Source organism: Diabrotica undecimpunctata, chromosome 2 (genome assembly GCF_040954645.1).
Source record: "Diabrotica undecimpunctata isolate CICGRU chromosome 2, icDiaUnde3, whole genome shotgun sequence".
Classification (NCBI taxonomy): domain Eukaryota; kingdom Metazoa; phylum Arthropoda; class Insecta; order Coleoptera; family Chrysomelidae; genus Diabrotica; species Diabrotica undecimpunctata.
Window position 1 is genome coordinate 133580364 of NC_092804.1, and position 72089 is coordinate 133652452.

The window sequence follows — 72089 nt, forward strand, 5'->3', positions numbered from 1 at the left end:
CATTGAATTTAATCTAATTTAAGACTTAATCGTAAATTAAAAATAATTTTATTCGACTAGTTCTTTTTTGTTAAATTGTAGTACTAAATGAAAACAAACTCACATGGTGTTATAAAATTTAGTAAAGTTATATTATTTTGAGCCTTTAAACTCTCGAAACTCCCAATAGTCTAGGCGGGATCTGTTTTGGATTGGACATTTTCCATAGGAAGCTATTTTTTTGCTGGAATCCCTTCAGGATGTGCGCAATATCGATAATCACGATATGCGCCAGTCGAAAACACTGTGCTAAATTTTTTATTTAACAAAATCTGAAAACAATTGAAAATTTTTCATTTTTTTGCTCCTATTTTCGTTTATAATTCGGAAAATATTGATCCTGAAGAAAAAATTATAAAAAGTTAAAAGTTTCGTTATGCAATTATACATATTATTTCGTTAGCTAGAAATTACAAATTTAATGTTTATTGTTGAAAAAATAACAATAATTGGAAAAAAAAAGTACAAAAAAATTAAGTTATTCCTTTAAATGTTTTCGACTTTCTAAACTTGACTTACAAGCTCCATATTCCGCCTAGAAAAACCTTTTAATATGTTTAAAACGTATGCTAAATTTTGTTAAGATCGGTCTGATAGGTTTTGCATAATAATTTTGCAACCCAGCCTACTGGAAAAAAATCATCGCAAATTTTCAAATTTATAGTAGGCACTAAATAAGGCCCTCAAATAGTTGTAAATTTTTTTACACATAAAGGAAGGCTCAAACTTTCAAACGCTTTTTGTAAAATTCAAATCAGTTCACTAGGAGAGCCTAGAATTTTTTTTAAAGTTTTAAACATTTTTTAGGCTTATAAACAAATTGAATAACTCTACGAGCTTTAAACATCAATTTCAAAATTTATACACTCAAAGAACATTAAAATCGGCGAGTTCAAAATCATAGCGCGCGCTGAAAATTGCATTATCTCGGCTTCTTACCGGCTTTCGTATCTCGAAATTTGCAATAAACAATTGTATGTTAAACAAGTAACTGCATTTTTTCTTCATGCATTTTTTTTTGAGCTTGCAATTTATACATTGAAGTAAATTGTTACTTTTAGTAAACAAATATGTATTTATAAATTGTAAATAAATAATTTAAATTGTTAAAGCAAAGGCGAACAAAAAATTTTTTTTTTCATAAATAAACTCTATTTTGACTCAATCTTAAATAATTTTTTTTAAAGTCTTTTGTGCACGGAGTAAGCCGAATGTACCTTTTTTTTAAAGAAGCGTCTTTTAATGTTCTTTAAGTGTATAAATTTTGAAATTGATATGTTTAAAGCTCGTAAACTTATTCAATTTATTTATAAGCCTAAAAAATGTTTAAAATTTAAAAAAAAATTCTGGGCTCTTCTAGTGAACTGATTTGAATTTTACAAAAAGCGTTTGAAAGTTTGAGCCTTCCTTTATATGTAAAAAAATTTGCAACTATCTGAGAGCGTTATTTAGGACCTACTATAAATTTTAAATAAATTTATATTTTAATGGGAATAAGCCACAATTAAAGGTTAAAATACGTTTATTGACGTTTCAATTTCCACTTCGGAAATCTTTCTCAAAATACAAAATGTTTGTATTTTGAGAAGGATTTCCGAAGTGGAAATTGAAACGTCAATAAACGTATTTTAACCTTTAATTGTGGCTTATTCCCATTTAAATATAAATTAATTTAAAATGCCACAAGAAAATAGCTTCAGAACAATATAAATTTTAAAATTTGCGATTTTTTTCCAGTAGGCTGGATTGCAAAATTATTATGCAAAACCTATCCGACCGATCTTAACAAAATTTAGCACACGTTTTAAACATATTAAAAAGTTTTTCTAGGGGGAATATGGAGCTTATAAGTCAAGTTTAGAAAGTCGAAAACATTTAAAGGAATAATACTTTTTTTCCAATTATTGCTATTTTTTCAATAATAAACACTAAATTTTCAATTTCTAGCTAACGAAATATTGTGTAAAATTGAATAACGAAACTTTGAACTTTATATAATTTTTTCTCTAGGATCAACATTTTCCGAATTATAAACGAAAATAGGAGCAAAAAAATGAGAAATTTTCAACTGTTTTCAGATTTCGTTAAATAAAAAATTTAGCACAGGGTTTCCGATTGGCGCATATCGTGATTGTTGATACTGGGCACATTCTGAAGGGATTCCAGCAAAAAATAGCTTCCTATGGAAAATGTCCATTATGGTCTGAATTTCTACAGATCCCGCATAGTCTACAAGACATATCGTTGCCACCTTTAGCGAGGCTGGTGGAAGCTTAGCAGCATTACCTGCTCGGGCAAGTGTGTCAACCAAATGTCCGAACTTGCGATTTCTTGTGTATTGAGCACTGAGCAGGATAACACTATCGCGGCCACGAGTCATCAGTAGGTTAAAATTAATCTGACTTACGACGCGACGGTTGTTACATCAGTAGCTATTTCTACAGATCCCGCATAGTCTACAAGACATATTGTTGCCACCTTTAGCGAGGCTGGTGGAAGCTTAGCAGCATTACCTGCTCGGGCAAGTGTGTCAACCAAATGTCCGAGCTTGCGATTTCTTGTGTATTGAGCACTGAGCAGGATAACACTATCGCGGCCACGAGTCATCAGTAGGTTAAAATTAATCTGACTTACGACGCGACGGTTGTTACATCAGTAGCTATTATTTCATTATTCGTTTTATTTTACACAAGTTCTACTGTCATACTCTATTATTGGCTTAACTAATGTTTTATAAAAATACTTGTATTTTATTTCAATTTCCTTATTTTTTTGATTTATTTAAGTTCTATTTAATATTTCCTTATTTATATTGGATCCCCTATGGGGATCTATGGGAATATTGGTCTATGTCATTGCCCTATGGGGAATGACTTAGACTTAAGGACACTTTAAGTGCCTCTAACAATATGGTTAGATGATCTGAAGTAATGGAATCTGAAGAAAACGTGGTACCCAATAAATACTTTAACATAAATTCAGATAAGTATAATCTTGAAAATATTTTCGTTTACGTTGAAAGTATAAATAACAGTGTACTTGGTCGCTTACATCCAATTATAATAGGTCATATTTTGGTAGGAATTTAAATTAAGGTGGCAGTATCTTCTATATACATGATGCAAATAGTCTTATAAATAATAGTAAACTAAAGAAAATTTAAAAGCCTTTATTCTGGGTCAGTTGTAGAGAGCAAGGGTTTAATTCGGGATATTGATACTCAATTTGATACTGTATATTTACAAGAAAATATTAAATTTCATTAACGTATTATAACTACTAAACGAATGCATAGAAAAATGGAAAAAAACAGCACAATTGATTATGCTGCGAAACAATCCATCGGCATCTGGGGCTTCTAACTTCGAAGAAGCCTGGCTCGTCAAAGGTGTCTACACGTCGAAGGAATAAGGTCTGCAGAAGGCTTCGATGTCGGAGTGTTGCGTATTGCTTTCTAACACTACGTGGTTCTCCCCATTATTCTCTTGACTTTAACCTATGTTGAAGTCAATGGTGTGTTGCCTTCTGTGAATTCGAGCTGGGTCGTGGGTTAGGATTTTAACCACGTTGTCGGGCGTCATGTCACCTCGGGGGAACAATTAAGGGTCTAACCACCTTCTGATATCCCCGGGAGCTCTGTAGAGGGCTTCTCTACTTAAGTCCATTTTCGTGTTATGGACTTGGAAAATATTTATCTTCGGTGTCTTGCCTTGAAAAAGGCAAGATATTTCTTACATGACAATTTCTTCGTCGAAATAAAAACACCAAGTTAAGTTGAAACAATTCTCAGCCACAGAGTATGGAAAGTAAATGCAGGAAGCAGAGCCCTAAGAGCACCAAGCCTTCGGAGAGCCCGTGAGGAACTGCCCTGGCTGACCTGAAAATCGCCAATATTTATATGCGCTGTTCGAGCGATAAATAGGGATTTCCAGGTCAAGAGCCAATGGGAAATTCGAGGCGGGGCGATGCGCATCGAAATGCGTACTAGTCCACAGACTATCGCATTCGATGACATAACTTAAAACATAAAATAACATAAAATAAAATAAATTAACATAAAATTTTTTCTGATATTATTTGTTGAAGTGGGTCATCAATTAATACATTTTCAGCAATAAACTTTATTTTTAACAAATTTTGACTTTGATTTGTACGTGTGTATCTGAATGCACAACACCAAGAATCCATAAAACAATATGTGTGTATTACAATACACATTACCAATTTGAGTACTTGTGTTTTAAATCAATATTAGGTGGAAAAATGAGAGAACACCCAGAGCTGTACTGATTTATTTTGCTAACAAAAATATTACAATGATTACTTGCGCATATGAAAATCGTAAAAACAATTTCGTTTTGACACAAAACAAAGACGTGCGTCACATTTGGTACATTTTATATGTGTTTGGGTATTTACACAATTGCGGCATCGGCCCTTTGTGGAAAATTGTGGAAGGTGTCCGAAATTATCAAATCTTATATCATCTTCTGGCCGGGGTTTAAACATGGTTTTTATTCTTTTTTTTTGAAACAGCGGTGTCCTCATTTGAAGGTCTTTCACGTTTTTTATTTTTACGGAGCAAGCTGTCGATTATGGAATAACGAAATTGTTTTAAAGTTTTTGTTCTTTTCTCCGGGCTTAGTAGTAGCATTTGTCTTTTATATAGAATCCAAGCGTTATTTACACAAATATCCAAGATTTGTGAAAATATTGATACATACCATCTGTACACACCCATATGCCGATTATACTCTTTAACTATTTTTGGGCACGTTATATCTTCTTTTGTGTTTGATTTTGTTTTAACAAACCTTTTAATGGAAGATAACGGATATGCATCCAGGTATGAACTGCAGAGTCGTACTACTCTATTGTCGAACCACTGAACAATTGCTACCCTCTGGTCATTATCGACCATTTGAAAATAAGAACCTCTACCTTCAGTTCGAAGTTCCTTTTCATCCTTAATGGGACAATGCTTTACTCAATGCGTAAAGTGCCAAGTGAAAGTATTCTTTTAACATCGCGTAAATAGGATACAAGATCAGGAGAACAAAAATAGTTATCAAAATACAAAATACTACATATCGGATTTGAAATAGTTTTACTAAGAGCTATAACTACTTGCTCACTTATTCCAAAAGTCTCTTCTTGTTCATCAAATGCGATATCTCGAAATGTATCATCGCCGCCATAAGGTATGAAATCGTAGACCATTCCTGAGATTCCGCAACGCAGAAACAATTTGAAGCCCCATTTCTTAGGCTTATTTTTGATATATTGGCGCCTAGAACCAGCTTTTTTTCCTTTGTAGGGAACCATCATTTCTTCGATGGACATTTGTCTTTCTTCTTGAATTTTCAGAAAATTGCGTCGTACATGATCCATCACAGGTCTAATTTTATAATAGCGGTCTTCACTAATAGAATTATTATCGACGAAATGTAGATAACGACATATTTCTTGATATTTTTTCAGTGGAATTATGTCAGCTATTTTGTCATATCTAAATTGAACAATCCAATAATCTGTGTAAGCTGGCATCTTTACAATTCCCATTGACAGGTCTATTGCCAAAAAATCCGTCAATTCGTTTTTGTTCATATTGATTGAGGTACCAGAACGTTGTTCAGAATAAAGGTTACTTTGATATGTTATCATTTCCAATAACGCATCATCAAAGAACATTTTAAAGTAATCAATTGGAAATAAAATCTCGTCTGGAACTTTAAAGTCAGTTTCCTTCTAAAAATAAGATTGATTCTCTAGATGCCTTTGGTACTCGTGTGGTAGATATAAACAATAATTTTGTCAGAAACAATTACCTTTCTGCGCATTTTGTAGACGTAGAAAGTGCATATGATAATATGCCCCATAACAGGTAGATATCTTTTCAATGATCTTACGGTTTCCATCCGCTTGGGATGCTTTTTGATATTTTTTTAACAGTTCTGATACTTAAAATATTAGCTACTTTTCGCTGAAATTTTTCTGGTTTATTATAAAAACTATAGTCTGTAGACTAGGTTACGGACTTAACACTAAAGTGTATCGTGATTTAATTTATATAGCAATTGAAAAAAACATCTATTTTAAGTCGCTCTTTTCTAGGTGTTGCTTGAATACTTACATTTTTCCTTGTACAAATTCGGTTCTTCCACGAGTTCTTCTACATTGTATTGATCTTTCGGTTCTTTCAATATCTGGTTGATACTTTTTTTTGTTTTTTTGGTTAGACGAGACTGGATTGTCGTTGCTTATACTTCTTTTTAAATGTGGCTCTAAAAGTCTTTTGTCTAAATATAATGAAAACGTCCTTCTTTTTTTCAAATACTGACAGTTCCATTCAGGATTGAGATGAACCCACATGACACAAGCATTTACTGCTGCAATTTCAATAACGTTTATAAACAACGTAGCTGGCCACCTTTTGGATTGTCTGTTGCAGGTTTATTTGGCAATTACCGTGTCCAGTGTATCTACGGAACTCTTTGTGCCATTACAATGTGTTATTATACCTTTTCTTTGTCTGTCGACTCTGCGGAATATTGGTGTTTGGTAAATAAAAGTATAACACTTCAATTTACTTTTGAAACCTACAACATCAATGTGTTTATACTCTGAAATCCAAAAACTAAATAATAGCGTCCCACATAGTGTTAGTTTCTTGTCGATGAGATTATCTGCAAAATCAAAAAGAAGTCAAAAAATTATCCGTGGTAATTCCGTGACTAGGGCTCATAATGAAAACCAAATCTAAAACTACTCTTCTTTCTTAATCGCGTTCCGGAGACTTTTCTTTTTTGTCTAAATGTACTTGTAAATTTTTACAATAAGCGATACCAACATCTGCAAGACGCTAGATCTTAAGGTCGTGACATATTATCGTGCACGTTGCGTTTCCAGCCCGTAGCGTGTAGTTACCGAAAATATAATTTAAATGGTTTCAAATATGACTTATTTTACAACTTCCCAAGCAACAAATAAGGATAGAAATATTTAGAAAACGCCATTTTAAAGGTTTTTATATGACATAAGTTTCTTCTTTTCTAAAATTTGTTTAAAATGCTTCATTTTTTGCTGATGCACGAAAAAAAGCAAAATTTTTCCGTTTTTTGACCTTAATTTGTTAATAACTAATTAAGTAGAAAAAATCGACTGCAGGAAATATATAGGTTTTTGTTGCAAAGGTACATACTACTCAAAACAACTGTCGTTTGCCTGGCCGGACAATTCTCATGAAAAAATGCTTATTTCCCTGGGCTATAAGCACCAAGATTCAATTGGATTCATTGAATTTCTAGCTTCTTTAACCCTTAACTGGCGAGACTCTATTTTAATACACACAGAGAGACATGCAGTCTGATAGACTACAATGTAGGAGAGGGGATACGAACTAAACTTACAAACTTTTTTAATATATTTAACAGTAAGCTGTTTGTATTTGCAATTGAACACAGTAAAGAAACTCAAAATATTGTCAGAGAATAAAAAAATAACTATGACTTTCTAACAGCTAATCATTTACAGTTCGTGACAGTTACATTTTTTAATTTTCATTACAGTGAAAAAATATATATACATCATGTAAGTTTTTTTATATGGAAGGCGCTAACATATACTGAATTACGTAAAAATTAACTCGTAATTATTTTGATGTTGAAAAAAATGTCCAGCAACTGTAAAAGTTACATACATTTGGTACAAATTGGTTTCGTACACTGAAGACACACAGGTTTTCTTCATCGGCCACAAAGATATTTTGTCATACGGTTCTTCTTGCGAGTTCACAGATAACATATTTTTTGCTTCTCTAGTACTAATGGCTCGTTATCATCTACTTGGTTATTCTCAGGAATTCCAAGAATACTCGCTATACTAGCACGAATTAGCCGCGGTACATAAAAATTACCCCTTTTTCGCTTCATATGACTTTCTACTAATTGTTTTGCGAATATTTTAGCAAAAGCAGATTTTTCTTGAATTTTAGAATTATTTTTGTAACTTTCGTGCAGTATGTATGCATTTATGCTATCAAATGCTATTTATATGCTATCAGATTCTAAATAAACATCATCTTGTACTTGATCAACATCATTAGCGTCACTGTCTAATTCGTCAAACCACTTCAAAGCTGTATCTTCAAAATCAGCATCGGTAAAACGGATTTTTTTTTTGATAGACCGGCCATGATTGTAACAAATACGCGACGTTTTCAATGAAACAAAATGTAACCTGAACCGAGACGTGCAGTCTAACAGACTAACTAAAACTGATTTTCGGTTATAAATTTTCCAAATATGCGTATTTCTTTACCTAAGTCGGGTCACTAATAGTCAACGAATAATATTAAGAATAGATGAAGTGATGTGCCGATGGGCGGAGTTATTTGTACAGGGTGTTCAAAATTCTTTATGCTGTAGTCTGTCAGACGACACGTCTCCAGTTAAGGGCTAATTGTGCCTGCTACGTGGGAGACAATATTTACAGTTTGTCCCAAACCCTTCTTTCAGTGCGTCACTAATTTTGACGTCATATAGGATTTTAAGAATGTCGAGAATTATTGCATGACATTTTAGTTAAATTTGACAGTTGTAGGATCGTAACCTCTCTTTTTCTAATTGAAAATAATTTAATAATTTTAATATTACTCTTAGTTCTTTCATGATATATTTCGGTATATTTAAAATATTTTTATGACAATAAATACAAAATTAAATTTTCACTGTAAAATATCTGATAATACTAACCTGGAATGACAATTATCATTTTATTAGTTGACATTGTGAAAGTACTGTCACGATCGAGACAATCTGCGTCAAATTATATTTATGCGCATCGTTGATTGGATATCTATTTAGCGTATTCTAAACTCCAACCAATTATACATCTGTAAGTAGAATTAGCTTTACGATAAATAATTTTCTAAGTTCTATGAATAATAATCACAGACTCACGTTTTTTTCTGTCACTTCTAGCTTAATGTGTTAGAGAGAATTCGATCAACTATGACGCACTGAAAGAAGGGTTTGGGACGAACTATACACTATGAATACGAACATTTTTAGGACCTGCCAGTTTTTTCCATTTTGTTTCATTTTTCCCAAAATAGTATAAACGCCTATCAATATTATTAATTTCGCGATAATCATCGACACCATCTTCATTTTCTTCTTCCTTCTCTTGCTCAGTATCAGTATCGTGATCACTAATTTCTTTATCGCCAATATCACTAATCGAAATGTCGGAATCATGTATTTCGTCATCACTTAATAATAATTCTTCATATATCTGCATAAGACGCTGCTGCTCTCTTTCATATGGAACCATTGTAAATTATAAAACTAGGCACAACTTCCTAATACACATCTGATACAAAGCTAACAAATTATGATCACATCTGCAAGTTTCTACAATTCTGTGATTCCCCGAAATGCTTAGTTTCGCCGCTTAATAGAAGATGGCATCCAAATGTTATTATAATTTTAATAAAAACATCAATGCTCGAGGGTGGTCTATTAGGACATGTTTAAATATATTTCGAAAAATAAAAAAATTCACGTTTTATCTACATTATTATTTTTAAAACCCTGAAAGGTACACAAAGGTTAAAATAATATAAAATGTTTATTTAGAGTTATGTCAATTTTTAAGAATGGTGTGTCCTAATAGATCAACGTCGTGCATCGGAGTGTAGTCTTAATTTAGTAATTGAAAATTACTAGAACGAGGTTCGGAACTATTGAAAAGAACTAGCTTTAGAAAAAATTATAATTCCAAGCGCTAAGTGAATAAATGTGAAAAAAGGGCTTAATGAAAAAAACGTCTTATACTTATAGAAAATTTTTGAACTAAAACAAGAAAAACATTTAGTTCTACTAATGGATTAAGTCTACAGTCACAAGAATAATCTAAAAAAAGTACATATTTCCTTTTACTGTAAAACAGTAGATAATAAAAGTTTATTAGGTCCCAAAGAAGTAATACAGCAGAATAAGAAGCAGTTAGTAAGCTAATATTTGAAATCTGGTATGTTAGAGCCCTCTAAAATGAAACGAAAATATACTTCTCTCGAAGCGCTACAGTTTTCTGTACCGTACAATATCGATTACTAGAACAAAGCTTCCAATTTAAGCTTACTCAAAAATTTCTAAAATTTATTTCTAATTATAGAAATTTATTTAATTATGGTAACCTAAAATATATGTAAATATATTTAAATAAGTCCAATCTCAAATGTTTCATCTAACATATGGTCCCTTCCTGAAGCTCAAGAATCAATACGTAGTTTTTCATTTAACCGCTAGGTTCGCTACTGTAAGGGAGGATGGTGTGTACTTTCATCTGGATAACCGTTTCAAAACATTCGTTCCTTTGCTCGTGACGAATCCACTTCATGTTCCTCTTAAATCTGTCATAAAACATCGAAAGTGTCAAATAACCTAAAAATTTTAAAAACAAACGTTAAAAATGGATTTCAAAAAGAACAAAATTAAACCAAATTTAAAAGTTAAAATTTATTAAAAGTAATATTTATCATGTAAACAAGAAAACTGATTCTTTGAAGCATATCACTCACAAAGCGAAAAAAATTATGAAATTATCCAACTGAATAGTTCTAGACAAGAAAAGCGTAGTATTTTTGATACAGTTATTTGGGGCCATTATACAAAAATACAGTTATTTTTAGAAACCATAGCTAAGTATATCTTTAGATTGTTGATGTTAACTTTTGTATCTAGTTGTTAGTTGTATGTGCTCAATTAGATGATTAAGTGTCTATAATATATCTATATATTTTATTGAATATTGTATCCTTTTGGGGCCAAAATAAGTTACTTGAACCTACAGCACAAGTAAATATATCAAAAAATATATTTTTCCATTTACCTATACAGAACGTAATCTAACTTTTAAATTGGTCCTCAAAAGTTCAGAAAAGATTGGTCTCTATTTTAAAGTCGATGTTTCTCAATGTTTAGTACGTGTCCCTCCGCGCCCAAGTTTTAAATTATTTTTCGTGTTTGCGAAAATATTTTTAATTCGGTTAATTTGGTATGGCCAGTTCGGTACCACAAGCCGGTAAACCTGTGATTGCTGTTGCTACCATAAACGCTAACCCAGAAGGAGAAATGGATGCACTATTATTAGGAAGAACTAGGGTGAGTAAACAAATATTCACAGTAAATTAGTTTTAATTTTAACGATAATTGAAAGTAATAATTTTAATGACTCCCGGTAAAAGTTGTACGTTTGTAAATGATAAATATTAAACTATATTAGTTTGAGTTTAGTTACTTATATCAGCCCAGTCTGGTTAAAAAAAAGGTCGAAAAATTTTTCGCAGATATGTGAAGCTTTTAAGACATATTTCGGGGTTACTATTGTAGATGACGAATATATGAAAAAGTACTCGTACTTTAACCTTGCGTTTTTTTTTAAACAATAATTTATGGTCACAATTTGATTTTTTGTTTGTTTATATTTTACATAAAAAATACTTATATCATTTTTTATCCTGTTTTTTCTTTATTTTCCTGTTATTCCAAGAATATCTTTATTTTCCTATTTTTTCAATTAAATTGATAAATAATTTACGGCGATATTTGCAAAAAGCAGTTTTTTGCATTAATTTATAAATTTTATTAATGTTTTTATTAGCAAAATAAAATGTCATTAATACATTTGAACATCGAGGAATTACCGTCTGTTAAATTTGTGCGAAATTTCCCCCGATCGGTCAAATAGTTTAAAAGTTATTTAATTTATTTATCCTCGAGTCTGAATATTTAAACTATTGAACTTGCTCTATTAATGACGCTAGACACATTTAGTAAATTTCATAGGATTCATTAAGACTTAAACTATCTCATAAGTTAAATGCATATTGCGTTTTCATCGAAATTATTTACAAAATAAACGTTTGAAAAAGGGGTATGTTTTTTACTTATAAATAATTGTAATAACTTCTATATTTCAAACTACAGACTTGTACTTACAACCATTGGATAGATGGTAAAAAAACTCACATTAAAAAAAAACTTCTATGACCAATAGGAACGAAGTTATGGACTATTTTGACGAAATTTTGGAGCGTGACAGCTGCTACTCATGCCTTTTTTTACGCATACTAAGATTAATTCCCGGTTTTCTAACATATAGATGACCTTTCTCCTATTCGCATAAATACATATGAAATGTAGAGACACGAGGACGGTATACTCTGTGATTTTTGGAGATATTTAGATCTAAAAACATAAATAAATGTATTTACCGTTATCGTGCTGTACATATACCTATACACATATATAAACATATAGATCGTCAAAGTAGTAAATAATTATAATTAATATAAAGAATATAATAATATAAAGTGTAAAAAATTACCTGAAATTTTATTTATAAAATATGTAAGTATTATTACATCATTAATATAAAATGAAAAATGTTTGATTATCCGGGATTTTCCGAGATTTCCGTAGGGGAGGGTGTAAAAATTATGTCATTATTAATAATACGGCGACTACCACTTTTCCGAGGTTTTCCATATTTCCCGGCGCCAGTAAAAACTATGTAGTTATTCATTTATTTCGACGAGCTAGCCCAGATTAAAAAAAAAGCTTCTAGCTGCAATGGAAGCCGAGATAATGTAAATTTTTCTTTTAATTTGAGGTATCCCCTCCACTTTCCTATGTCGATCTTTCGAAAGTATCTTTGTTTCGAAGGGTTGTAAGTTTCGACAAATTGGATGAATTTTATAGTTATAAGTGACAATATATAGTTTAGATTTTCATTCAAAATGTGTGCAAACTTAATGTTTATAAACAATAGAGATATGATTTTTTTAAAAATAGTTTCTAACTTCGTTTCTATTGGTCATGGAAGGTTTTTTTTAATGTGAGTTTTTTCACCAACTATCCAATGGTTGTAAGTACAAGTCTGTAGTTGAAAAATATAGAAGTTATTACAATTTATACAAAGTAAAAAACATACCCCTTTTTCCAAACTTTTATTTTGTAAATAATTTCGTTTTAAAGGATCCTATGAAATTTGCTAAATGTGTCTAGCATCATTAATAGAGCAAGTTCAATAGTTTTAATATTTATCCTCAGGGATAAACAATTTAAATAACTTTTTAACTATTTGACCGTTCGGGGGGAAATTTCGCACAAATTTTTTAAAACACCATAATTTCTTGATGTTCAAATGTATTAATTACATTTTATTTTGTTGATAAAAAAATTAATGTTATTTATAAATTAGTGCAAAAAATTGCTTTTTTGCAAATATCTTCCCAAATTATTTATCAATTTTAATTTAAGAAACGGGAAAATAAAGATATTCTTGATATAAAAAAATGTTATAAATATTGTTTATGTAAAATATAAAAGAAAAAACTTATAGACAAAAATCAAATTGAGACCATAAATTATTGTTTAAAATAAACGCAAGGTAAAAATACTTTTTTATCTATTCGTCATCTAGTAACCCCCACCTATGTCTTAAAAGTTTCAGATATCTGCGAAAAATTTTGCCGTGAAATCGATGATTTCTGCATAACCAGTCTGGACTATATAGCAAACTAACGAATGTTACTTAATTAATAATTAAAATTTATTATTATACCATTTACAACAAATAATATTTTAAAATAAAATTTGTTTCTTCTGCTTTATAAACAGTTCCTGCTTTTTCTTATTAAATTTTCTTGATTCTTACATCTGTGTTAATTTTTTTTGAAAACATTATCATATAACATTATCATCTTCCATTCCATAAAAGTTTAGTTATTTATTCTTATAATAGGAATTAACCACAATATCAAATGAAATACAAGTATTATGAACGTCAGATATTTTCCTCAGAATACAAATTAATTTTTAGATAGAAAAAGATTTTCGAAGTGTAAATTAAAACATCAAAATAAATTCATTTTCAAATAAAACTGTTGTTAATTTAAAATATTTTTTTATAGCCCTTTTTCTATCCGAATTGTCGAATAAAGGCCTCTCCCATTTCTCGCCATTCATCCCTGTTGTAATTTCAAATATAATAAATAATATTAAACTTCTACAGCAAAACCACATAGGTTTAGATCCTCAATGTAGTTTTTGCAATTTTTTGTCATTTTATTCTTGGAACTTATTTTGATACATTATTATTTCATATTGTTCTGAACCTATTTACTTATAGCATTTTAAAATAATTACTATTTTAATGGAAATAAACCACAGTTTAAGATTAAAATAAGTTTATTGACGTTTCAATCTCCACTTCGAAAATCATTCTTAAAATACAAACAAAAATTATTTAAACAAAATTTGTTTAATTTATTAACACGTTCCCTGCCATGCTGGTCCGATGGGACCATCGCTGATGGTGCTTCAATAGGCCACATTGGTCCAATGGGACCAACGCAAGTTTTGCATTAACAGGCCATGTTGGCCCTATGGGACCAACATTTATTCCGATATGTACCGAGCCGTTGGTGTTTATTTAGTATTAAATAACCATGCGAATTAACCAACGAGGTCTACAAGCTATGTGCTGTATACAGAATTTATGCGATTTATGGAATATGACAAATGTGGCCCTATATAAGTCAAAAACGTTATTTTCAACTTTGGGATAATATTTATTGATACAAACTTGTTTTTCAACAACAGAAAAATCAAATAATGTAAAGCAACCAATAAAAAAACTTATTTAAGTTCTATGTAATTCATTAAAACAACCTATACACAGAAAAAGTTTCTTGTCACAGCTTTTGCAAAAGGTGTCTACCTTTTTAGTTTTGTTCATAAGGTACTGACGGCCGTCTTGCTTACTATTTTTTTTTTGTAGCACCTCTTGCAAATCTTCCTTTTTGATGTTTACTTCTGTCTGCCTTTGTTTAAGCTGATGGTGATTATTTGACACTCTTCGTGGTACTGTGGTGGTTTTACTATAAGTAACTAGACGTTTCACTATTTGTTTTTTAAAATCGGTCACCGAAATGTTATTATTTGTCACAAGCTTATATATTAAACAAGAATTTATAACTGATGTAGTTAATAATAATTTAAACCCCACTTTTTAAAACCATTTTACGCTTTTCCTAAGAGAATTGGAATACGCTCCCATTTGGTCAGATAAGTCAACTGCCGCTTTACCTTTATTGTAATCTATTACTAAATCTGATGTACTAAATCTTTCATAAGATACAGTACAACGCTTTCTGGAGTGACGTTAGAACTATTTTCTTTCCCTGCATATATTTTGAAATTGTAAGTATATCCAGATCCAGAACATATATACTTTAAAATTTTTACACCATATTTGTGTCTTTTTGACTTAATGTACTGTTCAAACCCCAAGCGTTCGCTAAAGGGTAATAGGGTTTCATCGATGCAGACATATTCTTCCGGCACGTATAAAGACTTAAAATTTGCAGTTAGAATGTCGACCAGTGGATTTAAGTTATACAGTTTATCACTTGTATCTGCTAATAAATTATCATTAAAGTGAAACATCCTTAACAGCATCTCGAATCGATTTCTAGACATTACATTCTTTGCAAAATTATTATGGAACAGGTTATCGTTACTAAAATAGTCTGCAATTTTCGGAATTTTCACTAAACCCATCCAGACAACCAGTCCTAAAAATTTTCTAATTTCAATATTTGTCGTTGGAATCCAGTTATGTAAGCGAGAGCTTGGTATTGCGTCTGCAGCCAGTACAGACTGAGTTGCGTATATATTTGTTTGGTTACAAATCAGACTAATTACTCTGTCATCGACCACAGCATCAAAAAAGTCTCCAGGCGTACCAATTGCCAACATTGCAGCTACTTTATTATTTACTTCTGACGGAATAGAAAAATTTGCTATTAGCTTATAATTACCTACTACTGGACCCCAATTTGGTTCTATTTGGTACTGAATCATCACTACGTTGAGGATCTAAGTTCGGTTCTGGATCGAGTATTGAATTTAAGTTCGGTCCTGGAACGATATTACCTTTAAGATTACAATTAGGTTGTTCTGGGTCATGCATTGAATTCAAGTTTGGTCCTGGATTGATATTATCGTGAACATGACGAGTAGGTTGTAAATCTATTTTTTTTTTCTGTAAAAACTTTCGTAAATTTTCCACCGTTTCTTCTGAATCTGATTCTTCTTCCGAACTACACAGGTACTCACTATCAGAAGCTTCGAATGTTCATCATCGTCATCGGAAAGTTCTCCAAAATTTATTGTAGTATTTTGAAATTCACGCTCTGTCAGAGGTTTAGAACATTGAGACATCTAAAATTACACTATATGTTGTAAAAATATTGTTTTTTAAACATTATTTAATACAGCAATTTATTCGTTCAATTTATTGAAACTAAAAACAATTAACAAGAACAATACACAATGCGCATTCGTTTATTTATGTTAGGTTATGTTAACTGCGATGGACCAACGGCACACAGAAGAAATAGTACGGTTCACTGGGCCGCATTGTCCCGATGGGACCAACAAATTTGTAATATGGTGGCTCATAGGCGCACTTAAAAAAGGAATGGTAGGCACACGAAGTCATTGATTTTGAAAATATAGTCGGCAGCGAACGTGTTAAACAGTAAGGTTATTTCTAAAAATCATACATCAAAACATATATAGACTGTGTGACGAAAATATCAGCTGCACACAGTTTGGTTTTCCGAATGCAGTGGGTACGAGAAAGGCTCTCTTTAGCCTAGAAGTGCTATTTCAACGATGTAGAGACATGAATTGCGATGTTTATTTATGCTTTATCGATAATCATAAGTTGTTCGATCTATTCGATCACAACAAGCTAATGCAGATATTAAAAAACATCGGAATAAATATCTGTGATCTAAGAATTATTAGCAATTGTCACTAGAATCAAACATCGTCTATCATACTAACATCGTATAGAGACAGGAGAATCCAATGATATAAAAAGCAAACGTGGGATCCGACAGGGATGTATACTATCACCATGCGGTAATGGGTTAAATAACAGTTTAAATACAATTTCTTGAATATATATAAAAAAATTGTTTTACTTAGTAAAAAAAAATAATTAACAAATAACACCGTTATCCTATATATAAAAATAATAGAGTATATAAATCCTTTATAAAAAGTTTATATATTCCAAATATATATTATAAATCTATACCTTTTATAAAGGATTTTTTAAATAAAAGTTTTTATGATTCATGGAATACAGCCAACTACAAGAATTTCATTTTCCTCGTGAATTGTATCATTCAAATTAATTTCTTCCTTATTTTCGACTGTCGACTGACTTAAAATGAAATTAACATGAAATTCTAGAAGACTAGGTAAACCTGAGCACCAGATACCTTGAAGACTATCTCCGTCATAATATTCTTGTTTAATAACCCCAAAAAACCACCGAGTAATAACCTTTGACTGATTTCGAATGAAAATAACATAAAACTCCAGGAGGCGAGGTCCACTTTCTACCAGGTAGCTTAAGAACTATCACCGTCATAATCTTCTTATTCAGCGATCTCGAAAACTCACAAATAATGACTTTTGACAGATTTCGAATAAAAATAATAATATAAAACTCCAGGATACCTAGGTCCACCTTGACCACTAGGTAGCTCGAGGACTATCGTCGTTATTATATTCGTGTTCAGTGACCTCGTAAACCCATGAGTAATGACTGTCAACTGATTTAGAATAAAAGTAATATACTGCAAGAGTAGAGGTCCATCCTGGGCATCACGTAGCTCGACGACCATCGACGTTATGAAACTCGTATTCAGCGATCTCGAAATCCCCAGAGTAACAAAATTAAACCAATTCCTGATGATAGTTACTGAGTTGCAAACTTTTCATTTTCTATATACTTGAAATGAATTGTACTTATGCACAAAATGCAATTTTCACTTTACCACCATGAATATTTTTTCACTTTCTCTAATCGAATGCGAAAAGTCGCACAGCGATTCATCTTTCTGCGGAAAATTTGGTACGTTTAGTGCTTTTTGGTGCTTTATTTCTTCACCTACTGCCATTGTGGTACTAAGTAAAAGTTATGCAGTTTGAAATGTGTTTCTTGTTAACACCATTTTTTTTATTTAGCCGTGGTAATATGAAGTATAGTTGTTCCTATAATTATTCGTTTTTCTTCGATGTATTAATTTTGAAATTACCAAATTAAAATCAACGTAAACAAAAAATCAATCGAGCCTGTCCCTTATATATCATGTTCTATATTTATCCCTAATCTAAATTCACCCCTTATTTTGAGCACAATCAACAAATTATTATTTAGCATCAATCATGAGGGTGGCAATATTGTAGATCAAAAATTTGTTTACGTTAACTAGAAAAGTGTGAAAATATTCGCATTTACCAGAATTATCTATGGATCGAAGAATCTCTTGGATTCAAGAATTATTCTGGAAAATATTGAAGTTATATTATGCTAATCCATTACAAAATCACCCAAGACCCTTTCCAAAGTTGTCGATATTCTGAACCTTAACAATTTTGCTCCACTACTTAAATGCAATATCACTGTGATCTTAGAATTTATTATTCATAATAAAGATTGATTGATTCAAAATGCTAAGCGTGACAGTTATTAAAATTGCCCCATTCACAAGATTGCATAACTTTCTATCGATAATAAATTAATTTCAACTCCCTGCATAAGTAAACATGCTTTGTAGTTACAAGGGGCAGTTAAATCGTAGTAAAATATATTTTTATATTATGATTAAATCATACGAGAGTTAGAGTTAGTGTAAACACAAGTTGTTTTGCTCTCTGGTGTAAAATAGTTATTTTTGTAAGGAAACAGACATAGGTTTTTCCTGAAATTTTCACAACGTGTGTATTAAGTTACAAACTGAAATTGTAAGTGATCCTGTTATTTATTAAATGAACATAAAAGAGGAGATTTGCAAGATTATTATTAAAATATTGTACGCAAAATATACGGCAAACATATTACTTTACTTTACTTAATCAGTAGACCCATTTGCACCTTTCGGCTTTGGGCGGTTTACAATACAATTCATTAAATTAAAATATTTTACAGTCTTCTAAGGTATCCTAGCTCTTAACGAACTTTCTCCATTCCTTCCTATTGGATGCCATCTGTGTTGCTTCCTGCCAAGTCTTACCCTTACTCTGTAGTATCTGCGAGATGTCACTGTTCCATTCTTTAATGGGTTATCTCTCTCTTTTGTTCTTTTCTATTGGTTTGGCGTCCCACACTCTTTTTACTTGTCTATTATTGTCCATCCGGGTTAGATGTCCGAACCATGCCAATTTTTTCTCCTTGATTGAGTCGAGTATCTGTTTGATTTTGAGTCTTTCTCTTATTTCTTCATTTCTGATTCTATCAGTTCTTTTTACTCCGATCGTTTTTCTGAGGTATTTCACCTCTGCTGCTTGAATTCTGTTCTGATGTCTTTTGTTTAATATCCAATTTTCTGCTCCATATGTCACTGCAGGTCTATATATTGTTTTGTATATTGTCATCTTGGTCTTTGTTGATATTTCTTTGTTATTAAGGAATCCTCTATTTACTGCTTGGAATAGTTTTCCTGTGTTTTCCATTCTGTTGTTAAGATCGTCCTCGATGTCTCCTTTGTTGTTGATTTCTGTTCCTAAGTATTTGTATGAATTTGTCTGTATTATTTTTTGTTGGTCTATCATTACTTCTATTTGATCTTCCGTCCCTTGTTTCCTACATATTTTCATTACCTGAGTCTTCTCTTTGTTTACGTTTAAGTTGTATTTGCTTGCTTCTAAGTTCCATTTCTCTAAGTTGTATTTCAGTTTTTCTGCAGTTTTCGCAATTAATACTATGTCGTCTGCAAACATACACATCTCAGCGTGTATCATTTGCATTATGTTACAACCGATGCAGTATTTCTTGAATGTTCGCTTACATTCTTTCACTATCTTATCTATTACATTTATGAATAGCACTGGGCTGAGACTTTTCCCTTGTCATGGATTAATCCTTGGGTTGTTTCAAATGGTTCTGACTGTATATATAACATTCTTACTGTATTTTTTGTTTTCATTTATATACTCTTTGTTGTTTCTATCAGTTCTTCACTTACTTGCTTCTTCTTTAGGCTTTCCCATATATATTTTCTTTTGACTGAGTCGAATGGTTTTTCCATGTATATAAAGCTCAGATATATTTCTTTATTTTTCTTTAAGGCTTTTTCTAATACTTGTTGCATGGTGAATATATGGTCTTGTGTGTTGTGTGCTTTCCTGAATCCACTTTGTACGTCCTCTAATTTATCTTCTATTTCTTTTCTAATTTTCCTCTCTATTATGGTTTCGTATACTTTGGCTGCTACATATAGTAGTGATATACCTCTATAGTTCTTACACTCTCTTGTGTTTCCTTTGTTGTAGGCAAACATATTGAATATAACAAAAAACTTGTATAATTGAGCTTTAATCACTGTTTAATTACTATAAGTGATAGATAATTAACAGACAGTAGTACGGGCAAATATTTTGTGACGTGGCCGGCTTGTGCGGAATATCTGGGAACGTACCAAAAAGTAAAAAAAAAAAATAAAAGAAAACTGTGCGTTGATAGGTATCAACCATTCGACGAGTTGATTGGGGATGAATGCCTTCCGCATTGCAACAGTATTTCTTGTTATGGGTGGGTCGACGCTGTCAGATGTTAAGAACTGAATAAATTACGCAAAAATCATAGTTATTTTCGAACATAGGTTTAGTTTTGGTATTTTTTGGTATATCTTGTGTTTTAAGTGAAGTAAAAATACATTTTTCTGGCTTTATTTTGAAAATTTATTAGTACATGACTTTTAATCTATAAAGCAAACGACAGTACAAATAGATGAATAACAAAGAAAATAAAAACGGAGGAAAAATACACAAACCGGAACACGACAGCTCGATTAAAGGGTACAAAAACGTGCAACATAAAAGTAAAAAGCTCCAGACACGTGCATAAAAAAAGTAACCGCAATATTAACGAACATGGAAGAGATTAAGAAATTGCTGAGACAGACAAGGCAAGAAATTAAAGAAGATATCCTGGAAATCAAAACAGAAATTAAAGATAAAATCAAGGATACGAAAAACAAACTGGAAAATATAAAGCAGATACTTAGGAAAAACAAAGTAGAAACAGAACAACAATACGTAAAAGAAAACGAAGATTAAAAAAAAAGATTCAACGCTGATGTCCACGGAAGCAAAGATACAGAAAGAAATCAGAGACAGGGCAAAACAAGAAAGAAAAAAAGAAACAAAGGTAAAAATCAGATACTAGAATTTGGAAATAGTGGACAAGGTGCTGAAATGGAATGCAAAATAAAACAAACTCAGACAAATTGAAAATGCTTAAAAAAACTAGAAAAAGAAGAATGGATGATTAAAAGAAAAGAGACAATGCAAACGAAAAGGAAAATGAGTCAAGGTATATTCAAATTATTTAAAAAATAAAATACAAATAAAAAGAAAGATAATTAAGAGAATGATAAAAACCATTGGAACATGGAACTTGAGGTTGCTGCTAGAAGCAAGGAACATGGAAGAACTAGCGACACAGTTAAAACAACCCAGGAAACTAGATCGCATATAGAGGATTCATCATGTCCGTAATATCAGATGGAAGTTCCAACATAATTAGCTCTGTACCACAACATACAAACACAGTTAAATGCTACTCAAAAGTTCTAAGCCAACATACATACCCTAGTCCTTAACAAGCTATCGTTTTTACTTCAAAGGATAGATTTCGCCTACAGGGCTACCTCATACCACTAGGAGCACTTATACAGCCCAAAAACATCTTATTTTCTTCAAGGCTGTCCAATAATCGGGTATGCAGGTACATGATGGTGTAATACTAATAAATGATGAACCAGTTCAAGCTAAAAAATGTATTACTCCAGCGGATAGGTTAGTTCTATCAAATATATACCCCTCAATTCCCCATCATATTCTTATTCACGAATTAAAAAACCTAGGTCTCAAGCAAATGTCATCAATGACCTTTCTTCATATTAGCTTTACCTTACCGGAATTCAACCATATTTATAGTTTTAGAAGACAATTTTTTATCAACCCTGTTATAAATCCTTTACCAGAATCTTTTTTGATTAATTACGATAACAACTCCTATCGAATTTTCTTATCGCAAGATAATCAGTTATGCTTTAACTGCAAACAGCAAGGACATAATGCTAATAATTGTAAAAATCCCACAAACGCTCAACAATCACCCACACCTCCAACTATTTCAACATCGTTAAACACTCCTTCACAAATTGACACCATAGAAAAACCTCCCAAAGAGCAATCTACTTACTTACCAAAAGAATCCTCAGTTACTAATACCATTACACCTCCAGAAAATAACAGCCCTGCTATATTACTAGATATTACTCAACAGACAAGCCGTAAACGTGACGTAGATAAAATTCTATCACCTTCACCAACATATACACCAGCCCTGTCAGAAAAAGACAAACAAACAGAAGTAAATTTTAGGAAACGTACACAAAAACCCAATAAAAAACCCCAGAAAAGTTCTGATACTGACCTAAAAACAATAATTAATGAACATTCACCACCATATATCCTTAATCACGACCAATTTATAGATGTTAGAAAACGCACCAGGTTCTCCAAATATTATCACCACTATAACTAATTATACACATGATTTTACTGGATTAATAGGAATGTTTAGTAACTTATATGCTCACATAACCGATAGATCTCTTAAAATCATATGTACCAAACTTGAAAAAAAAAATCAGAAAACACCTAAATGACGAACTCTCTTCTACCGACAACAAAAATGACCTTTCACTTGACACAGACCCAGAGTCTTAATAAAATTAAATCTTTTTTACAACTAGAAAGTAAAAATAGCGTCGTTTAATTCAATTATTCAGTGGAATAAAAACGGATACTATAATAACCTACCGATGTTAAAAATTCTACAACCAGAGTATCTACCAGATACTATTTGTCTTCAAGAAACGAATCTTAAGAAAAACCAAGAATCCTGTTTACATAATTATCAAAGTTTTTCAAAAAATAGTGAGAAAGCGGTGGAGTGACAATTCTTGTAAATAATAAATTGACCGCAAGTAGGTTACCCCTATTAACACATTTAGAAGCTGTAGCTAACAAAAATAAATATTTGTACGGTTTACTTACTCTCAGGACAACTAATTGATAAACAGGACCTTTTTAACTTCGTGAGACAAATTCCTTCTCCGGGTATTTTAACAGGTGATTTTAATGCTTACAACAGTATTTGGGGTTCTACATATGATGACAATAACTTCTAATACTTCTAAGAAAAAACTTATGGTTGTCAGTAAAACGGAGTTACAACCAAAGAACATCAGAGCGTCTGGAATAGAGTTTGAAAGAGTCCGCAATATTACCTACATGGGTGCAAACGTTAACGATAACTGGGATATAAATAAAGAAATAAAAATACGCATTGAAAAAGCCATAGCCGCCTTCTATAAATTAACGAAAATTCTAATTAAGAGAGATGTTACGTTCAACCTTAAAGTCCGATTAATAAGCTGCTACATCTTCTCCACACTGCTGTATGGTATGGAAAGCTGGACCCTTACAGAGACATTATTGAAAAAATTAGAGGCCTTTGAGATGTGGATTTATCGACGAGTATTGCGGATATGTTGGGTTGATTAAATAAGAAATGAAATAGTTTTACATCGAATGAAAAAGAGCACAGAAATACCAAAAACGATAAAAATTCGAAAGTAACAATATTTCGGTCATGTAATGAGACATCCAGGGAGGTATAACCTTCTACACCTCATAATACAGGGTAAGATCGCCGGAAGGAGAGGCCAAGGCCGGCAAAGAACATCCTGGCTCCGAAATCTTTAAGAATGGTATCAAGAGACCGCCGCTAATTTATTTAGAGCCGCCGTAAACAAAGTTATTATTGCCAATATGATCGCCAACGTTGGATAATCGGACAGAACATTTAAAGAGTAAGTGTGTGCCTGACCAAAGATACTGCTAGTACAACTTTCAATAAAACAGTTGTGTGAGCAACTAGAAGAACGTGATGAAGACTATAGCGGATCCAAGAAGATCCTCAAAAAACGACTAAAGAATGTTCTCAACAAAAATATAGATAACCCAGAGAAATTCCATTTTCAATCAGCAGAAGAAGCAGTTTTAATGAATATCGAAGAAACTTCTAGAAAGAATAAATAAATAAGCAGCTAGACAAAATGACGAGAAATTCGAAAATGTATCTAAAAGATTCGACGAGACTTCACAAATAACACAGCACAAATAATCAAATATTGTAATAAATTATTATGTTAATTTCATTTGAATGGTAACATAATTTTTCACAAAATTGAAAAAACCTTGTAAGATATTATATACTAGCGCAAATAAGTACCTTATTGATATTTCGTAAATTGCATTAAAATTATTTCTTTAAAATACTTATATATCGAAAGAAAATATTTTAATACATTATGTTAATTTTTGTTTATTTATGATATCAATGGTTTCAATTCAAAAAATAAATACAAAATTCAATATCCTGATTTACTTTCTTCTAAACTACCTGTATCTCATGGACCAGGATTCCCTATTCCTCCACCTTTTCTTCACACCATTAAACAGCACTCATCAGACAAAAGTTCAGACAATAATCCGATAAAAAAGAATTCAATCCTGAGATAGACCAACCTCAAAAGTTTATCCAAGCTGAACTAAATGACTTAGTGAGAGACTTGGGCCTATCGAAGGATGCTGCACAAATCTTAGGATCACGACTGAAAGATAAAAATCTATTGGCTCCAGATACCACATTTTCGTGGTATAGGCATCGTGAAAAAGAGTTCGCGGAATATTTTTCTCAAGAGGGCTCACTGGTGTATTGTCAAAATATTCCTGAATTAGTCATGAAAGTTAGGGCTGACAATTACGATTCCACATCATGGCGGTTATTTATTGATTCTTTTGAAGTCTGAAGGGTGTCTTGTTGCACAATAGTAATACTTATGCCTCAGTGCCTGTTGCTCACTCCGTGCATCTCAAAGAAACATATGATAATCTTGAGCTGTTGCTAAATAAAATAAAGTATAGAGAATATTGTTGGCAACTCTGTGGAGATCTCAAAATAATATCCATGCTTTTGGGTCAGTAGTCTGGATTCACAAAGTATCCATCTTTTTGTGCAAGTAAGACAGTCGAGCATGAAATTTACATTACTTTAAGAAAGAGTGGCCACTCAGAGAAAGACTTGTAACGGGACAAAAAAATGTGCATCATGATACACTACTAGACACAAAATTATTTCTTTTGCCTTCACTTCTCATAAAGTTAGGTTTATTGACGTATCTTGTCAAAGCTTTAGATAAACAAAGTGACTGCTTTAAATATCTGAGCGACAAATTTTCTTCACTTTCTAAAGCTAAACTTAAAGATGGAATTTTTGTAGGCCCTCAAATTTGAACCTTAAAATCGGACAGATTGTTCCAGAATACAATGACCCAGGATGAATGTGAAGCATTAAGTTCTTTCGTAAAAGTCATAGACGGTCTCCATGAAAACAATTAGTCTCCAAACTATAAAGAAATTGTAAAAAACATGGTCGAAAATTATAAAAAACTGGGATGCAATATGAGCGTTCAACTTCATTTTCTGGATTCCCACGTTGATTATCGAACGAAAATATTTTTTCGGGAAAATTTTGAATAAAATCCTTTATAAAAAGGTATATAAAAAATACATTTTTTTTTTTTTTTTTTTTTTTTTTTTTTTTTATATACCTTTTTATAAAGGATTTTATTCAAAAATTTTAATATATGGTATACAGCCAAACACAGGAACTTAGTTTCCTTGTGGATTTTCGGGAAAACTCAAAACTCAATTTTGCAGTGTAATTTTGTATTAAATAAAGTTTCAATAAATATTTTTTCAGTATTTTTGGCAGTTTCTATGGAAAATTTCAAATACATTTTTCTTGAAAACCTGACGTGCTGGAAAAAACTAAGTACAGATTCGTGATCAGCACAAATTAAAACACTTTTTCATGAAAAAAAATGTAGGCCTATGTAATTAAAGAAGTATGTATTGAGAACAATGAGAAATTAGAAAAAGTTTCAAGCACATTCGATAAGATACAGAAAAATGTAAACGACAAGATACAAGACGTAGAAGAGAAGATCAAACAATTAGAGAACATGATAACTAATACGAAAGTGCTACCACCAGTTAATGCAGTAGTTTTAGATCCGTTAGTGAAAGAAAAATCACCTAGAGACGAAACGACACATCATATGAGATTTAAATTGCCAATATTTGATGGAAAGTCTTCTTGGTCCATATACCTTAGACAAATTGAAGCTATTGCGACAGCCAATCATTGGACAGAACAAGAAAAAGCTGTTTCCTTGACTGCTGTTTACGAGTTGATGCTGCGGATATCCCAAGATCGATTTCTAAGGGTCAAGAAAAATGTTACCAGACCTTGTTCACTCGCCTAGACAAACGGTACGGAGATGTCCATCTACAACAAGTCTACAGAGTACAAATAAGAAGTAGAATTCAACGAGCAAGTGAGAATTTGCAAGAATTTAAAGCAGATGTTGCTCGCATAGCACGGTTGGCTTATTCAGAGGTACCAGATAACATTTTGGAAGAAATTGCTGTAAATACCTCTGTCAATGGGTTGAAAGACCGTGAACTACAGAAAGCTTTACGACTAGCAAGACCACAAGTTTTAGATGAAGCGCTCGTCATTGCCTTGGAACACGAGACACGGAGCTATCGAGTATGAACCTCTGAAAAGAGAGACGAACAAAACAATAAACGTCTGGAGGAAATCATACGGAAAGTAGTTCCTAACACGATGCCGAAGAGGCGCAAAACCAGATGTTGGAATGGTAGTGACGTAGGTCACATTCGCCGTAAATTGCAAGATTATAATACAACAGTCAGAAAGCTAGAACAGATCGAACACTGGGCTGGAAAAAGTCATTCAAATACATCAGCTGTCAAGACGGCCATACAGTGCAAATCGTAATCATTTTTCTAAATTAGAAGAACGTTAACAAAACAAAATTAATGCAGACAGGAGAGAAAAGAAAACTTAAAATAGAAATTAAGAAAACAAATATCAAATAAATTAAAACTTTTACATACTTAGCCGAAGTCAATAGCACTGTGAAGAAAACACGGAATAAAAAAATGACCATTTTTAAAGCAGTTAATAAACCTTTTCTCACTTTTGGCAGCGAATCATAGGACTAGAGGTTTTAAGAAGAGTTAAACGTTCTACCACGATGGACAGAATAGGGAACACGGATATTAGGAACTGAAAAAAAAACAATCTACGTTAAAGTCTATAGAACAGAGACAGCTAAGTTGGTGGGGTCATTTACACCGGATGAAAGATTATGGGAAACAAAAATATTGAAAATAAAAAAAAAGACCAAGAAAGAGATTGGATGAAGTAATCGGAGATATTCGACAGAAGAGGAGTAACGTGGACAAACGCAAGGATGTTTACTCCACAAAGAATGGAAGAAATTTATGAATAAGTAAATTAAATCCTACATGAATATACTGCTGAAAGGTTTTTAATTATATATATATATATATATATATATATATATATATATATATATATATATATGTACATAATTATATCTAAAACTTTTAATATATTAGCTGGTACTATCTTTTAATTATATTTTCGCATTCTTAGTTAATGAAATCCATTAAAATAATTTCACAACGTTGAAGATAGGGCTCTTTAGTTCGACATTTTGTCGTAATAACCTACTAACAACCAAATTATGACAGTGTATTAATGGGCTTACGTCATGGAACATTATTAAGAGAGATTAGGGATGAAGCAGTCTTGAGAGTTCATTCGGGTATTATTAACATCTAATGAACATTTGAGGGTCTTTGTGATAAAGTTTTGGTGGAAAATTTTGCTGTTGTATCTATTACAATTTATTTTTATATTTTCTACACTTCAAAATTTTAATTATGGATTTTAATATACCGAAAATAAATAATAATCTACAGGCATATTTTTAATTACTTCGATCAAATGTGGATACCACATTTATAATCAATTTTTCCCTCCAGTGAAACAAAAAATTGTCGCATATAATAATATAATATACAAAATATGAATACTGCTATTAATATTATATTAAACAAGTGATAAAACGTGGATTTAAATCCAAAAATATTACAGGCTTACTCAATAGAAAATTGTATAAACAATAGGCTATTTGCATCTACCTTAATAAACAAGATAAAGAAGAATGTCACGGTCTATTGTAGCATTTTTTTTAAATGGTACAGTAGACAGTACTGTAGACTAAAAACAACCAATGTATGTTACACTTCAAATTTCCGCGGAAGCTATATGTGCTTTCTGTGATTTTCCGGGTTTGACTCCGCGTTGAATAATTTTGCTTTTGAGGAAAAACATTATTTTGACAACCTTTTGGCAAGGTCGCACTTGCCATTGTTAAGTTAAGTAGTAACGCTTTCTGCTGGTGCTTGAAGTAAACTTACTCTCCTAAAGCAAAAATAAATGTCATTTTAAACGATATGACATATCAAAGAATCACGTTGGAACCATATCTGGAAAAAGAAACAAAAGGCAAGATCAAAGCCTCAAACATCAAGAAAGAACGTCAGTTATATCTTATACCTAGTTAGAAGTCGTCAAAATAACCAAAAATTTACGGCCTATCCAAGTTACATAAGGCAGGATTACCATTGCGATCAATAGTTAGTTCTATCAGGTCTCCTCTATAACCAGTGACAAAATTTCTGACTGAACAGTTACAACCATACGCAGAAGAAGCAGAGTCATACGTCAAGAATACAAGCCACAAGCCATCAAGCTTATAAAAGATGTGACTCTTAAACTACGACATTTGTTAGTCAGCTTCAATATAGTCTTACTTTTACGAGTTTTCCTATAGATGAATCATTGGAAATTATAAGCAGAAAGTATCCAACACCACAGAATACTCTAAATCTTATAAATTACTGCTTAAATAACAAATATTTTTCTGTATTGAGCAAAGATATAAACAAGTTGAAGGGGCACCAGTGTCACCGGTAATAGCAAACCTGTTTATGCAACAAATAGAACAGCGAGCAAGATGAACAAACGAACACACTTTGGCTTAGGTACATAATTGATACTTTTATAATATGGCTACATGGAGAAGGAAAACTAGAGATCTTTTTAAAATACATCAAAAATATCCACCATAAAATCCAGTTTAACATGGAACTGGAAGAAAATGAACAAGTAGCATTTTATTTAGATGTCTTAATAATAAATAAGGAAGACGGACACATAGGACACACAGTATACCAAAAACCCACACATACCGATAGATATGTACACGCAGATTCACATCACCATTCTGCACAATTATATTCAGTCATTAAAACTCTGATGACACGATCTAAAAGACTAACAGACGAAGAACATCTAAATAAAGAAATGCAGAATTCGAAAACAGATCGAAACAAAACGGTGTCTCAACAGATACCATTGAAAACGCTCATAATGCCCAAGAAAAGGGCATTGTATCCATAATGGATACAATAGAGAAAATAGGAAGAGTGCTAAATAAACACAAAATAGAACGATATTATTTAATACCGACGGAAAAACCTCAACTATTTTACGATCCGCCAAAACAAAAATATTATTATAATACATTTTTCTCGAAAAAAAAAAAAAATTTAGTTTAAAAAAATGACGTTTAGAAGATAATTTAATTATAAACAACTTAAATTTCAAACCCTTTGTCAAACCACTTTAAATGCCCAAGAAAGAATTTTAAAGGATAGCACGCTGCAATTTTTTCATATTTAGGGGTACATTGACCATATGAAACAATTTTAACTTACCTAACTACTAACCTACTAACCCTTTAACGTAGTAGTTTATTTTTTTTTCTTCTTCTTCTTTTTATACAGACATGACTCTGTCTGGTTTTCAATGTGCCTCCAGTAAGTTGTCGTTCCATCGTTTTCGTGGTCTTCCTACTGATCGTCTTCCTATTGGGGAACCTTCTCTTGCCGTCCTTACTACTCTATTTGTTGCCATTCGGCTTATATGATCATTCCATTCTACTCCTCTATTTTTTACCCAGTTCTTGATGTTCTCCACCTTGCATCTTCGTCGAATATCTGTACTTCTAGCTATGTCCCATAGTGTATTACCATCAATTTTTCTAAGTGTTTTCATCTCTTCTGTTTCTAACATCCTTTTTGTCCTCTCTGTGTCAGGTCTTGTTTCTGCCGCTTATGTCATTATTGGTCTGATGACAGCTTTGTAAATTCTGCCTTTCGTTTTTTTCCCGATATTTTTATTTCTCCATATTGTTCTCCATGCCGCTCTGTTTGCTCTATTCACTTGATCTTCCACTTCGATTTCGAGCTTGCCGTAGCTAGATAATGTGATGCCTAGATATTTAAACTTCATTACTTGTTCTATTATCTGACCTTCCAGCTCCAATTTACATCTTAGTAAATTTGCTGTTGTAACCAAGCATTTTGTATTTTTTGGGGAAATTAGCATATTACATTTTCTGGCGGTTATATTAAATTGGTGCAGCATACGTTGTAAATCATCTTCACTTTGAGAGAGTAGTATTGCGTCGTCTGCATAACGGATTATTTTAAGTTGTTTTTCTCACATTTGGTATCCTTTTTTAGTTCTTACTTTTTTTAATATTTCGTCCATAATCAGGTTGAACAATAGAGAACTCAGGGAATCTCTCTGTCTTATCCCATTGTCAGCTTCAATATGGTCGGTTAGTTCGTCTTCTACTTTTACTTTTATTGTGTTGTTTTGGTAAATATTTTCGATAGTTTTAATTATTTCTAGAGGTATCTCTCTTGTATACAGTAAGTGAATAACGTATTTTAATTTGACCTGGTCAAATGCCTTTGTAAGATCCACGAAACATAGATATGCCGATTTGTTGTATTCTAATGGTTTCTCTTGCACACTTGCTCATTATAAATATAGCGTCGTTGCATGATATTCCCAACCTAAAACCTTGTTGTTCTTCTGCTAGTGTCAGAATTGTATTCAATTTATCTGTTGTCACTTTGGTTGTTAATTTTAGTGTTGTGGTTAAAAAATTAATTCCTCTGTAATTTTTCGGGTCCGGTTTATCTTCCGTTTTGAAGAAAAGTATTAAAATGCTTAATCTCCATTCTTAAGGAATTCTGTTTTGTTCTATTATTTTTTGGATTAGTTTTAATAGTTGTTTGGTCAGATCTGGTCTTCCGTACTTTAGAAGTTCGTTCGGTATTCTGTCCTCTCCTGGTGATTGTTTATTTTTTAACCTCCTTAATGCTTTCTTTACCTCTTTCTCCTCAATATTTATTTTTTCGTTTGTCGTCACCTCTGGTGTTGGTGGTTCAGTATCATCAGCTTTAGCAAATAGGGATCGAAAGTAGTCTACCCATGCTTCCTTCTGAATGTGTTCCGTTTTTATTAGTTCGTTCATTCCTTTTCTTTGTCCTCTGATCGTTCTTCATATTTATTTTTGCGTTCCGTGTCCATCTGTTCTGACAATGTTTGCCAGTGTTTCCTTTTTATTTGTCAGACTAAAGTATTCGTTTCACCTGTAGTTTGTTTATAGTGGTTTTATGCCTGTTGTGTTTGTTGTGTTCTGTATTGTAAAAAGGCTTTCTTCTTTTCTTCACATTTTTTCTTCACTTCCTCTCTAAACCATGGTGTTTTCTTTTTTGATATGTTAGTGTTCGTTACTTTCCTCTCTCCAAGTGATTTTATTGCTGCGTTAATTATGTTATTTTTGAGTTTTCTCCAGCTTTTATCGATGTTTCTAAAGTACATTATTAATAGCCTAGTAGGTAGGTGGCAAACAACAATAATATTTCGAACGGATATATTCGGGAAAGGCTAGCCGGTGTACTAGTGGCTGTCAAAATTAAGAGCGTAGGCTAAGATGGTAAGTCTAGTTTCTAGAGGCAGTAGGAGAGCAGACCGAAAGAAGACCTTATGGGAAACGCTTAAACAGGCCATGTCTGTGAAAGCGGATTTTTATTGGTATGGCCCATGTAAAATGTAAAAAGCAAAAAGATGGTTGAATAAAAAGATAATCTAATTTTTTTCTCATGCTGAATTTGTGTTTACCTTGCCTATGGGTTTAAATTTCATCTTTTATTTGTAGACTAAACCAAGATTATTTTTTTCTTTAATCTTACAATTATTTTCGTGTTGATTATTTTTACATAGGTGTTTTTTATTATGGTAGCTTTATTTAATATTTATTATTCACTAAATTTGATCGTAACATTTATCAGTCATCCGTATTTTTTTTTGTATTATTAGTAATAAATTTCAATAACATCCGTCAAAAAATACTCTGCACAAAATATTCAAAATGTGAAATATGTACATACATGTCATATATAAATAATGATTCTAGGAAGCGGAACTGGAAGTGCAGTAGGTATACATATTCCTCACTCCTCAGTTCGATAAAATGTGGGCGGCTACAAGTTTTCTCCCACAACCTCAGAAAATATAATGTTTAACGTCATTTGTAAACAGAAATAATCTAGTAGAAAATATCTAAAAATATTGAAAAGTTTCGCTAGAAGTTCTGAGAAAACTTCTATTTCCATTTTCTAGCATGAGTAAAATTCTACAACATAAATTGCATTCGATATACTCTTTTGTTGGTATTGGTATATATGAAACAAACTAAGGAAGCGAACTGACACACGTATCGATATTAACTTTGTAATGTTACATATACATATATATATATATATATATATATATATATATATATATATATATATATACATTTATGTACATTTATGTAGTTATCTATCCGAACATAAACCTATCTATTTAACTGGGGTTGTGGGGCTAAAATTGAATCTACATTTGTGTCTGGAGTTCGATATTTCGTTGATTATTAAATACTTCTAAATTTTGAATAATTTTAAAATAAATTTTATTTTTTTAACTTTACATGGAACATACTACAAAATTAACTTACAATTAGATAAAAATAAACATTCACAATATTATAACTTACGAAATGCTGTGTTTTATTTTATAATGCAAATTAAGTAGAAAATAAAAAAGTTCATTATTTTACGAACTAACAGGGCGGCACTGATTTCGGTCTTATCATGCATGTGTCATTTGGAGCAACAAGTTTTATTATTGAACTATAATAATGGAATGATGTGCTACTGTACAAAAGTTTTGCAATAAATGTTGTGCTGCGTTATTCTTTGTTTTAACAAACTGCGATGTTTGCCCTATATACTGCACGTAGATGAGATGACTCTGATTTAGAAGTGGTGTCTGGTATTTATGCATCGAGAATAACCTATAATTGGATATGCTGTTATATTTAGCTATTGTGATTTTAGGAATTTCGGAGCATAATGATATTGATTCTGAAGCAATTTACATAGGGTAACTTTTTGTAAATAACGGGATCTGTTGGTCTGGTATAACATTGTCCGTTATATAAGTTTGTGTTTTAGATTAGTTGCTTTGATAATAACAAGTGCGTCTTTGGTTTTTTGAGTGTTACGAGAAGAATCTATTTTAAATGCATTGTTCAAATTTTAAATGTATATAAAAATGTGAATTTGATTAACTACGTCATGAACGTAGTTATCCTGTAATGGAATCTTGTACTATAAATTTATGAACGAATGTAAGATAAAATTTGAAAATATGTATTATATAATTTATGTGCCTCTTTCTCTCTACAGAAAAATGCCCTGTCTGCGTAATAAAATCAATTGCATCTAATTTTCATTGGATTTAACAAAAATTACAAAAAATCTGTTTATTTGGCGTTTGTTTTGGGGTATTTTTGAATCATTGACCATTTTCCAAATTAATTTTAACAGCCATTGATGTGGAAGTACAGATGTCCAATACAGAAATTCTTTTATTAATATGATTTCTTTTAAAAAAATTTAGATAAAAATCAAAATACGTATGTTATAAATAAGTGGCAAAACAAATAAATAGATGGAACACCATGAAAATTAAATGTAGTGCAGTTTACTTTTGCATCAAATTATAAATTTGGCTTAACTTAATTGATAAAGACTCCTGTTATAAAAAATATTTATCTTGAAAATCTAGATCCTACCGCATACGCTAAAAAACATACTCTACGATGTAAAATAAAAAATATTTCAGAGCATAGTTTAGCCCTTATTGGATAGGGAGGGTCCAAAGGATCTCAGTCACGTAACTAATTTGTCATATATTAAAGAGCCAGGGAAAAAATTATATTACTTCATATTCTATTATAAATCCAAAATTTTTCAATAGAGTAAAAACAAAGTTTTTCTTATATTTCTTCAAATAACGAAAACCTAGTTATATTAATTTTAGATTATTTTAATCTTGTTTATACATAGACATAAGAAATATTTGGTGCAACACAGTCTTTTTTGCCTATTTAATCAGCAGTCCCGAGAAGAAAATTTTCGTTTTTGATTATATTCCTCAGCAATTACAAATAAAATGATGATTTAATGACAATCATAATTACATTAGTAAGTGTATAAAAAACAAAAATTATTCTTGTTTCTTAAATTTGTACGTTATTCTCAGTTTCATCTAAAGTGAAAAAAATTTATTATTGTAATTCCTAGTAAATATTCAAATCAATCTTGCTCACGTCATCTATCCCCGAGTGCATTTAAATTACCTCAGGGACCCTACTGTAGTTCCTAATAGCTCCGACCGTCGCCTTAAAATCAAAACGATTGCTAACTCCGCGAAATTCATCTTCTCTTTCTCTCTTTAAATATCCAACAAATAGGACAAAAATTTTGTTTGAGTAGTCTCTTGATGAGACCCATACCGGGAGCCCTAATAGTAGGGCTAATTACGACGACTAACGCGAGAAAGAAGACAGCGAATTTATGAAAAACGAGAAATATACTTCGCATCGGTACTTGGAACGAAAAGTCTCTTAACACAAGGGAGCAGGAAAATTTATTGTATTTAAAGAATTAAATATGTAGCCGTCGAAATTTGGACAGTACTCCAACCAAAATATCTGACCAAATCATCAAAGGATGATGAAACCATCAAGACAAGTTATAGAACAAAATAATTTGTTTAATTTGTATTTTGAGAATTATTTTAGAACCATTAACACTAGAAAGTCTGGCTTAGCATACCTACCTACCTACCTTAGAAAGCCGAAAGGCATTATTTTGGCTCCAAGTTCTTAAATCAATAAAAACCCAGTTTAAAAAAAAATTATATCAACTCTAGAGGATATAATCGGATTTTATTTTCCAGTTTCACTTTACAAATTATTTTCGTTTTTGGGTAGTACCTAACAGTGCGGGTTGTTGGTAGAACCGGTGTTGATAGTTATAGTACCAGATTTCGGGAGGTAAGGTATGGAGCGCGTAATTCTTTACACAGCTTAAGAATAAACTTACGACGACTGAGTCTACTTCCAGTTACTGCTTTATAAATAACTCATGCATTTATTGCGCTTAAGATTGGAATATTATAAAACACGTGCATAGGTTATCGTCTTGAAGCAACTTTTGTAGTGTAAGACACGCTATTTGGTCCACTACCATGATCAACCCCATTCTTGGTTTGAATATAAAAACATACTGTATCATTAAGTTTTTTTCCTGCGTCAGCAACATCCACTGATTGGTGTAACGAGCTCAACAAAAGCACATTTTTGTGACTCTTTTCTATTGCGAAGTACCTACAAGACTTGTTTATTTTTTTTTGTAATAATACCCACATTTAGATAACTTAAAATGTCAATTAAATTTTAATATATATATTTTTTTGTTTTTAGGTAAGTGCTTAAGAGGTTACATATCTGTGTTGGTGCGCCAGTTTTGGTTACATATTATGTAAGTAGAGATTTTTGTGCAATATAATATATATATATATATATATATATATATATATATATATATATATATATATATATATATATATATATATATATTTAATTTTTTATTATTTTGCATTGTTGGAAACATTGTTATAAGCATTGTTATATATATATACATATATATATATATATATATATATATATATATATATATACTCGACTATTTCTCGACATAAGGATGATCAGGGAAACCAACAACATCAAAATAGATTGGTATCAAAAACCGACCCATTCTGGTAGATACCTTAACTACAACTCATACCATAATAATTCTACCAAAGTCAACTTAATCAAACAGATGAAAAATAGAGTAACAAAACTACCAGATCCTTCATTTCATACAAAAAACCTACAAATCCTACAGAAACTTTTTATTTCAAACGCTTATCCAACACCATTAGTTAATAAGATTTTGTTTAATACTATCCATGACGAATTCCATGAAGATATTTCACCTTCCTTCGCGACTAACAATGCTGATCCTGATGTCTTAAGTGGGAACCCAGTCTCGGATACTCCTATAAACAAATATTTTTCATTACCATATTTCAGAGATATCACTCCGGGTGTTAACAAGGATTCTGAAAAGTGTTGAAAATAGCTTTGGCAATAATAATAACAACATTAAACTTAATGTGGCTTGTAGATCAGCCCTAACAATTAATAATCTTTATTCTAAGATAAAAGATAAGACTCCCATAGATAGGCTTAGTAATATTGTCTACAACATTCCATGTCTCTCTTGCAACAATTCCTACATCGGTCAAACATCTCAATTATTGAAATCACGTATTACACTACACAAAAGTGATTCTCATCTTCACCCTGACCGTTGTGCATTAGCCAAACATGTCCATTCCACTGGTCATCTCATGGACTATAGTAACACCACAATTCTCCACCGTGAGAACAATAAATCTAAAAGAGAGTTCATTGAAATGTCTTATATTTTCCTTAACGACTTCTCCATTAATGTTAAGAGTGACATCAAGAATCTAAGCGATATATACCACCTGTTACTTAAATCAGGTACCAAGAACAATAGTATATCACAGATAACTAACTTGACTGATATATTCATTAACAACTAACATACCTTTATAATTAATTTTCATTAACAAAAAATATATAACATTCCCTTGCTTTTCTTAGATACATCTCAATAAGATGCAATAATACATTAACAATATAATATAATTAAATAAAGAAAATCAAAATAATATTTCCCTTTACTGGGATTTAAATTCATTCGTTTTTTACCAATGAACCTTAACGACATAAAGATTCATACGAACTAATGAAGTTGTCAGCGCTTGCGTTCTGGCTAAAACAGAACCTCACTTTTAACTATCTAAAAATCAAAAATTTAGTTATTGCCGACAATTCAAAGAATTACCTCCTTTTAAATGTAGTTACATTGGGTTTTTCGATTAACCTTGGGTAAGCCTTTACGTGTCAAGTTCAAAGCTACCATACATTTCAAACCTTAATAAAAAAAAAATTTTTTTTGCACATAGTAACAAAAAACACCACTATGTTACTAGCAAAGTTTTTTAATATTCTAACTCTACAATTCTAAGTTACGGTAAGATCAATAATGTTTTAATAGATAATATATGGTAGCTAATCATAATTTATTCTCTTTCAGCCCTGAAGAAGCCAAATTAATTCTCTTTGGCGAAAACGTTCGGCGAAACAATTGATACACATTAGAGTCTTTCTTGCAGATTTCCCCAATATTTAAGAGTTTACTATATATATATATATATATATATATATATATATATATATATATATATATATATATATATATTTATATTTATATATATATATATATATATATATATATATATATATATATATATATATATATATATTTATAATTTTTTATTATTTTGCATTGTTGAAAACAACTGAATTTTATCCTCACTAAAATAATAGTATATTACTTTATGAGGCGGAGAAGCATGACTTTTCTTGACGCGCCCGATATTACGCGCCGAACGAAGTGAGGCGCGTAATAGAGGCCAAGTCAAGAAAAGTCGCTTCTTTGCCGAATAAAGTATACTATTTTTTCTTCAAACGTAGCAATTTTCAACCATAAATAGTACAAATCATACTCTATTTTTACTCGAAATTAACTGTGACAACTATCAAAGTCGTCTAGATGTTAGAAATTAAAATAATTAAGTCGTCGGTGGTATTTGCGTCTCCCTGGTTACAGTTGTTTGACAGTTGTTTGCAATTATTAAAGACAGCTTATTGTTGTTGCAACCGCAAGCGCAAATTTAGTGCGAAAATGGAAAACCTAAACGAAATAAGAAATAAGAACGATAATGCTCAAAAATTTTAAACCCTCATGATTCGCCAACAATTTCTAACATCTAGACGACTTTGATAGTTGTCACAGTTAATTTCGAATAAAAATAGTACTATTTATGGTTGAAAATTGCTACGTTTGAAGAAAAAATAGTATACTTTATTCGGCAAAGAAGTGACTTTTCTTGACTTGCCCTCTATTATGCGCCTCACTTCGTTCGGCGCGTAATATCGGGCGCGTCAAGAAAAGTCATGCTTCTCCGCATCATAAAGTAATATACTATTATCACGAAGAAGCTGTTTGTCTCTAGATATATTTTGGCTAGATGTATAGCATAATTATTATACCATGTGGTCCATATTTATGGAATAAATTCATTTTTGGCGTTATTATGTACTATCTGAAAAAACCCTAAAACAGATCGAAGCTGTTTGTCTCTAGATATATTTTGGCTAGATGTATAGCATAATTATTATACCATGTGGTCCATATTTATGGAATAAATTCATTTTTGGCGTTATTATGTACTATCTGAAAAAACCCTAAAACAGGTCGATTTTTATTCTTCAATTGACAATTTAGAGTATGAAAATATTATCCACTTCCAGCACCCCGTTTGAGTTATAAGCACCCCCTCGAAAATTTTAAATATTAAAGGGGGTCGTTTGACACTTTGTTAGAAAGCAACTTTAGTCCTCTGTTCAGAAATATAGTTTTTTAAGTTTGGTGCAATCATAACTGAGAAAATTGATTTTGAAGATGTAAAATTGTGATAATGTCGCTTTCACAAAACTTTAGGTTGAGAAAAGATAATAATACCACATAATATTTAGAATGTATTTTTCAATGTAATTTTCAATTAAATTAAATGTTCAAAATGACCACTATTCACTTCTTGACCATAGCCGAGGCGATTTTGGAATTCTAGCACAACATTTTGTACGACCTCGGGGTTATTTTGTTAATTTCTTCCGTTATCCTAACTTTTAGAATAGAATAGAATAGAATAGAAACGGAAGAAACTAACAAAATAACCCCCGAGGTCATACAAAATGTTGTACAAAAATTCCAAAATCGCCTCGGTTATTGCCAAGAAGTGAATAATATTGCTCAAGTTGAACATTTAATTTAATTGTAAAAATAAATTTTCTCCGTTATAATTGCACTTAACTCAAAAAACTTTATATTGCTGAACAGAGGACTAAAATACCTTTCTAACAAGGTGCCACACGACCCCCTTTGTCATTTAAAATTTTCAAGGGGTGCTTATAATTCAAAGGGGGTGCTGAAAGGGGATAATATTTTCATACTGTAAATTGTCAATTTAAGAATAAAAATCGACCTGTTTCAGGTTTTTTTCAGATAGTACATAATAACGCTAAAAATGGATTTATTCCATACATATGGACCGCATGGTATATAATTGTATATTATATACAATTCTTTATAAATGGGTTCCATACTTCCGACGTTAGTGCAAGTTTATCTGTTAATAATCGCTTAGACCTGGTACTCCTCATATCAAAACGGATAGAGCTTATTATTTGTGTAAATCTGTTTCTAGACTTCTTATCTTGTATCTTGAAAAAAAATTTAGACCCTATGTACCAAACCACAGCATCTTTATGCTAATATTTCGTGCTAAATAAGCAAATAGTAAGAATATAAATGCTTTGATTTCTTCAATCAAAGTTTGCCAATTTTTATCTTTGAGTTACTTTTACCTCTAGCAACAGTACATGATTTTATGTTCCGAAGTATGCGTTTATCAATTAACAGCCGCCAAGCACGAGCTGCAAAATCTCAAATAATGCTTCTTTTAGCATGATAAGTTAAATCTTTTTTGGAAAATCTTGACTGGTACGTTTTCCTTAAATGAACGAAATACATTAATATGTAAGTATAAACCCATAAAAATATTAAATAAGTAAATACATAAAGAAAAACTACTAATATAATATAGTTTCTAACCTGGTTTACTAGCGTTGTTATCAAGTAACTCCCGTACTATGGTGTCGATAGAGGGATTTCCTAAATTGCTTTCGCAAATTCTACGTATTTACTTGGTAATCCTTACCTAAGGAGGTATTGCAAACTGCATTTGAAGTTAAAGCGGAAGTACTAGGCAGCTCCTCAATCTTAAGTTTATCTTTAAAATCGCTACCCGATGACTGTCCTTGATCTATTTTATCAGACCCATACTGGTCACCTTCATAACATAAGTTTACTTCAGATTCATTATCTGTAAAATTCTGTAAACACGCCAACAGTTTCTACTCCATCAAATATCGACGAGACATGATAACAGCAGAAAGGAGAAAAATCACAATAAAAAGTCATAATAGATATTGAACACGCAATTGCAAAGGGCATACTTAAACTAACTAATAATTTTCGATACAGAAAATAAGTAAAAACTTCCTAAAAAAGTAGAATAAGCCGTCATAAAGGTCATTTTGCTAGGTAGACATCAACATATTTGTAAATTGCATGTGTATATCCTACTGAGTAAGACTTCGCACTGGACTAAACAATAATAACAATGTATAACAATAAGGTATAGCTTGCATTTGAAATGATTGAATTTTTCCCTTAAAGGGAGTAAAAGCTGTTTATAGAATAATATTAATAACAATAATAATAACAAGATAGTCAAGATAGACCAGACAGATAAAAAGATAATAGCTATACGCAAACAAATTATTAATGCTAATTTAAATATTTTCATCCTATTGAACTAACACCATGCTAATAGATTTAATAATTAAATAGGCTCACTAACTCATACCTATACGGCCATGCCTTTCTACAATAACCTGATATCTTAGCCTGTCCCTGTCTCATCATAGTAACTACTTCCAGTCTACTAACTTTATTTCTACCCAACCACTTTAACCTAATCTGTCTCAACACCGAACATTTTCCAAAAATTACATCGTCCCTTTCCTTCGTGTTTCACATTAAGCACCACCTTCTTTCATTATTTCTGCCAGGTCGATCATTCAAATATAGACTTCCACATCTTAATTTGAACAGCCATCGTATGTCCTCAAAATTTTTCATTTCCAGTAGATAATGCAGGTTTACTCTTTCTTTTCGTAGTTCTTTGTAATATCCACAAAAATTTGATTCGAGTGCCCTATTCTCACCTTGACGCTGTATCTCCTTTTTCTTTTTTTCTATCATATTCTCAATCATACTAGGCTAGCTATTTCTCCATTCCCATTCACGCCTTACCTCAATACTGAATTTGTCTCCCATGCTCATCCAATCTTTCCACCAGCCACACTTTGCTCTCATCATTTCTTCCAAAAGAAATTTTGGTAACCTGTCATTCGAATATCCCAGTATTGTTTTAACATATTTTTTATGTAAGTTCATCGTATATAGGCTGACTCTAGCAATACCTGTCTACAAATCTAACATAAAAATAGGATAATACCTTGGACAAGAAAACATTTTTTTTTATATAAAATCTTCTGATTATTTCCACCTCATCGTACTCAAGAAGTCCCCATACCTGAGACCTATAAATCAAAATTGATCTTATCACCCACTCATACACTGTTACTTTAGCCAAAAAGGGTATATCAGCCTTAGACACTAAACTACTTCAAGCCACTAAATCGCCACTTTTGCCAAACTCTGGCGCTTTTAGATGAGCTTTAAATGACAACTTGGGTGTTAGTATCATTCCCAAATAATTATAGTTATTCACAACCTCTAATGCTCGATCATTCAATTTCCAAGATTCCCTGATCACACCACCTCGTCTTCTGAATACAAACATTTTGAATTTATCTAAATTTATTTTTAGATTACATATCCTGCAGTATTTTTCCGGTTCATTAATAATCCGCTGTAGCACCTTCGGTTTGATTGCCATCAACACCAAATCATTTGTATATAATAAAAGTCTTATAATCAAACCATTTATCTCCAAACCGCCTCTCGTTTAAATAGTAGTTACTTTAAAATGCCACAAGAAAATAGCTTCAGAATAATATTTTAAAGCTCCATATTAAGAAAAATTGATTAGAAACTTGACGTTAAACAAAAATGATATTTTGACAAAACAATTAGTATTAAACAGAGTAGTAAATGAAGACAAGAAACTTATAATATTCATAAAAAACGCTGTTTATATTTAGGAATTAAAAATGTACATTATTAAAATTAATATTGAACTAAACGATTGACGAAATTGGAGCATTAAGTTTGCACATAACAATTGCGAAACAATAATTAGATCGGTCCATAGAAGAAAAGAAATGTTGGTGCTGAATATTTGAAGAGATGATATCAAAAATAAAAAAATAAGGGACAATAAATAAAATAAAAAAATATATATTTATTACATAGTTTATTATTTAAATATAACTTTTAGTACTAGTTAATTTTTTAAAACTCAATATTATTCATAATATTCAATAAATTTTATAAAACCCCGTACTTCGACGCCATAATATTCATCGGGTCTTTAATGACCAAAATTGGGAAAATTTGATATCCGAATTCGACTCTCAGCCGCAAAGCCAGTTCTAAATTTACATCGTACGTATATTAGGAAAAACGAAGGTTGGAAAATTAATCGCTTGAATATAATGTTTAAAAATTCATTAGTTGAAGACTTTTTTAACAAGGATAAACGCCTACCTAAGGTTATGGTTAGATGCTTGATATTTCTTATTAGTTTGATTTATTGTAAAATTTAAAAGTAAATCGTAAATTAAACGAAATATTTTTATGTATTATATGTAGACTTTTAAATCCGAAACATACTTATTTTCCAGTAGTAGTCTGCAAGAATATTCGGCATTTAATTTCCTTGATGGCGTAAAGACATATTGCACTACATAGTTTTATAATCAACCAATGTCTTTTTGGACTTTATTGTATATATTCATAATTGAAGCTTTTTGTGTGCAAATTTTAATTTTTAGGTGAGACTGAGTAGAAGTTCGTTAGCGTGACCAACTAGTCTGATACAGTTATTCAATTTAGTATACTCAACGGCCTTCTTGGTCTTGCTTATTATTCCAGAAATTTCTGTAACGCAGAATTAGTCCTTAAAGTAATCGTTTTAAATCGAAAAAAGTTTTAAAAATAATGTGTTAAACTAATGATGCCACAAAATTCATTTGATTTCAACGTACTCAAAAGTTTGAGGGGATCTGGGCTGAACACCCCCCTTAAAATTTTTCTGTGCGCTTAAATTTTGTTGTTTCTTTTGTATGAAAAATGCTTTCAGAACAAGAAAGTAATATGTCCATTTTTATTACAAAATGTCAAGTAGTTTAGGAGATAATGCCAAAAAACAATTTTTATTTTGTAACTTCAAAGGGCTGTAACTTTTTTGTGTACACTTTTGGACTAAGGTAAGTTGGATTCAATCAATTTATTTTTGTCCCCGGAATGCGTGATTTAATTTATGACATACCTTTTTGAAACACCCTGTATATGGGTACATTATATTCTGTGATTTTTTGTGTTTTGATGGTTTGCAGGTGATTCTTCTTCTTCATGTACCATCTCCTCTAAGAAGGTTGGCAACCATCATGAAAATTCGCACTTTCGATACCGCTGCTCTAAAGAGGTCAACAGAAGTGCAGTTAAACCAAGCTCTCAAATTGTTTAACCAGGAGATGCGTCTTCTTCCTCCACTCCTTCTACCCTGTATTCGTCCTGGCATTATTAATTGCAACAAGTTATAACGCTCGCCCCTCATGACATGTCCCAGATATTGCAGTTTTCTAACTTTAATTGTATTTAAAACCTCTTTATATTTTCCCATTTTTCTTAACACCTCGACATTCGTGACCCTATCCACCCAACTTATTCTTAATGTCCTTCTGTAGGAAGGCTCCTATAGCTCGAAGGCTTCTAATCTGTCCGAAACAGCTTTTTTAATGTCCTAGCCTTTAACCCATAAAATAATACGGAGAACACGTAGCATCTTAGAAGTCTTATCTTTAACGAAAATGAAATGTCCCTGTTTCAGAGTACTTTTTTCAGTTTGTTGAAAGAATTTCTTGCCTGTCCTATTCTTGCCTTAATCTCTTCTGTGTAGGTACTCATTATTTTTGTTAATTATTGTACCCAGATATTTATATTTTTCAACTTTTTTAATTTGTTCTCCATGTATTGTTATGTTTTCTTGGCACTGTTGGGCTTTTGTAATTACCATAAATGGTCTTTTTTGTATTTAGGGACAGTCCGTTTTCTTCACTGACTTCTACCACTCTGTCAATCATTTGTTATAAATCCTCAAGACATTCCGCTAATAAAATAGTGTCGTCGCCAAACCGTATTATATTGATTGGTCGGCCATTTACTTTTTTTACCATAGTTAGTTCTTCTAACAGCCCTGCCTGACGCCCCTCTCAATCTGCATTTTATTTGAAAAGACGTTGTTCTCTTTTACCACAGCGGTCTGATTTTAATAGATAGCCCTAATGATCCTGATGTCTCTCATATCTAAGTTTTTCTTTTCAATTGATTCGATAAGACGGTCATGTCTGACCTTATCGAAGGCTTTGTTGTAATCCAAGAAACACATATATACTGGCTGATTAACATCAATTCACCTTTGCACAAGTACATTCACAGCGAACAGGGCTTCCCTCGTTACCAGTGCATTTCTAAATCCAAATTGTGTGTCACTTATGTCCTGCTAAAGTTTGTTGTGTATTCTCCGGTGTATAATTTTTAAAAATATTTTGAGCGTATGACTCATTAAACTTATTATCCGGTGGTCTTGGCATTCTTGTAGATGATTAGTAGTACCACAATTTTTTCTAAATCCCGCCTGCCCAAGTTTTTGTATAACGTGGTTGGCCATTATTCTTGTTAAAAATTTGTATAAGTGTGACTTATAGGTCTGTACTTTTCAATATTACGTCGGCAGTACCCCACGGGTCTGGATTTCGCGTTAACAACGTTGCTGCCCATTTTTAACATTTCGGACGTTATAAAAACCTCGCCTCGCCATGTCTGATTTTCGAAGAAGATATTTTTGAAGAGTGTCCGATCCGAAGTTTAGAATAGTTGTATGATCTGTTTTGGGTTGCGTATGGTAATTTGTATTTCTTTAATTATGAATAATATTACATTTTATTAATTACTATTTAACTGGGAATAAGCCACAATTAAAGGTTAAAATAAGTTTATTGACGTTTCAATTTCCACTTCGGAAATCGTTCTCAAAATACTTTTTAAGAACGATTTCCGAAGTGGAAATTGAAACGTCAATAAACGTATTTTAACCTTTAATTGTGGCTTATTCCCAGTTAAATAGTAATTAATTTAAAATGCCACAAGAAAATAGCTTCAGAACAATATGACATTTTATTAATTAGACTTATATTTAACCTTAAAGTTTTAATATTAAATTATTTCCTCATTTTAAATCTAAGTAAGTTATATTATCGATCATAATAATTAAAATTCTTAACAAGCAACGTGAAAAGTTAGTCTAAATAAAGGGAACAATATAAAGTGTAACCTTGTTGACGCTTTATAGAGAAGCAAATAGTCTACTTTCCTTTTCCAAGATATTTTTAAAACAGCGAAGTATGACTACGAAATGAAAAGACCTAACGTCTTTGTAAAAACGCCCAAAAGAAATAAAATATAAATAAGGACAGAGAACAATCCCAAGGATTTTTCTTGACATTGTCATGGGATTAGGTTTTAATAAATGTTCGCATTCGGACACAATGAGCTGGAGAGATAAGTATATCGAGATTTAATTGTCAAAGAAATTATTTATGGAAGGCTGTGCGAAGTTGTTTTATCATATTTTGGACATCTAAAATTTATGTGGGTAATATTTTTAGAGGTTCTATTAACCAATTCAAAGTTTAAAAAGTTTATTATAAATATGTTTTGATACTTTCACGCATTTTAAGAGTATGCTAAAAATAAATAAGAATACTAGAATTGCCAACATTTTAATTAATAGTAATAAATAATGAAAATGTTTTACCTTTATTACAAGACCAGACTTTTTCCTTCAAAATGAAGATAGGAAGGGCACCTTTGTATTGAATTTAGTTTCATTCTACATATATGTACTTTTTGATTTTTTATAAGTGCACGGTATGACATAGTAGAGTCTATTAAGGCGCAGTTACACGGCGCGTGGTTCGGCGAACTACGAAAGTGGTGCGTGGTTCGCATTGACTTGCCATTGTGCAAACCAGGTGTGTCAAGATGGTATGTGGTTCGTACAGATATGTGACGCATTTAGTTCTCCTTTCCAATGCTGAACCAAAATCTGTGCTGCAACAACGGCCATGGACGCTAGACAACAAGTTATTGCGTCTGCTAGCTTGTGCATCATTTATGCGGGAATTATATATTACAAAATAAAATAAAATAACGCAAAAAAAAGAGGTAGTGGGTGGCACAGTACATGAGAGGTCGGCAGAGGTAAGTAAAGAAATAAGACTTTCAAATTGTGTACTTAACCTAAATTACATCAATTGTAAATTTATTTTTTAGGATATGCCAATAATAGTTTGAGACTGTGTATTTTATAAAAAAATATTATGCTTATTTGAGTTTTTATGATATTGCAGATACAGTGGGTCCCACATGTTATCAGGGTTTTTAAAAGAGCCTTCCGGATATTTTGAAAATTTCTGCAGAATGGTTGCATCCGACTTCGAATTTTTATTGACAAAATTTGGACCTTACATTCAAAAACATGAGACGAATATGAGGATGAGTGTGCCAATCGATCAAAGACTGGTGATAGTTATAGAAGTTTGGGATTCCTCTTTAAATGTTTTAGACTAACTGTTGCAAATTGTGTTTAAGAAGTTTGGGATTCCTCTTTAAATGTTTCAGACTAACTGTTACAAATAATGCTGTGTTTAAGAAGTATGTAAAGCTTTAAATCAAGAACTAAGAGATAAAATAAAGGTATGTATAATATTTTAGTTATAACATCTATTTTTTTATTACAACGTAAGCGAAAATAATCATTTAGCAGTAAATTATAAACGAAAAATATTAATATTTAGCTCGAATAAGCTAGTTTCAACATGCATTATATGAATCGTTTGTTTGGTTGTTTAAAGCTGATTGGGCTGATCCATCATAGCGTGGAACATGTGCTTGAAGTTGCTATTGTGTTGAGCCACCAAAGGTTTGAGCATAGGTAGTTGGTTCAAACATTGGAAAGGGTAGAGAATGTTGAAAATATGGCGACATCTGCTGAGAGTATGGGGAAGGTTGAGATTGATGTGAATGTGATTGTGATGTATTAGCTGATGTTTGTTGTCCTACATTATGCTACAGAATTGACCTATGAAGGTTTGAATTTCTCAACCGAAACATCATGCTATCTATCTCATGCATAGCTTACTCTTGAGTGTTTCCATCCATTGCCCTCAATTTGATGAGAAGCAGTTAAACGAATAACTGTAAATTATCCTTTTCGGGCTTGCAATCAACATTTGCTTTTAAAATTTTAAGGCCCTCATCCTCATCTATTTGATGTTGTACTTGCTCTGTCGGAGTTACTTTTTTTTTCCTCTAGCCGTTTTTATGACAACTGGTGTGGATGGTGTTTTATCTCCACCTTCTATATCATTCTGATTTTGAATAGCACTAGAAGCAGAAGGTGAATGTGATAGTGCATCTTCGTTCTCAATAGGTTCTAAAACAGTCTCGTCTTCAGAGCCTTCATTTGTAGTCTTCTGAAAAGATACAATAAATAATATGTAACAATATAACAGTAGTTTGTTTATTTTTACGATGGATGGTTTATTATTTCTTATAAATACAAAGGAACATTCAGTATTGTTCTATTTTCACTTGTAAATGTCAACTATTTATTCACATTTGCGGACATAAGATGCCAGGGGCGAATTAGTGATGGTGGAGTTTTTCGCAATACAGTTCTATTTAAGAAATTGAACACAAACGAACTGCATTTACCTCCTGCAACACCCCTAATGCCTTTAAGCGAATATATGCCATACGTTATAGTGGCTGATGATGCATTTGCTGTTAGTCCTAATATTATGAAGGCATACAAAGGTGTTCAAGTAAGGGGCAGTACTAAGAGAATATTCAACTACAGGTTATCAAAAGCCAGACGCATAGTGGAAAATGTCTTTGGCATTATGTCGCCAGTATTTAGAGTTTTCCGAAAACGTATTCTGCTAGAACCAGAAAAGGCCTCATTAATTACTATGACCTGCCTCCTACTTCATAATTACCTGAGAAAAAGTAAAGTATCCAGGCCGACATATTTTCCACCAGGTCCTTTCGATTTTGAGAAAAATGGAGGACTTATTTCAGGATTATGGCGTGAGGGTCCGACGATGGAAAAGTACCGTGGCAAGAAGATCAGTAAAAACCTTTTAATTTTATCCATAATAAACTTACTATATTTTTTGAAATAAATTATTATGAAATAAAAACTTACCGCTGAATTTATTGTTCTCCCTGGAACATAAATTAAATGTAAAAATCTGTCAATCGGTTTATAGAAAGTTCAAGTCGGCGTGTAAATGTCATCTGATCCACTCCCACTTTTTTTGCATTGTGCCACTGTTTTTTCATATTTTCTATATGTAGCGAATAATCTATCTTTTTTCTTTTTAGTACTTTCATTGGTGTTGCAAATGTATTTTGTAATCTTGTCCATGCCTCGTACACAATGTTTCTGTTCTTATGGCCCTCGTATTTTTAATTCCATATTACTTCTTACAATTACAACGCTTCAATAAATTCTAGTGATTTTTCTGCGGCCCATGCTATTTTAGTGTAATTTTATTAAAAAAAAAACTCTGTAACGTACCGTTTCAGATACACGACTGATGAATAAATTCGCCCTGTTAGCAAGAGGTTCGTATTACAACAAACCTACACGAACCTTGTACGAACTAGCGGACCAAATGTTTTTGATCTGTGCATATTTACCGACTGCCGACGGATCCTACGAACCACGCACCGCGAACCGCGAGTGAATATCAAACCGCCTATGTCGGACGGCACGTGGATCGTGGTTCGTTAAGCCAGTCTCGCCGAACCACGCGCCGTGTAACTGCGCCTTTACAATAGCACGACTCTTTTTCTGATAATTTACTCCTCTTGTGATTGCAATTATTAGTATTACTTGGGGTCCAGGTTTTTCTTTTAATTATTTTTGACGTGACAACGTCTTAAATTAGGTTGTGGCTCGAAGTCACTCATGAAAAAGTGTAACGCCCGCTCACGTCTGTTACGATGAGTCACCGAACGAGAGAGAGGCCCGCCGGACCGGCGAATGCCTTGCGTCTCTCTCCCACTCAAACATGATCGGTCCGCTGGTGCGATGCTATTTCTCCTATCATCGTCCTATCCTCAACAAAATCACTCAAATAGAAATTAGTTAAGTTTAAGTTTACATGTACAATGTTTTAGTAAACAAAATATATTTCTATAGTTAAAATTTGTGCAATTCTTATTTTCATTCAATTCCTTGTTCCTATTGTGCAATTTAATAATATTCATATCAATAAATATTCTACCGAGAAAAAGACGTTGTCACGTAAAATCTTCGCCCGTAAAACCGACTTTACAGGCAACCGATTTTTTTTTAATTGTTTATGTATGTATGTTAAAGATAAGTTTTTGGTCCATATAATTCCTAGATACCTCACCACTGGCAGATATGATATTAATATCGTTTAAACTTCGTGTTGTTCATTTGGAATGTTGTCTGTGATTGATCGGACAAGAGACAAAAGTTTTTGTTAGGGGGTCAATTTTGTCTTTATTCCTCTTGATTTTAGAATTTTGTCGATTTTATTAGTGACACCTATTATGTAAGGAAGAAAATCTTTCGTATGATAAGGGTCTGAGTCTTTTGGTTGAGATTGAGTGGGAGATTGATGTCTGTGGATGCTCCTATTGATTTTATTTTCGCGATAACTGTTTTGGATGAGGGCTCGTTTTAAACTAGAGATCTCAGCAGGTCTACTTGCATCATCGCAAAGGTGTATTAATCTGGAAACAAGCGTCTTGGCCAAAACTCTACAACCTCTCTCCGAAAAAGCTTCATCCTTTGTCAAAAATTCTTATCATTTTATCGAACTTTTAAAACAATACCCTATCTAACCATCAGACATTCCAGTAAGTTTCGATATAGTTTTACTCTTTACAAACATTCCTATAGAGGAATCTCTAAGCATTCTGAAAACTGAATACAGTATCCAGCAGTGTACTTATCTGTCATTAAACATTGTATGTCCAACACTTATTTAATCTTCTAAAATCAATTCTACAGACAAATAAATGATACTACAATAGGCTTCCCGCTATATCCAGTAATTGCAAATGTCTTTATGGAAGACTTCGAGACCTGAGAACTATCTACATCAATGCTGAAACCCAAATATTAGCTACGATATATTGACGATACATTCGTCATTTGGCCTCACGATAGGAAAGCTTTGGTGTCTTTTTAAACCCATCTGAATGGTATACATCCTAGTATCCAGTTTTTGATGGAGGAGGAAACTGATTCATCCCTACAGTTTTTCATCGTTATCATAATAGAGAAAAACTAATCCCAAGGTTTTCATCACTCTGTTTTTTTAAACGCAGCCATACCAATCGTTGCTTGCATCCACCTTCTCAAATTATTTTGGTCATTAATACCCTTGTCTCCACATTAATAGGCCTTTGCGATGATACAAGTAGACCCGCTAAGTCCTCTTGTTCATTACAAACCATAATCCAAAATGGTTACCTCGAAAATCACATCAATAAGAGCATCCGCAGACAATAATTTCCCACTCAACCTGAACCCAAAGACTCAGAACCTTATCAAATAAAAGTTTTTCTTCCTTACATTAACTGTAAGGTTCCACTGACATAATCGACAAAATTCTTAAATTAAAAGGAATAATGACAATATTTACCCCACAACAAAAACTTTCACCTCTTGTCCGGTCAATCAAAGACAACATTCCAAATGAACAACACGGAGTTTATGAAATTTCTTATGCAGACTAGCCCCGATCTTATATAGGCCAAACAAATCGTAAACGAATCAAAAATAGGATTTATGAACATTCCAGTTCTGTTCACAATTCCGATTCAATTTCAGCTCTAGGTCAACAACATCTTCATACAGGTCACAACATTTATTTTGAAAACTCCAGAACCATATCCCGTATCAGCTTCTATAAACGAAGAATCATTCAAGAAGTCACGGAAATTTAAAAAAAGACCAAATTGTCTCAATAAAAGAGATAACGGCATCCTCTTCCCTTCGACATGAAGACCTATTATAACGAAAATATCGTTCGCTTCAACTTTCAATCAAAATTCTGCCGTCAGAAATGTTCGCGTCAACCCCCGCGCCAATCCTCGCGCCAATCCTCATGCCAACCCCCATGTTAACCTCCACTCAACCCACGTCACCATCGACGGTATAAATGAACCGTCTGCTGTTTCTAGTAGCAGTAATGCAGTGATTTCGGTTCAGTAGTATCTGGGGGCTCGGGAGACTAAGACCTTGGAAGCCCTGAAGAAAACATCAGAGGTTATGTAAAAAGCTCGGCGCAGTGATAATCTAAGCGGTTCAACCTGGATGCCTGTTGAGTCTAATATTAATTCTTGTTGTAGTAAAAATCTTAGCTTTAGTTTTATTTCTACTAACCACGAAAATATTTTGGAACATATGTGTATGAGATGGAAGGCAACCGTAAATACGTATTTCTGATTATTTGGTCGTCATCAGTACGGTGCAGCCAAGTTAGAAAAGGAGTATGTTAACTTAAGAAAGGATCACTACATGAGCAATGCCACCAATTTGTGGTAATAATGTTTACGCCACCGATTTGTTTATTACGTTGGTCTATTTACAGTTACATTCCATCTTATACCTACACTGGATTTTTTCTTATTGCAAGATATGATGACGATACTTTTTACCTTAGTTTCACTATTTACTCGCAATAACGTATTCTTATTTTTGTATATATATATATATATATATATATATATATATATATATATATATATATATATATATATATATATATAGATATACAGGTACAGCGTTTCTAAAATTGTCTATTCTATCATATAGAGGTTAAAAGATTCTTTCCTTTATGTTCCATCCATTTATTTTTCATAATATGAATTAATTTAGGTATCTTTTAATAATTTTTCATTTTGTGAATTTTTTGTCAACTATTTACGATTTATATATTGGGTGCCATACTTTTAGTCAAAAGTTTATATTATATAACAGTTTTATAGTATTATAAATCAAGCAAACAGTTTTAATTAGAAAATGTCACATAATCTTCGTTCTTTGTAGAAAAATTATTACGTAACCGACAACATAGTATAACAAATTCCAAGCGTGGTTAAGCAAAGCACACAAAGCGAAAGCAAAAAACTTTTATTTTGACAAAAAACCTTCTGAAAGGGATCGCATAGGATTACTCCATATAAAAGGGGGATAATAAATTCGTAACCCAACTCCTGATTCTAAAAAAGGACCTTGCTCATTAGTGGATGTCGAGAAATGAATTGATTGACAGATATAAATTAATCACTGCTGTAATGGTAGGCGAGTAAATTGAAGAATCAATCGTATTTGGTAGAAAAACAATAAACAAAGCACTTAAGGGACTAAAAAAATCAAGGAAACAAACAAAAATTTTTATATTATAAAATCCTAAAAAATATATAAAATTTCTGCAATTTTTTTAGAATTGTTAGGTTATAATACTCGTACATTTTTAAAATAAAAAGTCATATCTACATTAAGATAGTAGTAATTACACAATTATTTTTATTATTATTCAAATTAATATTATTTAAACTGATAAAATTAATTTTAGAATTAAATGCTGATTTGTCTGACGAAACCAAAAGACTTATATTTACATGCAATAAAAACTAATATTAATTAGTTCTTGATTATATATATATATATATATATATATATATATATATATATATATATATATATATTATATATTTATACAGATCACGACATTGTTTTATTGACCATACAACACAATGGCAATCGCTGTGACATGTTACACGTTTCCACCTCTATATTCATTTCACAGTAGGTACGAATTGTCGTAATTGTCACATTGACATTAAAAATTTCGAACGAAGTTCTGAAAGAATAAACAAATAATTAATAAAATGCCTATACCGTCCAAGAAAAAGTGCAACTTGTGACTTGGTACTTTCAGGGTTATTCGATACGCGAAGTAATTGATTTATTTATTGTTGCCTTTGAAAATAGACCCCCACCAAGTGTTACAACAATTAAAAATACCAATAAACATTTTCAAACTTCGGGATGTGTAAACAGTTGTAAAAATTGTCATGAACCACGTGTTAGACCTATTGATGAGGAGCGTCAAAACAGGGATATTGATATTTGTGCTTTTATGGAAGCTAGCGAACCCTGCAATAATGTATAAATTGCTAAGGAAGTTAATGTGAATGCTCGAACTGTCCAACGAGTTCTCAGAAGGAATGGGTATCACTGTTTTAAGATACAACCAACACAAGAACTGTTTCCGGAAGATAACTTTAGGCGGATGGAGTTTTGTGAAATTATGTTAGATAAACAGAATGAAAATGTACACTTTTTAAAAATATTTTATTTTCTGACGAATCTCCATTTTCATTAAATAAAAAATACAATCCATTCGTTGTAAGGTATTACTCTCGGAAAAATAAGCACATCATAGTTGCAGTGCGAACGCAGCAACCGCAAAGATTAAATGTTCGGACTGGGATGTTAGGCGACCATATTGTCGGTCCATTTTTTATCGAAAAATAAACTAAATTAACTTTCGGTTAATTTTCAGGAGGTTTATTTCCAAAGTATGGGTGTTCGGCTCACAAATCTAGAGCAACCATTGACTTCCTCAATTAAACGTTTCCTGATCGACTGATAAGTACACTTGGTACAATTAAATGGCCCGCTAGATCCTGTGATTTAGCGCCTATCGATTTCTTTTTTTGGGGTTTTCTCAAAGAAAACATTTATAGGCATCAGTTTGAAAGGGCCACAAACCTAGTCGAATTAAGGGCAAAAATACTTCATTTCTCTTCAAGCATTACACCAGCCCTACTCCAAAATATGAGGAGAAATCTGTATGACAGATTTTGTTATTGTTTAGCACAAGGATGTGAAACATTTGAGCCCTTAATTCATTAATCTGCTTTACTAATTTTTATTTTTTGTTAGGTACATTTTACGAAGTTTGTAGGTTCTTAATTAGGTGGTATTTTTTATGTTTAAGTTTAGAAGAATTTTACTGTTTTTTTTTATTTAAAAGTACAAACGATTCTTATTCTGATTTTTTTTCTTTTTTTTTTTTTTGTCTTATGGTTATAAGCTTTGTCCATAAAATTTGTACAATTTTCAGTGACAATAAAGCATATTACTTATTTATTTACTTGTTTATTTGTATTGCTATTAAGGCTAAAAAATAACCAAAAAATTAGTTTTAGAGCATTATATTACTCTAGAGATGGGATTGGAATAAATCTCTGGAATAAATGGTCAACAAAACAATGTTATCTGTATATAAAGGGTGTTTTTTTTAGAGGTATAGAACTTTAAAGTGGAATAAAACAAAGATTATTTTTTATATGAACAGGAAATTAACTTTATTTGAAAGATAATTTTTTGACATTATATTTTAAATATGATTTCTGGCATATGACCACCAAGGCTGGCTCTGACGTAGTCTAATCTGGAGGTCCAATTTTCGACGACTTTTTCCACTATTTGTGGCCGTATATCGGCAATAACGCGGCGAATGTTGTCCTCCAGTTCGTCAATCGTTTCAGGATTATTGGAATAGACTAGCGACTTCACATAACCCCACAGAAAATAGTCTAACGGTGTTAAATCGCACGACCTTGGAGGCCAATTCACGGGTCCTAAACGCGAGATTATGCGGTTACCAAACGTTTCCCTCAATAGATCCATTGTGGCACGAGCTGTGTGACATGTTGCGCCGTCTTGCTGAAACCACAGCTCCTGCATATTATGGTTGTTCAATTCAGGAATAAAAAAGTCAGTAATTATGGCTCTATAGCGGTCACCATTGACTGTAACGTTCTGGTCAGCATTGTTTTTAAAGAAGTACGGACCAATGATTCCACCAGCCCATAAAGCACACCACAGTCAATTTTTCTGGATATAGTGGTTTCTCAACATACACTTGAGGATTATCTTCACTCCAAATACGGCAGTTTTGTTTGTTGACGTAGCCATTTAACCAAAAGTGAGCTTCGTCGCTAAACAAAATTCGCTTATGAAAGTCGGGATCAACGGCAATTTCGTTTTGGGCCCATTCACCGAATCTACGCCTTGCTAGGTGATCGTGTGGCTTCAGTTCCTGCACGAGTTGAATTTTGTAAGCACGCAAACCAAGATCTTTTCGCAAAATCTTCCATAAAGTGGATGGACACATATCCAACTGCTGTGCACGATGGCCTATAGACTGATTCGGGTCTTCCTCTATACTACGCACAACAGCAGCAACAACATCTTCTGTACGCACTGTACGACGTCTCTGTGAATGCGTATTATCATTAAGAGTGAACGTGGTGCCAAAACGTTCCACAGTTGATCGAATTAATTGCTCTGATGGGCGATTATGTATACCATAAAATGGACGTAGTGCGCGATACGTATTCGGAACAGAACTATGATTTTCAAAATAAATTTGCACAATTTGAAAGCGTTGTTCAGGCGTCAGTCTATTCATATTGAAATGTCAAACTAAAGTAAATAATAATCACCTGACAGCTGTCAAAATAGCCGCCCCTTAAAAACGTGTTGCCAACTTCTATTTCTATACCTCTAAAAAAAACACCCGTTATATATATATATATATATAATATATATATTTATATATATATATATATATATATATATATATATATATATATATATATATATATATATATATATATATATATATATGTATATATATATACAGGATGTTTGGTAGGTCGATGGAAATGTTTTAAGGGATAATAGGGGACGCCATTTGCAAAATTTTTTGCTAATAATGTATCGCTCAAACTGTTAAGGTTTCCGAAATAAAGTTAAATTGTCTAAGCGAGATAATTCACTGACATACAAAATGTTGAATCTTAATGCATTGTTAAAATAACCTTCATTATAGAAACGAGTAAGAAAGGTAAAACACAACAACGATATATCATGCTTTTTGCAATATTTATTATGCCTTATTAAGTATGTACATAAACTTCAAAAAACAGTCACTGTTATTCAAAACGAGAACCACCATTGCTAATGCACGCTCTTGCCCTGCATCGTATTCCTGATGTGGTTACTTTTAACCCCAGTTCTGCCCTTATAATGTCAGCTGCATCGATAATCCTTTCCATTAAATGAGCTCTAGTTCGGATTTGAACTTGATAAACAAGTTCTTTGAGTTTGCCCCAGATGTGGTAGTCACACGGTGTTAAATCGGGCGATCTAGCAGGCCACAAAATAGGTCCAGTTCGTCCGATCCACCTATTGGGATAGTGATTGTTGAACCAAGCCTTAACAGCACGTGTACAATGTGCAGGGCATCTATCATATTGGTACACCATTCTTCGTCTGAGGACGAGGGGTAAATCTTCTAAGAGTGGTGGTAATTAATTCTCTAGAAAGTCTAAGTACACTTGGCTATTTAACCTGTCTGGCAAGAGAGGTGTACCAACATTATGGATGCCCTGCACATTGTGCACGTGCTGGTACGGCTTGCATTGTGCCCTGCATCAGAAATACGATGCAGGACAAGAGCGTGCATTAGGAATGGTGGTTCTCATTTTGAACAACAATGACTGTTTTCTGAAATTTATACTTAATAAGGCATAATAAATGTTGCAAAAAGCATGATGTAACCTTGTTGTATTTTACCTTTCTTACTCGTTTCATTAATGACAGTTATTTTCACAATGCATTAAGATTCAACGAAGGGTTTTTGCAATCTGAGCAAGTAATACATAAGGCATTTTGTATGTCAGGGAAGTATCTCGCTTAGATAATTATTTTTAAAATAAAATAGACGAGCAGCGAATATTGACAAATTTAACTTTATTTCGGAAACCTTAACACTTCGAGCGATACATTATTAGCAAAAAATTTTGTAAATGGCGTCCCCTATTATCCCTTAAAAAATTTCCATCGACCTACCAAACACCCTGTATATATATATATATATATATATATATATATATATATATATATATATATATATATTTATATATATATATATATTATATATATATATATATATATATATATATATATATATATATATATATATATATATATCCATCGAAATAAAATTTCAAGATATCAATATAAACAAATTGTATATAGTAGTTTAAGATAAGATTTAGTGTAGATAAGAGTAGAAATTTGTTTGGCAAACGACCTTTTCCGTTTCAAACAAAATTATCAAAAATCCTTTGTTTAGAATTCGAAGACATTTTACCTGAAGGTTAATCTCTTCATTGTTTGTAGAGTCGAGTATTAAATGACCATATTCTAATCTTTTGAAATATGTATAAATGATGTATTGAAAAAAACCAATTTTAAAGTAAGCTATTTAGTTTTCTCTGAAACCGAAATTAGGCTTTTCCAATATCATAGTAAACACAATTTAAGCTTTTTGATTGGACGGTCGTTTTTAAATGGGAATTTGGTGAGTCGATCATGAGAGAGGAGAAGTTAGTCATATTTTGGTCATCGAAAGGAAACAGTCGTGTGTCCCAAGATAAGGTGTGGTTCGTGAGTTTGGATACCGGCGTAACAAAAAGAAGTGAATAGTTTGAAGGAGATAACAAGTAGATTAAAAAAGGTTCCTTGTATCTACCGTGGGCATTTTATAAAGTATATGTGAAAGTATTCTTACGGCATCAAGTTGACAAAAGGAGGTCCTGGTGTCATAAATAAGTAGCGGAGTTTGGAGAAGTGAATCAGGTGTTTTTTGTGTAGTCTGCAGGAGGTTTTGCAGAGACGTAAAGAAGGAGCCGAGGTGCCAAAAAGGGGAGATCACATCTTTGAGGAGACTGGACTTTTCTGGGTATGTTCCAACATACAACTCAAGAAGAAAATAAACTGTAAGTGTTTGTACAATTGAATTTTATATCTGTGAAGGATCGTTTCGACATCATGGTCATTAGCATTCAAATTTAAGAACTGAGGTTTTGTTAGGCTAATCAAAAGTTTAAAGTTTTGTGGTTTCTTTTTTTTCAAGTAAAGAAAATTTTAAGTAAAATTGGTTTTTCACGTAATATAAATGTATGTAGCTTTATAATCTTATTATCATAATAATTTGATTTATTTTCTTGTATGCTGATTGATAAGATAACGACAGAATTTAATAATTGTTTTATTCGTTCATATAAAATAAAGAAACGTAAATCTTTGTAATATAATATATTTGTATTAATATCCTTTCTTCTCTCTCCGATAAAAGACAACTAGAAAATCTTTTGAATCCATCGAACACAGGTAATATAAGGATTATTTTACTTTTGATAACAGATAAGTTATAATTTTTTTATTGGCTCAATAAACTAAGTTTGAACTCAAAATAAACAATCATAACAATATATATATATATATATATATATATATATATATATATATATATATATATATATATATATATATACGGTATAAACTTCCCGTTCATAAAATATTAGAAGAAAATATTGTTTAAATTTATAATTAATTTGTTGTCACAGGTATATAGAAGAGAAGACTTAAAGATATAAGTTTTTGATAGCATATTTGATTTCATCTATCGTGATCTTCTGTGTCTCTAAAGGATTTAGTTCTTGTATTTATTGCGTTTCACCTCTTTCATCTTGGAGAAGTTGCTAATGATAGAACATATTAATATAAGGATCCATTTGCAGCGAATTCTAAACCACCTATGATTATTAAAAAAGTATAGTACCAATCTTATTTTTCCCAGAAATAAAAAAAAATTAAAAACTAACATTAAAAGCAACATATCATTGAATATATTTACATAAATGCTACTTAACTTCTACACACTATAATTGGTAAGTAGATTGTAAAAAATTTTGATTTCAATAATGAAGTAGGATAGTTAGACGGGATTATTCATACCCATACATATCATATCTTGCTAGTTTCTTTAATATATTATCCCTTGTTACTATAAATATAAAATTTTATTTTCTTGCTTATGAGTTTTATAAAGTTTATATGATGGTAAATTCTCATTATAAAAATTCTCAAATTTCACTAGATCAATATTTGTGTTTTTTAAAAAAGAAATTACCTTTACTTGCTTTTCTACAATTGCCGTATCCTCTTTGATTTGAGGTCCCATTAAATTTTAATGATATTTGGACAGGAACTACGGAAAGGATCTTCCAGTAATGGTCCTTTGAGTAATCAAACATGTATAATCCAAATTCTCGAATCGTTCTAAAATTAGATTGCTGCTATTTTTTGAGTCTCGGGAAAAGTAAATATAAGCAAATTAAGAAAGCGGAGAAAAAAACATTTTTTAATTATTTTAAAAATGATAGCAAAATAATTGCAGCAAAACATACTGGTAGAATTTTTGTACCTAGATAGTCCTTAATTACCATTTGTATAAAGCAAAACATATATTTCTAATAAAATTTATAAATTAATATTCAAGTAAAGATGCTGCACATTTTAGGAACAAAGATTTGGACACCACTTATGTATTAAGTCATTTTTATTTTTAAGAAAATATTCACGATATGGAAGTGATCCCGATGCCAAGAATATTTAAACATATATACCATAGCTTATCAATTAAAAATCAATATTACCCTCGCCAACATGTCTAGCCTCGGGCCATCGAGACACTTACCTCCCTAAAATAACGTTTGAATTAATATGAAAATTATATCATTTTATAGCAATTCAATTAACCCCACTAATTAATTTTCTAAAATTGGTTGCGAAAATAATTTTTATTTATTATAAAAGAAAGTAGTTGTATTCAATCTGATACATTATGCTATAAGGTAATGTGTAAATTCGTTACTAGTTAGGAAATGAGACAAGGCAGTTGTTCAAAGCATTTAGAGCACTTAATGTAAAACCGAAAAATAAGTGAGAAAATCTCTGTCTTTTTGGTCATATTTTGTCACATTTGGTCGTTTTCTATTGATATTACCAGACATGCAAAGATACTATGTTATTTCTAGTTAAACGTGTCACCTGAGACATTGACTATTGACTTTCCCGTTTTGTTATGTGTCCGTCTATAAGCAGCAATGTTTTGACATGACATGTTATGTCGATCTAATAGTAAAAAAGTATCCTGAACAATTTTTTATCTTACCTTAATTTTGTACCTTCCGGCAAAGGTGTCCCTAGCATCTGTCCCTACCTAATGGGCATTATATTCTGGAACCAGGCTTCTTCTTCTTTTGGTATCATAACTCTAGATGGTCTTTGCTTATGTGGCTATGTCCTTCCATTCAGATCTCTCTTGTGCCCTTCTTCCCCGTTATCTTACATTCATAGTTTTCTTGTCGTCTTCCACGTCATGCAACCATCATGTTCATAATCTTTTTTTCGTTTTTTTCTATCGGCTTTCATTGCAATTTTCTTTATTGATTTTGTATCTTTTTGTCTCTAGGCATAACAGTCTTTGACTTTTAACATAGTTTACAATATTGTGCCCTTCATTTCATGTAATAATTAGCCGTTTCTCCCGATTCTCTATTTCTCCATGTGGCGTCTTCCTCTTCTACCGAGCCGTATAATTTTCTTAATATCTTTCTCCTGAATGTCTTATGTCTTGAGTTGCTCTTTATCTTTTTTGTCATTACCTAGGACTCACATACATAGGTTACTACAGGTCTAATCAATGTTCTATAATTAGTCATTTTGGTCCTGTGGTCTAATAGTTTCGATGTCATCAATCGTTTATTAGCATAATATGTATAATTGCACTATCGATACGTGCATTTCTCTAGCCAGATATGTAAAGGCATCCACACGTTTAGGGGTATAGTTTTCTATTGTGATAATATTTTCATTTTTAGCTTTTCTTTCGATGGTTATATACTTGGTTGTTCTTCCGCTTATTTTAAGCCCTCTTTTTCGTTCAGCAGAATCAGTTTCCTTCAAAACCTCCATTAGAATGGTAGCTAAATCATCTTATATGCAGTAATTTGTACTTATTTGGTATTTATATGGCTAGTTACATAAGTTTTTCTGATGACTATCACAACAACTAGGTTGAACAGCATGGTTGATAGTGCTCCTGCGGCTTATACTACTTAAAATACAACCTATTACAAAAATTATTGCTCAACAATAATAAAAATCATAAATAAATAAAACTAACACGAGTACTAGGTACTCTTATAATCAAACAGAACAACTATATATCTATCTATATAAGGATTATTAGAGCTGTCGCCGCCTTCCTTCTTTCAGCCAACGTCTCCAGTCCTTTCTGTTCTGCCATTCTCCATCTCTAAGGTCTCGTCTTTTCATGGCCTCGTCCACTTCATCCCTCCATGATCTTCGGGGTCTACCTCTTTTCCTCCTTCCTATTGGGCTCCAATCCGAAATCTTTGCTATCCACCTTGTATGATCTGTTCTTCTCACATGTCCATACCAAATTAAACATTTTTCTTCGGTGTAGCTGAGTATGTCTTGTTCTACTGCCATTCTTCGTTTTATCTCATCATTTCTGATGCGATCCATTTTTGTCACTATGCAGCTTCTTCTCATGAACTCCATTTCAGTTGCTGTGATTTTGGACCTGTTTCGTTTATTTATTACCCAATTCTCTACTCCATAGGTCATTATACTGCGTACCAAGGTGTTACAAATTCTGTTCTTTGTATTTCTGGTAATCTGTCTATCCCACAGTACCCCGTTCATTTGTTTAATACATGTTCTTGTCTGTGCTAATCTGCTGGTTATCTCTTGCTCGGTGGTTCCATTTTTTGAGAGTATGAATCCTAAATATTTTAATTTGTCAGTGCCGTTAATTTCCCTATTATCGTCCATTTCCAAGTTTTTCACTGGTTCCTGCTCTGTGTATTCCTTTTCTAACTTTCGGAGCATATAGCACAGATTTTCTTCATCTTTAGCCATTACCACTTGGTCATCTGCAAAGCTTAATGTGTAGAAAAAGTTGTCCCGGATTGGTATTCCCATCCCTTCACATTTCCTTTTCCATGGTTTTAATATTTTTTCGAGCAATATCTTGAACAGGTCGGAGATGTAAAGCATCCCTGCAATAAGCCTTTTGTGGTTTTAAATTCGTTGGAGTATTTATTGCCGGTTTTAACTCTTACCCTGTTGTTGTTGTACAGAACAACTAAAATCGATAAATAAAAATAAACTAAGAAATATTTAGTTAAAAAAATATAGATTTACGTTTATGTACCCACGTGCTGAGTTAGCAACCATACTATATTATAGTAAACATGTTATAATTACACTTCTTTTTACTGTGTAATAATATCATGCCTTTACAATAATCCCTTAATCTACAATAAATTTCATAAACCATATTTTAATGATGAAATTAATTTTAACTAAATAATTCAATCCCAAAAAATAATGAAATAACGACGTTGCAGAAATTGTGGAATTAAACAGTTCACGATGTCAGATTTCGTTTGTAAGAGTGATTCATCCTCTAGAAGGTATTTTTGTCGATTGTGACGATGTAATGTTAACTAGTGAACTATATACTTGATATGTGATATCTTTTTCTTCATGTGTCGTATTAGCATTATCCCACGTTGGTGATTACCATTGCGAAAACTTTTAGATTTTCTGCTACATGGAGTAATAGTTCTGCATTTAATATCCGAATCCATTCACGAATGTTTTTAACCAAGAAAACTGTTTTCTTCCTACGGGCCGTATACATGCACGGCCTTCTATTTGTCTTGTGGATCAGTTGTAATATTCTATATCTCTTTTATCTCACTACTATGTCCCAGATAAGAGATTTTTCGAGCTATGGAACGACAGATGCTGGGTATCTCACTCAAAGACCATAAAACCAATGAAAACATTCGTAATAGAACAAAAGTAAAAGATGCTATCGAACTGGCATCTAAACTGAAATGGGAATGGGCTGGACATAACGAACGTCTTACGGATGGCCGATGGAATAAAGAAATCAGGAATTGGCGGCCATATGAAGCCAAAAGACCAAGAGGAAGACCTCAAATGCGATGGAGCGATGATATTAAAAGAACTGCAGGGCCAATGTGAAAACGTCTTACAAACAGCAAAGATGAATGGCGAGAATTAGGAGAAGCATATATTCGGCAATCCGAATTGAGAAAAAGGCTTAAAAAAAAAGAAATTTTTCGGTGTTTAACAGTCTTTAGCAATTCTCTATCTTTGTTGACCAACCTAGTTCTTCTTCATCCGTCTATGAATCCACACTTCCAATGCTTCAATGTTGTTTATATTTAAAACTTTTAGTGTCCACACTTCTGCTCCATACAAAAGTAAAGACCAAATATAGTACTTAACCATGCTGTGTCTTAGGTCTAAACTAAGATGATTATTGCTAAGAAATGTCTTCATTTTCATAAAAGTAGTTTTAGTCATTGCTATTCTTTATTTTATTTCTATGTCTGGATCTAGTTGGTCCATTACGACAGTTCCCAAATATGTAATTTTGTAAACTTTCTCAACTTGCACTCCATTTAATAAAAGCTCTGCATCTGGATGGAGGTTACAATTAAAGACTAAAAATTTGGTTTTGTTTGAGTTTATTTGCCCATTTCCTCTCCTACTTCGTGAATACGATTAAGCAGAATTTGAAGACCTTCAACATTTTCTGACAGAATTACTGTATCCTCCGCATATCTAATTAAATTAAGTGGTTCCCGATGATCTTGATTCCATATGGCTGTCTCTCAAGTGTCTTTTTAAACAGCTGGTCAGAGTAAATATTGAACAAAGTTGGGGACAAAATGCAACCTTGTCTGACAAGGTTGCATATACAATTTTTACGATAGTAGTTTGATTCCAGTACATATTTTTAATGACACGAATATCTTTGTTATCATTTATATATTTTTTAGCATCTGCATTAATTTTACATGGTGTACTTAATCGAATACCTTTTCGAAGTCCACGAAGGATCAGTATTTGCATTACTTGTATATCAGTAAAAACTCAAGTACATTAATAGTATATTTAATGATTATATAGAAAATACATATTTTTTAGAGTATTCGTTGGACAGTTAACAGGTGAACATCGTTCGATAAATCTGTGCCGTGTCCTTAACTAGTGCTATTATCAAATTAATAGGTATTTAATTTGAAAATAAACCAACCGATCTTCAAAAAAGGTAGGATCTAATTAATTATTATTATGAGTGAATCGGGGGGTGGTGTTGAGCCACCCCAGAATAATATATCATCAATGGATACGGAAGACAAAAGGTATATTAATTTAAATAATAGATATAAAATAAATGATTCAGGGTATTATAATGTCTTTGTAGAATCTACAGACAAAAACTTGTCCCGTTTATCACCAGTACGTGTCGGTCATTATCTATTTAAAAACCAATATTTTAAACACGATGTACTAGACATTAAACCTGTTGGCAGAAATAAGGTAAAAGTAATTTTTAAAACTTATACTTGCGCAAATTCTTTAATTGAACATGAGCTTATTAAGGATAATAAACTTGTAGCGTATATTCCATCATTTTTTACTCAAAAGAAGGGAATTATTAGGGAAGTCGATACGTTTTTGGATGAAAAGTATATTTTAGAAAATATTGTTTCAGATAAAAATGTTGTCGAAGTAAAAAGGTTAAAACGGAAAATAATTGATTCGGATAATGAAACAATTCTTGTACCTCGCCAGATGGTCATTTTGACATTTGAAGGAAATAGCATTCCTAAGACTGTTAATTTAGACTTGGTTAGGTTTAATGTTGAACAATATATATATCCGGTTGTTCAGTGTTTTAATTGCTTTCGTTTCGGTCATACTGCTCGGCAATGCAAATCAACATCAAATCGTTGTAAAAAATGTAGTCAAACTCATAATAATAATGAAACATGCACTAACTCCCTATTTTGTTTACATTGCAACTCCACTGAACACAACTCACTCTCTAAACAGTGTCCTGCATTTAAACACCAATACAAAATAAAATCAATAATGGCTTTAGAAAACACTACCTTTAAAGAGGCAGAAACCATAGCTAACAATCCTTCATACGCCAAGGTAACTACAAATAATAGATTCGGTATCCTCAATACTATACAAAATTTCCCCGCCTTAACCCCTAACATCCCTGAAGGTACAAATCAAAATCAATCCTATGTACCTACCATTAAAAAAACAAGAAACAAGCGTAAAGCTATATCTCCTACTGCGATCAAAAACGCACCAACTTTCCCAAGATTTCCTAATGCTACAAACACCTCATCCCAACCTATAATCCCTAATCCCTACAGGGACGAGTTTATGGCGTATAAAGAAAAAATAGAATGTAAAATAATCAATGAAATTCCAGCCTTGATAGAAAATATCATCAAGAAAATTAACCCTAAAATATTTTTACCTAACTTACAAAAAAATACAAAAGAAGAAATTGAAAAAATGTTGAACAACCTAACAGATATTGAAAGCGATGGGGAACAACAGGACATTTAACATACTGCAGTGGAACTGTCAATCTATAAATAAACATAAACCTAGTTTACTTAATTATCTCGAGCACAATGTTGTTGATGTCATTCTGCTTAATGAAACATGGCTTTCTAAAAATAAAAATTTTGGTTTAACAGGTTACAACGTTATCAGAAGCGATAGACCTGATGGTTACGGTGGTGTAGCCATCCTCATATCAAATAACCTTTGTTTTACTGAAATTAATGTAACGAAAAACTTTAATAAAGGTATTGAAACGTGTGCAGTTTTTATAGAACAAATTAAATTGGTAATCGTTTGTATTTATAAACCACCCAAAGTGATAGTCAATAATAGAGATTGGGAAAAGCTTTTAACTCAATTTAGTGGTAGGGTTGTCATTGGTGGGGACTTCAATGGGCACCACAGTAGGTGGGGTTCCTTGAAGGATTCCGCTCAGGGCAAGTGTATAGTAGACGCGCTTGATAACAGTAATTTAGTTCTTCTAAACGACTGTAGACCGACCAAAGTAACAAGACCTAATGAACTTCCATCAATGGTGGATCTATCCCTTGTTACACCAAATCTAATTGGATATACCACATGGGATCCTGTTTCCGATACTCTGGGTTCAACTCACTTACCTATAGTAATCACCATCGACTTGGACTATCACCCATGTACAATAATTCCTTCATCCAAATGGAAAGAGTCTTCAGCAAACTGGAATATCTTTAAAGGCCATATAGAAAAAACATTATCCGAAAATATAACCGATAATATCACTTCAGCGGAACGTTTTGACTTCCTGTTAAAGACAATTGACGATGCTGCCTCATTTTCTATGAATATCAAAAATTCCTTTCAGCCAAAATCTCGAATTCCAGTCTGGTGGGATTATGAATGCAAAAATATGATCATTTCACGAAAAGTTGCATACAAAAGATACATTGAAGCGTCAAATTTTGAAAACTATATTAAATACAAACAAATTCAAGCCAAAAGTAAACTCCTCTTTACAAACAAACAAAAAAGTTCGTGGATTAACTTTGTAAATACTTTAAACAAAAATACTCCCATCAGTAAAATTTGGAATTTTGTTAATAAACTAGTGAATAAAAATTACCGTACAAGACGATATCCCCTGCCAAATGAACTAATAGAAGAGTTGCTCGACAAATTTGCTCCGCCATATGTTGACCTTCCTATTCAGGATAACAATAAAACTAGTAAATACAATATTTTCCAGGAAAGTTTTGATATGATAGAATTTGAGGCTGCACCTTAGTCTTCAAAGTCCTCGGCTCCGGGGCGCGATCAAATTACTTATAACATAATATATGAATTACCTCTTATAGCTAAACAAAGTTTACTAACAATTTTCAACGATTGGCTTTTCAATGGAAGATATGTGGATCATATGAAAGAAATAGTTATTTGTTTAATTCTTAAACCTAATAAAGATAAAACACTCTCCTCTTCTTACAGACCGATATCATTAATGTCTTGCATATGCAAGACATTTGAAAGACTTATTAAGACTCGATTAGAATGGCTTGTAGAACATTATAGTATCCTTCCAAGTACACAATATGGATTTAGGGCTAGTGTTGGTACACTGGATGCAATATCACATTTAGTTACCGACATTCAAATAACGTTTTCCAGAAACAATTATCTTGCTTGTTTGTTTTTAGACCTAAAAGGGGCATATGATTCTGTTAATTTATCCATTTTACACAAAAAACTATATGATATAGGATTACCTCAAAATATAGCGACTAATATTGTTCATCTTTATAATAATCGTGTTATATATATTAAAGATTATTTAAACCAACTACACGGTCCTAGAATTGCTCATACAGGTCTTCCACAAGGATCAGTTTTAAGTCCGTTATTGTTCAACATATTTTCAGCAAGTATTCATGGCATTTTTGACAACACAATCAATTGCATCCAATACGCTGATGACATATGCATCTATACAGAGCGTAACTCGTATACTGACTGCCTGGAGGCTCTGGAATCCATCATGCAAAACGTTAATAACTGGGTAAAAAATCATGGACTGACCATTTCCCCTGACAAATCAGCCACAATGATATTCACTAGACATAGGATTCGTACGCCTGACAAAATAAAGTTGTCTGGATATGATATACCTATTGTCAAAGAATACAAATATCTTGGCATTCTTCTTGATCCCAAACTCTTATGGTCAAAACATGTGGAATATATAAAAAGTAGGTGTGAAAAAGGTATTAATATTCTTAAATGTGTTACTAATCGAAGATGGGGCGCTGACCCTAAAGTTGCATTGATGTTTTACAGAGCCTACGTGCGATCTATTGTAGACTATGGTTGCATTCTGTATGGTGCCGCCAGTAACACAAACTTATTAACTGTAGACCGCATTCAGTTTAAATGTCTAAGAATATGCTTGGGCACCATGAAGTCTACTCCTTGCCCTGTACTACTTGCTGAAAGTAATGAAATACCTCTTCAAAATCGTCGAGAAATTATGGCAATTAAACATATCCTGAAGCTAAGATTAAATAATAATAATCTACTTAGTCAACTGTATGAGTTATCTATTGAAAACCTCTCAAATAAATACTGGCGCATAAAAAATTCTCCTCCACTTGCTGATGCTTTCTTAGAAACTAATGAGTATCCTAATATCTATGGCAAAGAAAAAAGATTACCAATATATAAAGCTAATTTTCAGGTAACATTAAATAAACCAAAAGTCATTATACCAAAGTACACAGAATCCCCACAAATAAACTTTGTCTTACTTAGATCCATATTGAGTGACTATAATGATCACGTAATAATGTATACCGATGGTTCCAAAAAAGAGGATGGTGCCACAGGTTGCGCTGTTTACATTCCACATAAAAGCGAATCTTTGAAAATTAAACTTCCATCACATTGTTCAATATATACTGCTGAAGCGGTAGCTATCGAAAAAGCATTAGATTGGCTAGATTCACACAATTTAAATAAAGCAGTAATATTATCAGACTCATTATCGGTCATTAAAGGATTAAACTCAGATATGACTCAACATAAAAGAAATAATATTCTTTGTGCTATTAAAAATAAAACATATAGTAAAGATATTACAGTTATTTGGGTTAAAAGTCACATTGGTATCGAGGGAAATGAACTGGTTGACCAGCTTGCTAAAGATGCGACCCATGTTGGACTCTATATTCCCATATTTACATTGGAGGACTTACAACAACATTATTATAACAAAATTTTTATAAATTGGAAAGAAAAATGGAAAAACATAGCAACGAATTCAAATAATCAATATTATACTATCCACCCTACCTTGCCACAAGATGTTGACTATATTTTCAAATATGCAATGCCAAAGAAGTTAACAGCCACAATTACACGACTGAAAACTAATCACGGTGCATTCCCAGCTCACTTGGCTAAGTTAAATATTATCCCTTCTGGGGTGTGCTTATGCGATAATATATCACAATGTGACATCAACCATATTCTTTTTAAGTGCGATAAACATAGGTATGAAACAGATCAGCTGTATTCAAAACTATCAGAACTTAAAATTCAGACTCCCATAAACATCACCCATTTACTCTCCTTAGATAGTAGAGAAGTATACGAACTAATATGTAACTTTTTATTTAAAGTTGGTTACACTATTTAAAATCTAATATCTTACATTACAATTCTGTGGCTAAAGGACTAGTTTCCAAGCCAACTCACCAAACACACACACACACATATTTTTTAAGATTTAAATAAAGCTAATAAAATAAAAGTATAGTTAATAGATCTCGTGGTTAATTGATCAAAATATGAGTAAACCACTAGATGATATAAAGCTCCACCGTAAAAAAGAAAATTCGCCTCAATAATAAAACAGCACAAACATTTCTGGAGTCTCGCTTAAGTGAAGTTAACTTTAGACAATGGTTAACTTGAGATCCTTCTTCGTAGGGTGCCTGTCCGTTCCGAACGTTGGCGATCATTCTGGCTATGATGACTTTGTTGGTTGCTATACGAAATAGCTGTGTTGAGGTGTCTTTCTATACCATGGATTTCAATACTCTCAGGTTAGCAAGCCAGGATATTATTCTTTGTCCTGGGGCCCTTTTTCCTTCAATTTTACCTTGAAAAATGCATTAAAGTAGCTCGTATCTGCCTTGATTTCCCATTATATGTCCCAAGTACTGCAGTTTATGGCCCTTCACGATGTTGACCAAATCCGCGGTTCTGTTTATCTTACGTAGTACTTTTTCATTGGTAACTTTGTCTGTTCATGGTATCTTTAGAATTTTTGAGATCCTACTAACAATTATAAGTTATGCAAAATCTGTTCTGCTTCTTATTTTCTTATTCTTCATATTGAATTACATTAAATTAAAGTCTAAAATTGCCACAAAACGTTCGTTATCCAATGAAAAATTAATGTTACAAAATCGAGTAAGCTGTAAAACTCACATTCTACACGCTTCAAACTACTTCCAAAATTCACATTATTCATTCAACCAACAGGAGGCCGCTAGAAGTAATGAATTTTGACAAGAGCTATGAGTCATGCCGATGCAGTGTACAAGTTTACCTGTTATTTACAAGGTCATAGCTCTTCTCAAAATCCATTACCTATACCTACCTACGCGCGCACCTAGAGATTATTGTATCAGTTTGTTTGTTTTTGTATGAGTTTGATTCATTTACTCCTCTTGTTTTATCATTACTTAAAAACACATTATTTATTTCATTTTATTAATTTGTCAATTAAGATATCTTTAGATATCGCAATTCTCCGGATTTCTACATGTAGTCATTAACAAGGGACATTTCGTTGCAAAACTTTAACTATGTAAGACATTCGTAGGTTTGACCATAAAGCAATTACTATTTAAATTAAGAAGATGCCACAAGTTAAGTTTAAACTAAGTTTATTGACTTAAAAAAGTAAATTCTAGAATAGGCTGACGACATGGTAATAGCCTCAAGAGACAAACAAAGCAAAATATAAAGAGACTTAAGTTTCTAGGTAAAACAATAGACAGCTCAAACAACAGGGGCTCAGAGATAACTGAAAGAATAAAAGAGGCTATAGAGCATATTGGAAATATCAAAAACTACTAAAAGACAGACGTACCAACAAAAACACCACACGGGGTTTTAAAAGGCAGAGAAGAGAAACATTAACAAAGACTGTTATTTCTAATATAAGTATGAGATATCAATGATTTTTAAAATAAACTTTACGGTGAAAATTTGAGTGTCAACAAATTCAGTGAACAAAGTTTAGATTGTAGTAGATAATAGATTTAAGATATTAGGTAAAAATTATGTATGAATAGAATATGGTAAAAATGCATCACATATAAACGTGATTTCATTTTAATTTCATAGAAATTGAAAAATTGATTTATGTGTTATAAATTCTAAGATATAATTGGTTTATAAAGAGATAGCAGAAAGAAAAATAGTATGTTTGGTGTCTTTTTAAACTATAATAGTAGAGTTTAGGGTTATCTGTTTCTAGCCATCGGAAGATTAAAATCAAAAGTATAGAAAGAGTTTTACATGCCTGACAGTATTTTTAACAATGAAAAAGATTAAGTTATGCTAAAAAAGAAAGTAATATTGTTTTTCGAATGTGTGCTGATCGAGAGGAGTTGAGCAATTATTGATGTCTGTGATGGCAACAGCATTTGTAAGTACAAAAAAATTTATGATTGCTTCGGCGGAAGTTAGAATCCACAGGGAATAAGAGTTTTGGTTAGGAAAAGAGATCGACATTTGTTTTTAGGAGCAGATCCAAGGAAGCAGGTAAGCGGGCGAATCCACAAGTGCGCCGGGTAATTTTTTAAAGAATATTAGAGAGAGAAGAGTTTTTTAACGGAACTGTAAATAAGTAAAATTTATAAAGTTTATTTTGTTTTGATAAAATCGGATAAATGGTATAGACAATTCAGTGAAGCGGATTGACTTTGAACTGC